At 43.5% G+C, this 72,089-nt stretch overlaps 2 protein-coding genes and 1 pseudogene across 5 annotated transcripts; all 3 read left to right on the top strand.

The window, feature by feature from the left end:
- The first annotated feature begins 39,419 nt into the window (after positions 1–39,419).
- Positions 39,420–42,972, top strand: LOC136536626 (polyubiquitin-like; annotated as a pseudogene).
- A 2,475-nt stretch (positions 42,973–45,447) lies between these two features.
- Positions 45,448–52,178, top strand: LOC136525221 (uncharacterized). The gene is made up of 15 exons (XM_066518213.1): positions 45,448–46,211; positions 47,289–47,570; positions 49,098–49,333; positions 49,448–49,622; positions 49,719–49,802; positions 49,889–50,130; positions 50,208–50,433; positions 50,580–50,659; positions 50,748–50,832; positions 50,992–51,123; positions 51,212–51,325; positions 51,434–51,481; positions 51,608–51,692; positions 51,903–51,956; positions 52,030–52,178. Exons 1-15 carry the CDS (start codon positions 45,708–45,710, stop codon positions 52,164–52,166), a joined length of 2,484 nt encoding a protein of 827 aa, XP_066374310.1. The 5' UTR covers positions 45,448–45,707; the 3' UTR covers positions 52,167–52,178.
- Positions 52,179–58,165: 5,987 nt separating this feature from the next.
- On the top strand, positions 58,166–63,193 carry LOC136525192 (casein kinase 1-like). 4 transcript variants are annotated; one of them, XM_066518201.1, is made up of 16 exons: positions 58,166–58,326; positions 58,590–58,687; positions 58,798–58,903; positions 59,003–59,043; positions 59,192–59,261; positions 59,352–59,500; positions 59,901–59,996; positions 60,157–60,227; positions 60,795–60,856; positions 61,031–61,094; positions 61,168–61,252; positions 61,338–61,464; positions 61,568–61,644; positions 61,748–61,808; positions 61,895–62,094; positions 62,554–63,193. In XM_066518201.1, the coding sequence occupies exons 3-16, from the start codon at positions 58,828–58,830 to the stop codon at positions 62,863–62,865; spliced, it is 1,491 nt and encodes a 496-aa protein (XP_066374298.1). In that variant the 5' UTR covers positions 58,166–58,326; positions 58,590–58,687; positions 58,798–58,827; the 3' UTR covers positions 62,866–63,193. The 4 variants fall into 4 exon arrangements, with proteins under 4 accessions (XP_066374298.1, XP_066374290.1, XP_066374283.1 ...); XM_066518193.1 differs by having other exon boundaries at positions 58,781–58,903; XM_066518186.1 differs by having other exon boundaries at positions 58,778–58,903.
- The last annotated feature ends 8,896 nt before the right edge of the window (positions 63,194–72,089 follow it).

Below are 72,089 nucleotides of genomic sequence, written 5' to 3'. Positions count from 1 at the left end.
CCGACCGTTTCAGGCTTCGGTTGCCGCGTGGGTGGCCGCACGTCGCCGGTGTCCTGACCGGCCAGACCATGATGGGCTGTCATGCACCACATCAAGCCCCAGCACGCGCCCGTGAGCCTCCCAGTGTCACATTTGGTTTTCTGTTTCTCCTTCGCCTCCGCACTCGCCCGCAGCAAGCACAGCAGTAGCACCGCAGTGCCATCGGCGCCATTGATAGCACCAATCTCGCCGCATCGTGAAATCGCCATCGTAGTAGCTTCACCGTACCCCTACCGCACCACCGCAACCGCCTTGCTCCCTCGCCGCGCTTGGTAAGGCCGCAGCGCCGCGCACAGACCTCGCCGGTGTCCGCCGTCGAGCTCCGCCGTCGTGGCCGCATCATCTCCGTCCGCCATTCGCTGAAATAGTGGGTGCGCTAGCTTTGTAGTCGCGTGTAGATGCACGGAGTAGCCCTAGCTTGAGCTTCCATGGCCGGCTCCGGCATATCGCCGTCGTCCCGTGCCGCCGCCCCACCATGAGCGCCGCCATCGTTGCTAGCTCCGACGATAGGTCTTGATAGGTAGCTCTATAGGTGCGCGCTGCTGTGTGGAAGCTTGTAGTGCTGGTGACGTCGTCGGAGAAGCCGCCGTCGGCGAGCTCCGTCGAACTTCGTCCGCCGCGCGGTGCTCTATTTTTGGTGCTATGTTTTGGTTTGCTACAGTGACTCAGTTCATAAAGCTAGCTCATTTATTTCCAGATTGAATGCAACTTTAGAAAATCATAAGTGGAGTTATTTAGGTCCAATTTTGGTGAGTCAAATTTTATTGTGTTCCTAATGAAGTGTAGTTTTTTATAAAAATATGAAATATACAGTTTATTATATTTTTCTTGGTGATTAAAATATATTTAACTAAATGCTTTTTGAATGTTAGTAAACTTGTAAAATAGATATTTTGAGCTAGAAAAGTGATAAAATTGTGATTCTAAGTTTGTTGGTCTTGTGTTGACATGCTCCAGCTAGGAAAATTTTATAATCTGTTGTTTGACACTTTTCTATTGGGTTTATTATTTTCACTAAAATTGACCTTACTAGCTTGTCATTTTTGTAAAGAATATTTTACTTGGTAAAATGGCATGAAACTTTTATAGTAGTCTTGTGGTAGCACTTGAAGGTCACTATAATTTTCTGAGAATTTATTATGCACATTTGTATAGGTTTATTATTTAACCTAATTATCTAAATAAATTAATAAATGCAATTAAATAAATAGTTTGGGCTTTGCCATTATGTTTTCTTGAGTATATTTGATGCCCCTGAACTGTTGGTGTACTTGGTGGTGTCAAATTTTGAATGCTTATATGTAGTAGAAATATTGTCGCTTTATAATTTGATTATAACATGTTTTCGGACAGATTCTGTTGCTTGTTATGTTGCATTGTCAAAATGATGTTTTCTGTAGAAATGGTTAATAATAAAGTTGTAGGTAACTTCTTCATCTATCTTGTGTTAAAATTTCAGGTCAATAGGCCAAAGGTTTAGGAGTTCTATCTGTTTAAAATTAGTTTTCCGAATTACTAGTTCTCTGGAATTTCTGGACAGCACTGCATAGATTGCCTATTTTGTCTAGGATAGATTGTGATTCAGCTTTTGGTGATTAAATAAGAGTTGTAGACAATTTTATAAGTTTTCCAGAAAGTCTAAGATCACAACATTAGGATAAGTATAACTTCAGTTATGATATAAACTTGTAACTATCATGTGTAACTTAGATATTGCTTTGTGTGAAATTTGTAAATAACTAGAGAAGAGATATGCACCTACTAGGCAAATAAGGAGTTAGCATTGTTATCATTTTGCTACTTAACATCATTGTCACAGCATGTACATTCCTTATCACATCCTCCGTGATCCATCTTATGCATTCATGGTACTTACTTATGCATATGCATGCAATAGGTGCAACCGAAGGGATTATGCTTGTGGAGCTGGACGCCGAGCCGCAGGAGGAGAATCAGGAAGTTCAGCACCTGGAGGTTCCCAGAGAAGGAGAGCCTGAAGCCGATCACCTTCCCGAGTGCCCCGATCACCAGCCTTCGACGTTTGTGAAAGGCAAGCCCCGGAGCATTATAAGCCTCCCTATTTTATTAATGTCACTTAAAGTTATTCGTATTGCTGCATTACGTGACAGGAGTTGTTTGGAAACCATTGTTGCATATTACCTTCCTTGACCAGAAATATCTACCATGAATCCTATTTAAGTCCAGGAACATTTATCATGCTTAGCTATGCTTAGACCGGTAGAAGTCGGGTGATTTCCTGTCACCTGCGAGCTATAGGTGATAACTTAATCACGGTTGGCTATATTGTGCTATCATGGAACATAGCCTAGTAATGTGGAGTAAATGGAGACTGGGCGGAGTCTTATATGTGGTATTGTAGTGATTCCATCTGTGTCGTTTAAGGACCGGACGTTGGAGGTCATTTTGTCATGTTGAACGTAGCCTCTCACATAGTTGGCCGAATAAGTCATTCCGACCGTGAAGCCGAGTAGTTCAATTTAGGCCGGGACCATGAGCGGTAAAAGTGTGCACTCTGGATGGTAGTAAGGATGGCGGAGAGCCATTGGCATAAGCCCAAGGGTGGGTTAGAGTCCCAATCACCCTTGGCAGAGTGGTTCTCTGATTGTGCGACGCTGGTCGTACCCGCGAATTTGGTTCCTGAGTTGTACCAAAGGTGACCTTAGGCTACCTTCACGAGGTATGCTTGGGTGTGTGTTAGGAATAATTCCCCAGCTGGGTAGGAATCGATTCGAATCGCCGTCTCTCCCGGATAGTGAGAACTTGACTTGAGTTCCTTTCATCGTAGTAAATTATGGAAATGATGGTTCTGAGATTATGCGAGAACTCAACTGGATATGGTTATTATTGTGATGACTTAATGAACCAACATGTTTGGCATAGGATAGTTGCTAGTATGAGATAGGATTAATAACTGGTGATTCACAATTAAAGAGATGTTGGATAACTTATACTTTTTTCTACAAATAATGTCTACCAGCTCTACTTATAAAGCCTTACATACTCCTTGGTGTCTTAGTATATTAGTTGGATGGGTAAGTCTAGCTGAGTACCTTCTCATACTCAGGGTTTTATTCCCATTATTGCAGATAACGTTATGTATCATGGCTACTACAAGAACTGTCTTGCTCCTGCTGTGGATGAGGACTAGGACCATGGGCAATGGTCATTCTATATTTCATCTCACCTTTGTGCTTTTGGTTGGAGATGACTATGACACTGGCTTTGTATTAAACTACGTGTGATGTTGATGTTAAACTACTTTGCTTCCGCTACTTTCAAACTTGGTTTGTAATAATTATTCGAACTCTAATGTATGAGACATATTTGTGAACTGTGAGGTAACATGTGACTGGTTGTGTTGAATCTCTACGATCTTGGTTTGTATGTTGGTTGTTTGAGATCCTTCATGATTTTGTTGGACTACTGGGTTTATATGGGCTCAAGTATGATGGTTTGATCGCTTCAGTGATTGCTATTGTACTTATGCTCTTATAAATTGGATGGTTCTGTGACAACTGGCATCAGAGCAAGGATTCAACATTAAAACTTGTCAAATGTGTATTTAAAAACAAAGGTTTTGTGTTATAAAAATCTAAAGTGTGCCAATGGTCAACTCCTTTATGCCCAGTTAAGGACTTTTAGGTGGCTATTTAAGTACTAACATGGGGGTTTTTTGCTTTCATCGTCCATATGACGTGCTATTGTATGGATGCCATTCACTTGAATGGTAATGTATGGATCAAATGCCTCTATGCCAAGGTAAGAAGGTAAGTTGATGAGTGGCATGACCGCAAGACGTGAGCGTGCGGTCGAGGAGAGCTAGTTTTGATACGACTATATATGCATGCTTGCATGTGTGTATGGTGCGTATTTAATTGTGGGTATAAATTGTCATTGGGTAGCTTTGATACGGAAGTATATGTATGGGTATACATATATGGAAGTATTTAGTTGCAATTTAGATCCTGCATTTACATTTCTGTACTTATATCTGTTGGGTTGGGTTGAAATGCATTTTCTGCAGGTACACTAACAATGAAACGTGTAGCTCATCTAGTTACGAATATATTGAGAGAACGTATGTATGCCACCGCGTATGTCATTAGGGATTATTTTTCTAAGTTTGTGAGGACATACGAAACGAGCATACATCATGGTGCATTGTTCATTCATGTTCCTGCATGGCTCCCCCTTAAATGATCTTATCGTTAAGTAAACCGTTTCTACAGCATGTGCCTCACTTAAGTGTAACCTTTGTTACAGATGGCAGCCCTAGGAGCCCCTATTGCCAGTGACACCTTTCTGACACTATTTGGGACCCCCACCTTACTGTGGCGGGTGCTGAACTCTGTCGGGTACGTGGAACCGCCTCACTATGTTTGGAGCGAAGTGGTGACCAAAGGACAAGAGTGGTATGACATGCGAGTCACTGTCGCAGCCCGTGAGGACAATCCTCAGTGGCAGGGGTGGTGTGTTGAGTCAGATGGATAGACCCCGTGGGAAGGTGCCCAGGTGGCAGCATTTGAGGTTCTAAGTGAGATTTGTAAGGAATTTGGGGATGAACTAGTGAATGGGCCAGCTGGATCTTTTCCCCGTGTTGATCAATCACAGCCCACTTGGACCCAGCTAGGTGGAAATGCTTTAGTCAGAGACAGGGATGAAAGAGCTAGAAGTAGCAGTGCTACAATGAGTGCTATGTATGCAGTCATGAGGATGTTTTATTCGCGCCAAGATAGCTACATCAACTGTATGCTAGAGCTCCAAAGAGCATAGGCTGCACAGCATAGGATGAGAGCACGTGTGCGTAGGCATCGAAGGGCACTCCAGGTAGCTCAACTTGAGAGAGATGGCTTCGTGATAGCCTTAGAAGCTCGCCAGAGGCAGTTTGGCCATGTAGTGAGAGAAAGAGATGTGGCGCAGGATTAATTACATGGCGTCCATGCTGAGAGAGATGAGGTTATTCGTCTTGCTGAAAACAGAGAGGCCGCAAGGATCAGGACAGTATTCCAGGCTGCTAGGCAGGCCACAGAGTTTGAGCAAAGGGAGCAAGAGCTCATTTGCTAGATCGAGGAGCTTTAGATTGATGTTCATCGCCTCAATGGCATAATCAACCCAATTATTCCTTCTGCCCCAGCAATGGTAGAAGAGCCTAATGTGTTGATTGCCGAAGATGATGGCATAGAGATGGATGTCGAGGAAGAAGAGCCCGAAGAGGAAGAGGTGGAGCCTTGGGAGGACGACCACGGTGATGGTGTGTCCGATGTCGACAGCAACCACTCCTAGGAGTAGCTTAGTTGTAGTAGTTGCGAGCTTGATGTCTTAGCTCTTTATTCTCGATCATTATGTAACGAACTCATAACGTAGGTCTCAATCACATGATGTACCCTTGTGATGTATTGGAACTATGCATGTACTACTTGTGGCAGTTGCACTGTTTAATGGATTCCAGTTGAGTTTGAAATGAAAAATTTGGCATGTTTGGAACGCGTTGCGAGCACAATAAGTGATCATTTGGTGACGTTATGCTGTGGAATTGAATTATTGTGCCTCTATGTTATTGTATGAATTTACTATTCTCTCCAGTAATCAGTATGGCATGATTATACAATTCTTCTACAATCTCTTGACATCATCCAATAATCACTTGTTGCAATTACGTAGATGACGCGCACTCATAGGGGAACTTTTGGTGATGATGCGAGTGGTAGCGATGGCCGTGGCAATGGCCATGAGGATCTTCCCCCACCACTGCATCCTACCCCAGCTGAGATGATGGCTCGACTAATGGAGACTCAACATGCTTTGGGTGAAGTGCTGCGCGGTCTCGCGTAGAATGCTGGACAAGGACATGGAAGAGATCAGCATCAGGGACCTAAACCTAACCAGTTCAGTACTTTTAAGGGCTTCCTCAACACCAAGCCTCCTATCTTCAAGGAAGTAGAAGAACCACTATAGTCAGATGAGTGGTTGAATACTATTGAACAAAAGTTCTGTCTTTTGAGGCTCACCGAGCACTTGAAGACCGAGTATGCATCGCACCAGTTGCATGGACCGACAGGCATATGGTGGAGTCACCATCGATCCACCTTGCCTAAAGATGCACAAATCACATGGAATCAATTCAAGGCTACATTTAGGGGGCATTATATTCCCCCAGGTCTGATGAGCATGAAGCATACGGAGTTTATGAGGCTGATGCGGGGAACTAAGAGTTTGACTGAGTATCTGCATGCCTTTAACAATCTGTCAAGGTATGCCATAGAGTTTGTTGATACAGATGCCAAAAAGATTGCTAGTTTCAAGTGGGGCCTTATCCCAAAGCTGATGAAGACGCTCGCTAACAACAAATGTGCTACCTTCAATGAGTTTGTTAGTGATGCACTAACCCAAGAGAACCAGAACAACATCTATATAGCCTCCAAGAATTGCAAGCGAGCTTTTGAAGCAGGAGTATCTTAGTCCAAAGCTCCTACCAATGTGAGACCCCAGTTCCGCCCTCCTGCTCCAAAGTATAGACCACCATAGAAGAAGGCACAGCCCAGTCAAAACTAGCAGGTGTATCGCAAGGCTTATTCTGTTGCTCTACCTAAGAGTAGCACTGGACAAAGCAGCTCCAACGTTCCACCTAACGGTATGCCATGCTGGAACTATAACCAGATGGGTCATTGGGCAAGGAATTGCCCTTACCCCAAAAAGAACAACAACCAGAAGCAAGGCAACTCCAATGGACGTCAAGGACATGTGCACTATACCACCATGGAAGAGATTCCCTCTGGTGAAGTGGTCACGGCTGGTATGTTTCTTGTGAATCATCATCTTGCCGTTGTTTTATTTAATTCTAGAGCTTCGCATTCATTCATGAGTCCAACTTTTGCATCCAAGTATGATCAGAAAATAGTTGTAGTTGACAAGGGTGGTTATTGTATAAGTGTTGCTGGGAGTAACATTTCTACCAACCAGATAGTTAGAGATGTACGCATCCAAATAAGTGAAAGGGAGTATACTGCCAACTTAATGATATTACCAGGATTGGGTATTGATGTGATCTTGGGGATGAATTGGATGAAGAACCATGGTGTTCTTATTGATACCTTGACTAGAACTGTTATGTTGAGGGATCCCAAGAATGAGGCTTTTCTTGTACCCCTTCCTAGGGAGTTTGATCTCCATAATGTGGCCAATGCTATCCAGCCAATGGCCCTTGCTGATATTATGGTAGTATGTGAATTTCTAGATGTCTTTCCTGAGGAATTGCTAGGGTTACCATCGGACAGAGAGATATAGTTCAAGATAGAATTGTTGCCTGGTACCGCACCTATTTACCGAAGACCTTATAGAATGCCTCCCAACGAGTTAGCATAATTGAAGATTCAATTGCATGAACTTTTAGAGAAGGGTCTCATTCGCCCCAGTTCATCACCTTGGGGTTGTCCCGCCATATTCATGAAAAAAAGAAGGACAAGTCTTTACGGATGTGTGTGGACTATCGACCACTCAATGTTGTTACTATCAAGAACAAGTATCCTTTGCCTCGCATTGATATCTTATTTGATCAATTGTCAAAAGCAAAAGTGTTCTCTAAGATTGATTTGAGGTCAGGTTATCACCAAATCAAGATTAGGCCAGAAGACGTACCTAAGATGGCTTTTTCCACTAGGTATGGCCTTTATGAGTATTTAGTCATGTCCTTTGCATTGACCAATGCTGCTGCCTACTTCATGTATTTGATGAACTCGGTGTTCATGACTGAACTTGACAAGTTCATGGTTGTGTTCATCGATGATATCTTGATTTATTCTGAGACAGCAGAAGAACATGAAGAGCACTTGAGAGTGGTATTGTCGAGACTAAGAGAGCATAAGTTGTATGCAAAGTTTAGTATATGTGAGTTTTGGTTGAAGAAGGTACCTTTCCTAGGTCATGTCTTATCAGATAATGGAATTTCTGTAGACCCATCCAAAGTGCAAGAAGTGATGGATTGGAAAGCCCCAACCTCAGTTCATGAAGTCTGAAGTTTTCTTGGTCTAGCTAGATATTACCGTCGGTTTATCCTGGATTTCTCTAAGATATCTAAGCCTATGATGAGGTTACTTCAGAAGGAGGAGAAATTTGTATGGACACTAGAGTGTGAAGCAGCTTTTCACACTTTGCGGGCTTTGTTAACTACTGCTCCTGTATTGGCACAGCCTGACATTGAGAAACCATTTGATGTATTTTGTGATGCCTCAGGTACTAGTTTAGGATGTGTGTTAATGCAGGAAGGCTGAGTCATTGCTTATGCCTCGCACCAATTGAGAAAGCATGAAGTCAACTATCCAACACATGATTTAGAGCTTGTAGCAGTTGTCCATGCTTTGAAGATTTGGAGACATTACTTGCTTGGTAATGTTTGCCATATCTACACTGATCACAAGAGCCTTAAGTACATCTTCACTCAACTGGAGTTGAACATGCGGCAGCGCAGATGGTTAGAGTTGATCAAAGATTATAACATAGAAGTGCATTATCATCCGGGCAAAGCCAATGTAGTTGCCAATGCCTTAAGTCGGAAGTATCATGGTAATTCTTTGTTGGAAGATGGTTTCAACTTATTGCATCTGGTAGTCCTACATAATATTACAGTTAGTTGTCTCTAGAGTCAAAGATCATTGAGCTCCAAAAGACTGATGTTGGTATATTCCATATCAAGAGAAAGATGAAAGAAGAAGAAAGTAAGCATTTTCGGTTAGATGAGAATGATGTTCTATGGTTTAAAGATCGGCTTGTAGTGCCGAAAGATAGGGAGTTGAGGAACCAAATCCTGGAGGAAGCTCATTCTTCCAAGCTATCCATTCACCCGGGTAGTAGCAAGATGTACCAAGACTTGAAGACCAAGTTTTGGTGGACTAAAATGAAGAAAGAAATTGCGGCATATGTTGCTAGGTGTGATAACTGTTGCCGAGTGAAGGCCATTCATATGAAACCAGCAGGTTTACTTCAGCCACTGTCCATTCCCAGTTGGAAATGGGATGACATTAGTATGGATTTCATTGTCGGACTTCCAAAGACCCAAAAAGGTCATGATTCTATTTGGGTAATTGTTGACCATCTCACCAAGTCTGCACATTTTATTTCTATCAATGTCCAGTATTGACCTCATCAATATACAAAGCTATACATTGAATAAATTATCAGATTGCATGGTGTACCAAAGAGTATTGTATCAGATCGAGGGCCCCAATTTGTTAATCATTTTTGGGAACATCTGCACAAGTACTTAGGTACCACATTGATTCGCAGCTCTGCTTATCACCCTCAGACCGTAGGTCAAACTGAGCGTGTAAATCAAATCTTGGAAGATATGTTGAGAGCATGTGTGGTTTCTTCCAAGGGTTCATGGGAGGATTGGTTACCTTTGGTTGAATTCTCCTACAATAATAGTTATCAAGAGAGTATCAAGATGGCTCCATTTGAAGCTTTATATGGTCACAAGTGTAGGACCCCTCTAAATTGGATTGAGCCTGGTGAAAGAAGATATTATGGAATTGACTTTGTCAAAGAAGCTGAAGAATGAGTACAAATCATTCAACGGCATATAGAAGCCGCTCAATCAAGACAAAAGAGTTATGCAGATAAGAGGAGAAGTCCTATTATATTCCAAGTCGGAGATTATGTGTATCTGAAGGTATCCCCAATGAGGAGAGTACAAAGGTTTGGAGTTAAGCGAAAACTTGCTCCTCGGTATATTGGACCATACAAGATCATTGCACAAAAGGACCAGTAGCCTATCAACTCCAGTTACCTCTGGAAATGAAAGCTATATTCAGTGTTTTTCATGTCTCCCAACTCAAGAAATGTCTTTGTGTGCCCGAAGAAGCTATTGAACCTACTAGTATCAAGATTCAGCCGGATTTGACTTATGAAGAGAGACCTATTAAAGTGCTTGAAGAAATGGAAAGAGTGACCCGTAGCAAAGTCACCAAGTTCTACAAGGTGGTTTGGAATAATCATAGTGAGCAAGACGCTACGTGGGAATGTGAGGATTATCTTCGAGAGGTTTATCCAAGTTTCTATGAGGAATGGTAGGTCGTGCAATCTCGGGACAAGATTTCTTTAAGGGGGGAAGGGTTGTAACACCCTTGGTGTTAAGCAGACATTTAACCTTGACGTTGCATGATCATAAGCATCCAAGAGCATGCATGTGCATAAGCATCTCAATTGCTATACCTTTGTTAGCTTATATTTCATGTGTATTACTTAATTACCTTACTTAAGTTAGGGTTTTCATGGAACCAAAGTATGAAATGTGTGTGGAACCTTGGGAATGCTTTAAACATGTTTAGAATAGCATAAGGAATCACTTTGGTATTCATGACTAAGTTTAGTTTAGTCTCTAAGTCATTGGTATGGTGTGTGACATCTTTTTAAAGTGCTACGTTTGACCTAGTTTGAATGATGTCATAGAGACTTCGCATGGTAGTGAACCTTTAAGCAAAGTTGTAGTATTTGAGCAGGGCAACAACTTTTATGTTTGGGTCTTGAGCTAATTCTATGCATAGCTTAGTCATTTTGTGCTCACAAAAATCAACAATTCTTTGATTTCCAACACTTAGAATTTTTCTAAGTCAAAACTGGTTTCCAGTGTAATCGGCTCAACTTGGAGATGATATTACTGTGTATTGGTTGGGAATTAGAGATTGATTCTTTAATAAAAGTTGAAGATGGTATGTAGGGCTATAACTTTGGTTCAGATTGTATACGCTTAGGAGCTATGGATTAAGAGTTTTATCGCCGTCAATTTGCGTCGTCAGGTCGGCCTGTCGATCTCTGATGGCTTAACTGATGGCGTCTACAGGGCCGACCATTTCAGGCTTCGGCTGCCGCGTGGGTGGCCGTGCGTCACCGGTGTCCTGACCAGCTAGGCCATGATGGGCTGTTGTGCACCACATCAAGCCCCAGCGCGCGCCCGTGAGCCTCCCAGTGTCGCATTTGGTTTTCTGTTTCTCCTTCGCCTCCGCACTCGCCCGCAGCAAGCACAGCAGCGCCGCCGGCGCCATTGACAGCACCAAGCTTGCCATGTCAGGAAATCGCCACTATAGCAGCTTCACCGTACCCCTACCGCCTTGCTCCCTCGCCGCGCTTGGTAAGGCCGCAGCGCCGTGCACGGACCTCGCTGGTGTCCGCCGCTGAGCTCCGCCGCCGTGGCCGCATCGTCTCCGTCCGCCATTCGCCGAAATAGTGGGTGTGCTAGCTTCATAGTCGCGTGTAGATGCATGGAGTAGCCCTAGCTTGAGCTTCCATGGCTGGCTCCGGCGTATCGCCGTCGTCCCGCGCCGCCGCCCCGCCATGAGCGCCGCCATCGTTGCTAGCTCCGACGATAGGTCTTGATAGGTAGCTCTATAGGTGCGCGTTGCCGTGTGGAAGCTTGTAGTGCCAGTGACGTCGTCAGAGAAGCTGCCGTCGGCGAGCTCCGTCCGCCGCGCGGTGCTCTGTTTTCGGTGCTCTGTTTTCGGTTTGCTAAAGTCACTCGGTTCATAAAGCTAGCTCATTTATTTCCAGATTGAATGCAACTTTGGAAAATCATAAGTGGAGTTATTTAGGTCCAATTTTGGTGAGTCAAATTTTATTGTGTTCTAATGAAGTGTAGTTTTTTATAAAAATATGAAATATATAGTTTATTGTATTTTTCTTGGTGATTAAAATGTATTTAAATAAATGCTTTTTGAATGTTAGTAAACTTGTAAAATAGATATCTTGAGCTAGAAAAGTGATAAAATTGTGATTCCAAGTTTGTTGGTCTTGTGTTCACATGCTCTAGCTAGAAAAAATTTATAATCTGTTGTTTGACACTTTTCTATAGGGTTTATTATTTTCACTAAAATCAACCTTACTAGCTTATCATTTTTGTAAAGAATATTTTACTTGGTAAAATGGCATGAAACTTTTACAGTAGTCTTGTGGTAGCACTTGGAGATCATTGTAATTTTCTGATAATTTATTATGCACATTTGGTGTAGGCTTATTATTTAACCTAATTATCTAAATAAATTAATAAATGCAATTAAATAAATAGTTTGGGCTTTGCCATTATATTTTCTTGAGTGTATTTGATGCCCCTGAACTGTTGGTGTACTTGGTGGTGTCAAATTTTGAATGCTTACATATAGTAGAAATATTGTCGCTTTATAATTCGATTTAACATATTTTCGGACAGATTCTGTTGCTTGTTATGTTGCATAGTCAAAATGATGTTTTCTGTAGAAATGGTTAATAACGAAGTTGTAGGTAACTTCTTCATCTATCTTGTGTTAAAATTTCAGGTCAATAGGCCAAAGGGTTTAGGAGTTCTATCTGTTTAAAGTTAGTTTTCTGAATTGCTTGTTCTCTGGAATTTCTGGACAGCACTGCATAGATTGCCTATTTTGTCTAGGATAGATTGTGATTCAGCTTTTGGTGATTAAATAAGAGTTGTATACAATTTTATAAGCTTTCCAGAAAGTCTAATATCATAGCATTTGGATAAGTATAACTTCAGTTATGATATAAACTTGTAACTGTCATGTGTAACTTAGATATTGCTTTGTGTGAAATTTGTAAATAACTAGAGAAGAGATATGCACCTACTAGGCAAATAAGGAGTTAGCATTGTTATCATTTTGCTATTTAACATCATTGTCGCAGCATGTACATTCCTTATCACATCCTCCGTGATCCATCTTATGCATTCATGGTACTTACTTATGCATATGCATGCAATAGGTGCAACCGAAGGGATCACGCTTGTGGAGCTCGACGCCGAGCCGCAGGAGGAGAATCAGGAAGTTTAGCACCTGGAGGTTCCCGGAGAAGGAGAGCCTGAAGCCGATCACCTTCCCGAGTGCCCCGATCACTAGCCTTCGACGTTTGTGAAAGGCAAGGCCCGGAGCATTATAAGCCTCCCTATTCTATTAATGTCACTTAAAGTTATTCATATTGCTGCATTATGTGATAGGAGTTGTTTGGAAACCATTGTTTCATATTACCTTCCTGGACCAAAAATATCTACCATGAATCCTATTTGAGTCCAGGAACGTTTATCATGCTTAGCTATGCTTAGACCGGTAGAAGTCAGGTGATTTCCTGTCACCTGCGAGCTATAGGTGATAACTTAATCACGGTTGGCTATATTGTGCTATCGTGGTACATAACCTAGTAATGTGGAGTAAATGGAGACTGGGCGGAGTCTTATATGTGGTATTGTAGTGATTCCGTCTGTGTCGTTTAAGGACCGGACGTTGGAGGTCATCTTGTCATGTTGAACGTAGCCTCTCACATAGTTGGCCGGATAAATCGTTCTGACCGCAAAGCCGTGTAGTTCAATTTAGGCCAGGACCACGAGCGGTAAAAGTGCACACTCTGGATGGTAGTAAGGATGGCGGAGAGCCATTGGCGTAAGCCCAAGGGCAGGTTAGAGTCCCGATCACCCTTGGCAGAGTGGTTCTCTGATTGTGCGACGCTGGTTGTACCCGCGAATTTGGTTCCTAAGTTGTACCAAAGGTGACCTTAGGCTACCTTCGCGAGGTATGCTTGGGTGTGTGTTAGGAATAATTCCCCAGCTGGGTAGGAATCGATTCGAATCATCATCTCTCCCGGATAGTGAGAACTTGACTTGAGTTCCTTTCATCATAGTAAATTATGGAAATGATGGTTATGAGATTATGCGAGAACTCAACTGGATATGGTTATTATTGTGATGACTTAATGGACCAACATGTTTGGCATATGATAGTTGCTAATCTAGTATGAGATAGGATTAATAACTGGTGATTCACAATTAAAGAGATGTTGGATAACTTATGCTTTTTTCTACAAATAATGTCTATCAGCTCTACTTATAAAGCCTTGCATACTCCTTGGTGTCTTAGTATATTAGTTGGACTGGTAAGTCTAGCTGAGTACCTTCTCGTACTCAAGGTTTTATTCCCATTATTGCAGATAACATTATGTATCATGGCTACTACAAGAACTGTCTTGCACCTGCTGTGGATGAGGACTAGGACCATGGGCAATGGTCATTCTGTATTTCATCTCACCTTTGTGCTTTTGGTTGGAGATGACTATGACACTGGCTTTGTATTAAACTACGTGTGATGTTGATGTTAAACAACTTTGCTTCTGCTACTTTCAAACTTGGTTTGTAATAATTATTCGAACTCTGATGTATGAGACATATTTGTGAACTATGATGTAACATGTGACTGGTTGTGTTGAATCTCTATGATCTTGGTTTGTATGTTGGTTGTTTGAGATCCTTCGCGATTTCGTTGGACTACCGGGTTTATATGGGCTCAAGTATGATGGTTTGATCGCTTCGGTGATTGCTATTGTACTTGTGCTCTTATAAATTGGATGGTTCTATGATAGAGGAGGTGTGGCCATGTGCGGTCAAGCCATGTGGTGGTGGCCGGCGCGGTCGCGTCAACGGTGATGGAGAGGTGATAGCGGTTCCACTGGCATGCGCAAGGTGGAGAGGGAGGCAAGGCAAAGCTAGTGGTGCAGGTGAATTGGCTTGAGAGGGATGGTAGGAGGGCTTCCCTCGTCCATGATCGTACATGGCCTTATCGGCACGGCGGCAGGAAAAGCGCCAAATTGGAGCTTGGCAGTGCCTTCTTCATGGCTGGGTGGGGTCGGGCAGCGAGAGAACTTGATGGTGAAGCCACAGACGTGTTGAATTAAATGGAAGTGATCCCTCAGTGGCCAATTGGATGGCGTGGCTCGATGGCGCCAACAGAGGGGGAGAGAGAGACGAGGTGGCAAGTGGGCTCATCTCAGTCTTGCCTTGGCAGGATGTGGCCAATGTGATCTAGGTGCGATGTGCGCGTAGATGCAACGGACAAGCATGTGCGTCCATGATCGGCATGGCCCGCGCGGCCACAGTGCCATAAATGACAAGGTGACGACAAGCTCAACCACGTGCACATGGCAGTGGTGGCATCGAACTGGGCCAGCAGTGGTGTAGAGGTGCAGAGGGAGGCGTAGACATGATGGTGAGGCGACAGCATCGGTAGCAGCTGCGTTGTGGTGCAGGGAGGATCGGTAATGCGGCAGTGCGGCAAGGCAGGCTTAAGGTACCTAAGGATTCTTTTAATGGCAACTATGTGAGCCTCCTTAGGATTAACTTGAAATCTAGCATACATACACACACTAAACATGATGTTAGGCCTAGATGCGGTCAAGTATAACAAGCTACCAATTATAGAATGGTAGAGTTTGATCAACCTATTTACCTCCTTCATCTAGGTCGAGATGTCCATTAGATGGCATTGGTGTCTTAATTGGCTTACATTCATCCATTTTAAACCTCTTGAGAAGATGAAAATCCCTTCTCTCATTTGCTTGACTTGAAAACCAAGAAAGAATATAAGCTCTCCAATCATAGACATCTCAAACTCCTTCAACATCAATTCACCAAACTATTTGCAATAGTCTTCATTTGATGAGCCAAATATGATATCATCAACATATACTTGACAAATGAAGATCTCTCCATCAAGCTTCTTGGTGAATAGTGTGGTGTTGACCTTCCCAATGGTGAAGCCCTTCTCAATGAGGAAGTCCTGAAGGCGCTCATACCAAACTCTTGGGGCTTGCTTTAGCCCATATAGCGTCTTGGACAACATATAAACATGATTAGGATATCTAGGGTCTTTGAACCCAGGAGGTTGATCAACATAGATTAGTTCATTTATGAAGCCATTTAAAAATACACTTTTAACATCCATTTGATATAATTTCATTTCATGATGAGATGCATAGGCAAGAAGGATACGAATGGATTCAAGTCTTGCAACCGGTGCAAAGGTCTCTCCAAAGTCCAACCCTTCAACTTGAGAGAACACCTTTGCAACTAGCCTTGCCTTGTTCCTCACAACGATGCCTTGATCATCTTGCTTGTTGCGGAACACCCACTTTGTTCCAATGACTCTTGCATCTTGTGGTCGCTCTTCAAGTGTCCAAACTTCATTGCGGGTGAAGTTGTTCAATTCTTCATGCATGGCATTTATCCAATCCAGATCTTGAAGAGCTTCTTCTACATTCTTAGGCTCAATGCAAGAAACAAACGAGTGATGTTCAATAAATGAAGCAAGTTTTTGAGAATGAGCCATTACACCCTTTGAATGACTCCCTATGATGAGGTCTTATGGATGTGCTTAAAGTATAGGAGAGTTTCTTCTATCAACCACTTGAGGAGGAGGTTGTGGAGCATCAACATCTTGAGCTTGTGCCACCATTTGGTCATGAGAGACATGAGTATCTTCATTTTCTACTCTCCCATCTTTATCATCATCTTGTGGCACATTTGATGAAGAAGGTGGATCAATCACTTGAACATCATCTTCATCATCTTTGGGCTTGATGTCTCCAACCGAAATGTTTTTCATGGCCTCCCTCAATGGTTTATCACCTACATCATCAAGATTCTCATGTGCTCCTTGGGAGCCATTAGATTCATCAAATTCCACATCATATGTTTCTTCAACTAAGCTGGTGGCATAATTAAATACTCGATATGCTTTATACTTTGATGTAACCAACAAGAAAACCAATATCACAATATCTTTGGAACTTCTCTAGGTGTTGTCGCTTCTTGTAGATGTAGCATTTGCAACCAAACACTCGAAAGAATGAGACGTCCGGCTTCTTCCCATTGAGCAACTCATAAGGGGTCTTGCCAAGAAACTTTTGGAGAAATAGGTGGTTGGATGCATAGCATGCGGTGTTGATGGCTTTCTCCCATAGATCTTGAGGTGTATTGTACTCATCAAGCATTGTTCTCGCAAGGGTGATTAGTGTCCAGTTCTTTCTCTCTACTACACCATTTTGTTGAGGAGTGTAGGTTGCGGAGACCTCATGCTTGATCCCAACTTTATCACAATATGCTTCAATATTTGTGTTATTGAATTATTTCCCATTGTCATTTCTTATCTTTTTGACCTTCACTTTAAATTCATTTTGTGCTCTCTTAGCAAACTTCTTGAAACATGCAGCCACTTCAATCTTGTCATAAAGGAAGAACACCCAAGTGTATCTAGTATAGTCATCAACTATCACAAGACAATAGAGGTTGCCTCCCAAACTCTTGTAAGTTGTTAGTCCAAATAGATCCATGTGGAGAAGCTCTAGCACTCTTGTTGTGGACATGTAAGCTTTGGTCGGATGAGTGTTTGCAACTTGCTTGTCGGCTTGACATGCACTACAAAGCTTGTCCTTCTCAAATTTCACATCCTTCAAACCTCTCATCAATTCATTTTTCATTAACTTCTTGAGTGAACTCATCCCAACATCTGCAAGTCTTCTATGCCAAATCCACCCAAGTGATGTTTTGGTGAATAAGCATGTCTTCAAGTTTGCATCTTCAGAGATGAAGTCCACTAGATATAGGTTATTGCATCTAAAGCCATTGAATATAACTAGATCATCATCTTTCTTTGACACAACCACTTTCTTCTTGGTGAACAAACATTGAAAGCCAAGATCACACAATTGACCAACGGATAGCAAGTTAAAGCTCAATGAAGCAACATATAGTACATTTGATATTGAGTGATCATTTGATATTGCAACTTTGCCCAACCCTTGTACTTTGCCCTTTGAATTGTCACCAAATATAATCCTTTCTTGACCATCTACTTCTTCATCTAGTGTGGTGAACATACGAGGATCACTGGTCATATGTTGAGTGCAACCACTATCAATAACCCAATGACTTCCACTGTTCTTGTAGTTCACCTACACACACAAGAGATCAAGCTTGTTGTTTAGGGACCCAAACTTGATGAGGGCCCTTGACTTTCTCAACTAGTGACTTAGCAACCCAAATTTGCTTATGCCTATTCTTGTTGGGTGGACCTAAGAGCATGACTTTCATCTTTCCACTAGAATATTTTCTAAGCATGTAGTGAGCATTGAAGGCAAAGGGTCTAGCATGCTTGGGTAAGGGTTATGGTGGTGGAGTTTCACACTCATGAGCAAAGTGACCTTCTTGTCCACACTCAAAGCATCTCTTTGGCTTAGACTTTGACTTGTATTGTTGTTGATGTTGAGCTTGAGTTTTCTTATCTTGATTTGCCAAGAACCCAAAACCACTTCTATCCATCTTCATCACGGTGTTCATAAGTAGCTCACTTTGGAGATATTGGACTCTTGTGAACTTTCTCAAACCGGTCTTGAGATGTTCTTTCTTCAACTTGAGTCTCTTGTTCTCTTCTCTAAGCATTTCATTCTCAAGAGCCATATCATGATCATTGTCAAGATTCTCTATCACAATTGTGTTTGTGGTCGATAGTTTTTCAAGATCCTTCTTGAGCTTTTCATTTTCATTCTTGAGCTTGACATAATCATCATAGTTGTCGGACTCAACCACCTTCTTGCCTTTGCTACTAGAACCTTGCTCAATGCTCTCAACAATCAAGTCATCACATGATGTAGCTATATCAATCTTAACAACATTGTTAGTAGCATCATGCGGCTCATTTGACAATAACTCATGAGAAAAAACAAGATTGTCAAGGTTAATCTTGAGATTGGTGTACTCTTCTTTTAGCAAGTTGTAACTAGTGGTGAGCTCATTGTGTATCTCCTCAAGTTTATCATGTTTTTCTCTAAGTTCCCTTTTAGAGGTTTTGAGCTCCTTAAGTTTGGATGACACAATTTTATTTTCTTCTCTAAGCTCATCACTAGTTTTTTTTGGCTATGTCATACTTTGCTAAGAGTGAGTCATTCTCAAGTTCTAACTTCTAATTTTTTTTGCTCTTGTCTTTCTAATGATTTTAGTGTATTAGTTTAGCAATTTGATAAGATCATCATAAGAAGGTGACTCAAATTCTTCATCACTATCACTATCATTCTCATCATCACTAGCATTGTCATCACCACTACTATCATCATCATTTTGTACCTTTCGTTCACCCTTAGCCATGAGGCATAGATGTGTAGAGGATGATGATGGCGATGTTAGTGGAAATAGTGTGGAACCAATCACAAGGGTGGCCACCTTCTCCTTCTCATTTTCACTTTCATCATCAGATGAGCCACTTGATGATTCAATGTCCTGAGCCAATCACCAATAATATAGGCCTTGTCATTCTTCTTCTTGTGAAATTCCTTTTTCTTGCCATCCTTATTTTTGTATGGCTTATTCTTCTTCTTCTCATCATCATCATCACTTGAGTCATCTTTCTTGCCCTTGTACTTCTTCTTGTACTTGTCTTTCTTGGGTTTGGGGCATTGATGAGCTAGATGACCAAGATCTCCACAATTGTAGTAATCCATTTTGGAGATGGGCTTCCTTCTATTACTAGTGAAAATTTTCTTCTTCATGTCATCAAACTTGACACTATTCATGTTTAGCTTCTTGAGCATCTTAGTGGTTCTTCTCACCATGAGAGCAAGGCTTGCATCATCAATCTCATCATCACTTGAGCTATCATAATCAACTTTTGCTTTACCCCTCTTCTCTTGGCTAGCCTTGAATGCCAAATCTTCTTGGTGGAAGAAGAGCCATCTTGTGGAGTGATGTGCATGTACATCTCATGTGTATTGATCTTCCCCAATATTTGAGTTGGCGTAGCAGTGGAAAGATCATCTTGATAAAGTACCATCACAATATGCCCATACTTGTAATGGGAAGGACACTCAAGATCTTTCTCACAACATCGGATGGTTGCATTTGAGTGAGTCCAAGCCCATTGACCTCCTCTACAAGAACATACAAGCATGAATACATTTCATTAGCACTTTCACTAGGAAGCATTTCAAATGAAATAAGCTTCTTCATCACAAGGTGATAGCATTCGTCACGCTCACTCCTGGTTCCCTCATGGAGCGCACAAATGTCCGACCATAGTGAATGGACGTCTTTGTGGTTCTGCACATGGTTAAAGACATCCTTGCAAAGGCCTCTAAAAAGGGTGTTTCTAGCCTTTGTATTTCACTTCTTGTAGTGAACCTCATCACCTTGAAGGTTGGCAGGGTCCTTAGGTTTTAGGAAGCCTTGTGAGGTGGCTCTAAGCACTCCAATATCTAAAGCCTCTAGGTACGCCTCCATGTGAATTTTCCAATAAGGAAAATCATCTTCCTCAAAGATGGGAGGGGGTCTATCCCTGTGGGACATCTTGCTATAGGCGGTTAAGCCTAATTTAAGGAGCATGAGGCTCTGATACCAATTGAAAGGATCAAGATACCCAAGAGGGGGGTGAATTGGGCTACTTCTAAATTTCTTTCAATAATTAAGCCCTACACTTAGCCCATTTCACCCTCTTGTGCCTAGAAGTATTTCTATTGTTCTACTACATAAAAGTTTTGCGCCCTAGGTTCCAATCCTACTCTAACATGGTAATTCTAAGAATGTAAAGACATGAATTGAATTGCTCAAATGTAAATGCTCAAAGTAAAGAGAATGAGAGGAATGCGGCGATGTTTTTCTAAGGTATCGGAGAGTCGCCACTCCCCACTAGTTCTCATTGGAGTACCCACGCAAGGGTGTAGCTCTCCCTTGATCCGCGCAAGGATCAAGTGCTCTCTATGGGCTGATTCTTTGACACACCATCACGGTAAATCACCCATAACTGCTCACACCATGACTTGGGTTATCCACAAGCTCCGACAGATGATCACCAAGTTTCTAATCACCACCGAGCCATCTAGGTGATGGCAATCACCAAGAGTAACAAGCATAAACTCTCACTTGACCAAGACAAGCCTAATGAGAAAGGTGGATGCACACTTGCTACTCCCAATGCACTAATGAGGTCCTTAATCTTGGATTATCAAATCTCAATCACCCCACTAGGCTTTTGCTCTCCCTTGCACTCCAAAGGTGATTCTCAGCTGAACAAATAAGAAAGAGAGCTAAGTTGGACGAGTAGGAGACATATATATACTCCCCACTTTAAAACAAAACCATTATTGTCCAACTCAGTAGTTTTCGGGGTGACCGGATGCACCGGTCGAAGTGACTGGACGTGTCCGGTCAGTAGCCAATGGCTACGTGGCGTCAGCCTGTCAGGAAAGGCTGTTGGAGTGACCTAACGCTGGCCAGCGTCCGGTCAACATCCACCAGACGCGTCCGGTCAGGAATTTTGGTCTCTAGACTCTCTCTGATGTTGACCTGACGCTACAAACTCAGCGTCCAATCATTTACTATTTAGCGTCTAGTCCTCCCTGACAGCGAGGCCCTACTGCTACAGATACGACTAGAGGCGTGTCTGGTTCAAATCACTGTGCATCGTCCGGTCGCTCCTCGACTTCTACTGTGCGCGCTGATCACTGACCGGATGCAGCACCTGTGAATTCGGTCATCACTAAAACAGCATCCGGTCAACATTTGACCCTCCATTCACTTCTAATTCAAAATCTTTTGTGAATGAGGTTGACTCCAATTGATCTTTGGGCTATTCCTGAGCTACCTAGTGCTAAGTTTGACAAGTGTGCACCATACCTAACCAATTAGACTCACCTAGGTCAAGCTACTACTTCATACCCCCCTTAATAGTACGGCCAAATGAAAAACAAAGTCATAAACTACTCTAAGTGTCTCTCCAACGTCAAACGACACTTAAAACTAGTTTGTCCTTAACCTTGTCGTCTATCCTTTAAAAACCGAAACGATTTCCATTGATAGGGGCATGGAAACCATAATTGCCCAAACGATCATCATTACCATGACATAACTCAAGTTGCCTCTACAAAACACACATTAGTCATAGTAATCTCATGTCGTCATTAATCACCGAAACCCAGCTAGAGGCCTAGATGCTTTCAGATATTAATTGTACTGTCACATAAGCAATTTACTGATGTGGCATGTGATTTAATGAGGAGAGAGAAGAAAAATCTAAGAAACCAGATCTAACTAAGAAACTGGGTCTTCACAGGTATCGATGGACAAGAAACTATATGTAGCTCATTGGAAGAGCAAACATAGTTTCTATCACTACTTATATCTATACTGTAGAAAATTTTACACTAAGAAGGATAGTTTCTTGATACGATATCCTATGCTATAGAAATTGTTAATAGTTTTTTTTGTATTGGTAGTGCTCTAAGACGTTCATCATCTCTCTTTTTAGATGAAGCCATCAAATTATTAAATGTATAAAATTCACATAAAACCTTCACTCAAACTGGCATAAATATACTTTGCATTTGCTAGATTTTATCGTGTCCTGGATGTTTTTATTTATTTCGTGCTTTGGGCTGCATGTCCGCACTAGTATTTTTGGCTGCGCGCGTGGCGGTCTTTTGTCGCTGCCACGACGGTCACTAGGAAGTCAAGCTCGACGTTACACCCCGTAGTGCCTTGTGCTCCATATGGCGCCGAGGAGCAAACATTGAAGTGGCGCGGAAGCTGCAGCCAGAGCAGAGCGGCGAGGAGGCATGCAAGGAGCTGAACGACATGGCAAGGAGGCTAGCTAGGAGTTTCGATGCAAGCAAATAAATGGAGGGCGGTATCGTGTGTGCGGCGCGCAAGCTTCAACGACACACATGTGCCAATGTGCGTAGTAGACGAAGCAAGCAGACTTGTTGCGCGCATTGCTTTGTATATATGAATGAGATCATAATTTGGTGAAGGGTACTGTTCCTTTGAAAAGATGTAGTATGTTTCACAAAACTCTCTATAAATTTGTAGCTTGAAAGTAAGGGCTAGATGCACTATATAATAATGACGATGGAACGACGTTTGTTTGGAAGAACAGCGTGGGAAAATTTTCTCTATACAAGTTCTCGTCTGAGGTTTTTGAATATAGTGCAGCTATCTTATACTAAACGAATGAAACACCTTTCACCACAGCTGTAGTCAAACCCGACTAATTTCCCAAGCGGTATAGTGAAACCTCCCTTCCCTTAGGTCATGTTTGGATCTTTGAAATTAAATTTATTTTAATCATCATAATGTAGACACATATTAATAAGCTAATATGGTTGTAAATGGATTATATTTGTATATTATTGTTGGCTCTATGAGAGAGATACTTGTGGCCCCGTTCGCTGGTCTAAAACTTGGCTGAAACTGGCTGAAAAACATTGTTCTGACTGAATTGTTGTGAGGGAAAAACACTGTTCCGGCTGAAAAAAGAAGCCGAACAAGCCGAATATTATAGGGATGTTATAAGTTGCAAAAGTAAAAACATAGGATAATAATCTATAGAATCAATTTCCATCTCCTACCCTATGAATTTGAGATAGGTTTATATGTGAACTTTGAAAAGTGGTGGAATGTCAAATTTCAAGCCAAATAACATAATTTATTAGGTAGATTTCAATTCCTCCCATTGAAAAGGATCCAAACGCCCCTTAGTTATATTTGAAAGTGATTTGGACACTTTGTTGTGATCAACCCTTATCGGTTGCCCATGTGACCCACTAAAGAAGTGTATCCATATATGATTTGGAGGTGTCTCTGAGAAACTGTCTTGGTCTAGAAAGGAATGCAATTCTAGTTTTATTTCTAGTCAAACTATTTAAAGTTTAACTAAATATATAAAAAAGAGTATAATACTTATGACTCTAAATAGATTTATTATGAAATTTTACTCCACGAATTCAATGGTACTTATTTGATACTATAGGCATCGATATTTTTCTATAAAATTTTATCAAGCTTGAGATGGTTTGACTACGTGCTATGCAAAAATTACATTTTTCTATGGCCGAAGAGATTATATGCGAAATGTTGCGCCTTGCTTTAAAATTTAAATTTCAGACTCAGGACTTGCTTGGTCTATGACCAAAACATGCTATGTCAAAGATTTGGCTGACCAAAATTAGATAAAAAAATATAGATTTGACAAACCAAATGTAAGAGGTTGGAAAGTTTTGAAAGTAATAAGTTAAGTAATAGCTAAAATCATGACTTGCCAAATATTTAATTTCACATAATTTGGAAGCTAATCAATCGGGACCCCAAATTGCCCTACGAGGCTACCACGAGAAAACGAAGCGTTGCGGAATGCTGATATCACTAGAAAGGCGCGGCTTTGCCGCGCCCCCTGATGGAGCTGGCCAGCTCAGGATATATATATATCACATATATACCTTGTGATCCAAATGGATTATCGTTTTGTCACTATTGTTAATAGATTTAGGCAAGCAGCAATAGTAATTCTTGATCCATTGTATTCATGTTAACAATGTCAGTACACATTTCATCTCTTTTGCATACTTTGTATGCTATCTGTTTTGTGTTTCACAGGGGAGAACAACATGCATCGGTCATAGGACTGTTTTGCTCCTTGGATGTGCTTTCTAAATCTAAAGAATAACTAATAATCTTTTTTTAGCAGAAACTAATAATCTTTTATTACCTTGTAATCTTTCTGCTTCCTCTCCTTGGACGTGCCTTCCAAACAAAACTGAAAACTATCTAACAAGCAATGCTCCTGAAAAACCTTCTCTTACTTTGTCAAACTATCTGCATCCACTAGTAGAGAAACGACCTTTGATCCACTTCGAAATTTGGCTGTAGTCCCGGTATTTTTCGCACCCAGGACTAGAGAAACCTTTAGTCCCGGTTGGTAGCTCCAACCGGGACTAAACGTTCCTGACCAACGGCTACTGCGCCAGGCTTTTGCTAGAGGGGACCTTTAGTCCCGGTTGGAGCTATCAACTGGGACTAAAGGTTCAGTTTTACTCCCGGTTTGTACCTCCAACCGGGAGTAAAAGTCCACTCCCGGCTGGAGGCTCCGTCCGGGACTAGAAAGGGACATTTAGCCCCGGTTTCTGTCTACAACTGGGACTAAAGGTCCCCTCCTATATACCCCTTGTTCCTCCCCAAGCCCGAGCCACTTCGAGCTCAGTGTTCTTGCTTCATCGCCGGCCTCTCTTCTTCCTCATCACCGGTGATCACAAGATTTCTTCCATTCCTTCATCGATTCTTCGGTTCTAAAGGTTACCAACTTTATACTCTCATGTTTCATCAGTAGCTTATTTCATTTTGTGGACTAGATATATGTGGGTTTTTTATGGTAGATTTTTTTATTTGTAAGCCATTTAAGCTCAAAATCATTTTAAAGTTTGCATATTTGGATGAAGGAAGGTTAAAGTAGTTATTCAAAACTAGTATTGAGCTTTCATTTCTAGCATGCATAGCCCACTTCATGCTTTAGAGATATAGAGAATTTTAGAGTTTTTTTAATTTTATTTTTTTATAAAATGAGAAATTTATATTATATTAAAAATGAGTATAGAGAGTAGATGGCAACTGCTTCTGGGTCCTCGGCCTCTTATCGGGTTACAAAGCGACTGAGGCCGGATCTCCCTCTCATTGCATGCGGCAAGTGTGAGGAGAAGATTGTGATGGAATACCGGGTGAGGAAGGAGTGTCCCAACAAGGGCCATATCTTCTACAAGTGTCCAGATCGCAATGTGAGTTATTTTGTCGCATTTGATGATTATGGTTAATTTATACTTATTTTCATGATGATTGTGATTAAAGTTCTAATTTTTTGTTTTAATTTCAGTGGGATGGCACTGGATGTTCAGGCTGGTACTAGGAGGAAGAGTATGTTGAACACGTGCAAAACTCTCTTCCATAGGCGGTTACGGCGACTGATGAGGTAGTGATCCTGTGGAAGAAGCTCATAGATGTTGAACAAATGCATGATCTGTCTGTTTTAGTTGGGATTGGTCGCGAAATCCTTATGCTGCTGAAGTGCATTTTAGCTTTAGTTTTTTAGTGATAGTTGGGATTGTCTACATTGTAGCGAGAATTTCATAAATTAATACCTTGTATGGTGGCATGCATGTCGTATAATTAACTAATTATGTTCTAGGTTTTAATATGGTATGTATGTCATGTAATGCAGATGAGACGACATTGAATGTACAATGCTGATCGCCGCTCCCAAGAGTTCATTGAGGGCGTGCATTCTTTCTTACGTGTGGCTGAGGCAAACAAACGCGATGGTTTCATGTGCTGCCCATGTGCCATATGTAAGAATTTGAAGGAATATGCTAACTCAAGGAGTCTTCATTCACACTTGTTGAAGTTGGGTTTCATGCCAAACTATATTTGTTTGACGAAGCACAGAGAAACCGGGGTTGTAATGGAAGAAGGTGAAGAACAATGGGACGATGATGACATTATTGCTGAATATGGGGCCTTCAATGATACTACAATGGGGGAAGCTAAAGAAGAGGTAGGGGCAGAAGATGAGCCTGCTGATGATCTTGGTCAGGCCATTCGTGACGCACAAAGAGAATGCGAAAGTGAAAAGGAGAAGATCAAGTTTGAGCGCATGCTAGAGGATCACAAGAAATTGTTATACCCAACTTGTGATGCGGGGCAGAAAAAGTTGGGTACCACATTAGAATTGCTGCAATGGAAGGCAAAGAATGGTGTATCTGACAAGGGATTTGGGGAGTTACTGAAAATCCAAAAGAAGATGCTTCCAAAGGATAACGAATTGCCCGTCACTACGTATGAAGCAAAACAGGTAGTCTGCCCTTTGGGATTAGAAATCCAGAAGATACATGCATGTCCTAATGACTGCATCCTCTACCATGGCGAGGAGTATGAGAAGTTAGATGCATGCCCAGTATGTCATGCATCGTGGTATAAGATCAGGCGAGATGACTCTGGTGATGTTGAGGGCAAACGTCCCATGAAGAAAATCCCTGCCAAGATTATGTGGTATGCTCCTATAATACCACGCTTGAAACGTCTATTCAAAAATAAAGACCATGCAAAGTTGTTGTGATGGCACAAAAAAGACTGTAAGGTAGACAATATGTTGAGACACCCTACTGATGGGTCCTAGTGGAGAGCAATCGATAGAGAATTCTTGGAGTTTGCAAATGATGCAAGAAACTTAAGGTTTGCTTTAAGTATGGGTGGTATGAATCCTTTCAGGGAGCAGAGCAATAGTCATAGCACTTGGCCTATTACTCTATGTATCTACAACCTTCCTCCCTGGTTATGTATGAAGCGTAAGTTTATTATGATGCCAGTGCTCATTCAAGGCCCAAGGCAACCTGGCAATGACATCAATGTGTACCTGAGGCCACTAGTTGAAGAATTTCTACTTTTGTGGAACAGACTAGGTGTATGTGTGTGGGATGAGCACAAATAGGAGCACTTTGACCTATGAGCATTGTTGTTTGTAACAATCAATGATTGGCCTGCTCTAAGTAATCTTTCAGGACAATCAAACAAGGGATATAATGTGTGCATGCACTGTTTCGATGACATTAAAGGTATATTCTTGAAAAATGTCGAAAGGTCATGTACCTTGCCCTTCGTCGATTTCTTCTTGCGAATCACCCCCTAAGAAAGAAAGGCAAGCATTTTAAAGGTAAGGCAGACCACTAGACCAAGCCGGGCAACTGAACTAGTGAAGATGTACTCAATATGGTCAAGGATGTGAAAGTAGTATTTGGAAAGGCACATGGCAGCGAACCTATTCTGAACGACGCCGACGGTCACACACCCATGTGGAAGAAGAAGTCCATATTTTAGGAGCTATCCTATTGGCAAGTCCTAGAGGTCCATAGTTCGATCGACGTGATGCACCTGACAAAGAATCTTTGTGTGAACCTACTAGGCTTCATGGGTGTGTATGGGAAGCCTAAGGACACACTTGAAGCATGACAGGACCTGCGGTGTTTGAAAGAATGAGACAACCTGCATCTAGAGAAGATAAATGATGGACGCCATTACTTAAGTCCTGCTAGCTACACTCTTAGCAAAGAAGAGAAGGAAAGCATGTTTGAATGCCTAGCAAGCATCAAGGTACCATCTGGATTCTCCTCGAATATAAATAATAAATGTGCTAGAGAAGAAATTCCTAAACTTAAAGTCCCATGACTGCCACGTGCTCATGACACAATTGCTTCCCGTTGCATTAAGAGGAATTCTACCTCCAAATGTACGTCTAGCCACCGTAAAGCTATGTGCATTCCTAAATGCAATTTCTCAGAAGACAATCGATCCAATGGATCTTGATAAACTATAGAATGATGTGGTTCAATGTCTTGTTAGCTTTGAGTTGGTGTTCCCTCCTTCCTTCTTTAATATCATGACACACCTCCTAGTTCACCTGGTCAAGGAGATTAGCATTCTCGGTCCTGTGTTCCTGCACAACATGTTCCCCTTTGAGAGGTTCATGGGAGTCCTAAAGAAATATGTACACAACCGTACTTGACCAGAAGGAAGCATCACCAAGGGCTATGGAACAGAGGAGGTCATTGAGTTTTGTGTTGACTTTATTCCCGACCTTAACCCGATTGGTGTTCCTAAATCGTGACACGAGGGGAGACTAAGTGGAAAGGGAACACTAGGGAAGAAACTATATATTGGTATGCATGACAATTATTTTAATAAAGCACACTGCACAGTTCTGCAAAACTCCACTTTGGTGGATCCGTATATCAAGACACATAAAGAGTTGCTCCAATACGAGTTTCAAGGGAAGTCTGAAGCTTGGATTACGCGTCAGCACATGGAAACTTTCAGTGACTAGTTACAAAAGAATGTCAGGGTGATGAGAGTATTGATGAGCAACTTTATTTGTTGGCTAGACAGCCATCGTGGCATATTCTCACATACAAAGGGTACGAGATAAATAGGAATATATTTTACACAGTAGCCCAAGATAAAAGGAGCACCAACCAAAACAGTGGTGTCTGCATAGATGCCACCGACCCTAATGGAAATAAGCAAGCATATTATGGTCGCATAGAGGAGATATGGGAACTAAACTATGCACCTACTTTTAAGGTACCTTTGTTCAAGTGCCAATGGGTAAAGGCGACTGGAGGCGGGGTAGCAGTCGATAACCAGTATGGAATGACAACCATGGACCTCAACAATATTGGGTACAAAGACGAACCATTCGTCCTTGTCAAGGATGTGAATTGGGTGTTCTATGTCAAGGACATGGCTACAAAATCGAAGAGAGGGAAAACAACAACGACTCAATCAATGAGCCAAGGCGCCACATAGTTCTTTCAGGAAGAAGAAACATCGTCGGAATTGAAGACAAGTCAGACATATCAGAAGATTATAAAAAGGATGACCGAATTCCACCCTTCACAGTGAACAAAGACCTAAGCATCCAGCTAAATGATGAGGACACTCCATGGTTACGGCGCGATCATAACTAAGGGATATATGTTAAGAAGAAGTTCACTACAGTGCCCGCTTGATATATATAGTGATGTATTAGATCTATTATGTAATAATTGTGACTTCAGATTTTATTGTCGTGTTTTCATATTTTCTATGGTTTAAATAAATTTTCTGCTAGACGGTGGATTTTCCGTGGAGAATGTGTGATGAAAAACCAAATGATGAACATTAATAAGATGTGAAAACTAATTTCCTGTTGAAAATAATAGTTTTAATGATTTTAATTAAGTAGTATATTTTTGCATGGTGTAAATTGTAATTATTATTTATACTATGTCAAATATTTATACAGTAAAACAAAAGAGTTTAATTTACAAATTTTTGTTGCGTATAATAATGCAAAACCAAGTCTAAGAATTTTTTTATAATTTTTTGGATAATATTTTATTTATTAGGCAATTAATAACTCTCTACATATTTATATAAAAGAAATATATAAAAAAGGAAAAAACTTATGGTAATTGGAGGAAGCCAACTGCAGCTCCCCCTTTACTCCCGGGTGGATCAACCACCCGGGACTAAAGGTGGAGCTTTAGTCCCAGGTGTATCCACTAGCCGAGACAGATCCCCCTTTACTCCTAGGTGGATCAACCACCCGGGACTAAAGGTAGAGCTGCAATTATCGCGGCCTGCCCAAATGCCCTTTACTCCTGGGTCGTGGGTACACCCGGGACTAAAGCTCAAACCTTTAGTCCCAATTCTAATAATAGCCCAGGACTAAAGAGTCTTTAGTCCCAGTTGATATCTCCAACTGGGACTAAAGGTATCCCTTTATAAACCACGCCCTAGTTCTCTTCCTCTCTATCTCCACCATGCTGTCGCCTCATCTTCTCCACCAGATCAATCTAGCAGTGCCGCCGCTCCCAGGCGACCACCCTAGCCTCGCCTCGTCAGCGCGCCTCTTCTCCGGCCAGCCAGCGTGCTTCTTCTCCGGCTGGCCAGCGTGCCTCGCTCGTCCTTGCTGGAGCGCGCGCCGTCCTCGTCCCCGGCCCCCATCTCGCTCGTGCTCACCGGAGCACGCCGAGCCTTCACTGCGCTGCTTCACCGGAGCTCACCCGAGCCTTCCTCGCGCGCGCTGCCTCACAGGAGCTCGCCCGAGCCTTCCCCACGTGCGCTGCCTCACCGAAGCATGGCCGAGCCTTGTAATTAGTTTCTCTTGTATGTGCCTATCAGTAGCATTGTATGTTTGAGCGTGTTTGAGTTTCTATAAAACGCGACGTGTGGGACGGCAGAGAACTCGTGCTGCCGACTCCACGCGGCTACGGTGCCCAGCGGTGCGGCTTGTTTCCATCGGGAGCGCCAGACATGCATCAGTCGTCGTTCAGCTCTGCCGGTCATGGTTTTGCGGTTGCGTTGCTGTCTTGTGCACTTCGTTCGTAGAATCAGAGCCCGAATAGTTGCATTCTTAGTTCGTATTGTTTTTTATTGAACGGTATAAACGCAGACAACTATATGTATGTAACTACACATGTTTGATGAATAAGTACATAGAAACCATATCTTAGTACCTCCAAGGTGCTAAGCTAACATATCTTAAAATTAACGAAAGAACCAAAGTTATCCCGTTGTTGGGTATGTTGTTTACCATTAAAAAATAATTAACCACAAATACTAGCATGCATGCTGAGACTCAAACTATATGGACATATTTCACCACAAAGATTCTGACCAATTGAACTATGACCAAGTATTTTTGAGCCTGCGTGATAGGTTGTTAATTTTGTTAACAACCTAAACTCCTAAAGCCTAATATTTGGCTTGTATAACATCATACAGTTCTAATTTATAATAGAGTAAAATGCACCCTGGGTACTTAAATTATTGGGGCATTACTATCTAGGTACTCGAACTGAAAAAGCTACCACCTGGGTACTTAAACTATGGGGGCATTACCATCTGGGTACTCGAACTAAAAAACCTCTCACTTGGGTACTTAAACTATTGGGCCATTACCATCTGGGTATGCGAGTGGGCCGTCGCCGCCGCTGCAGAGCGCGGGAAAATGAATTTTGATTCTTTTTCTTTTTCTGAAAATGGATGAATAGTGCTAGAATTTGTTATTTTTGTAAAAAAATAATTAGAGCTCTAAACATTCTAAAATTTTTTGTGTAGCCTCTATATGATGTACTCTACCTAGGAAAAATATGAAACTTGGAAAATAAATAGTTTTGTATGTTTAAAAATTACCTCTTTTAATTAATAAATAAACTTCCATAAATTTTATAATTAAAATAAATAAATGTCAAAAAGAGGCGGCCTAACTGTGTGCGAGTGAGCAGGCGAGCACAGGTAGGCCGCCTCTTTTTGGACATTTATTTATTTTAATTATAAAATTTATGTAAGTTCATTTATTAATTGAAAGAGGTAATTTTTAAATATTCAAAAACTATTCATTTTCTAAGTTTCATATTTTTCCTAGGTAGAGTACATCATATAGAGGCTACACAAAAATTTTTAGAATGTTTGGAGCTCTAATTATTTTTTTACAAAAATAATAAATTCTAGCACTATTCATCTATTTTCAGAAAAAGAAAAAGAATCAAAATTCATTTTCTCGCGCTCTGCAGCGGCGGCGACGGCCCACTCACGTACCCAGATGATAATAGCCCAATAGTTTAAGTACCCAAGTGGGAGGTTTTTTAGTTCGAGTACCCAGATGATAATGCCCCCATAGTTTAAGTACCTAGGTGATAGCTTTTTCAGTTCGAGTACCTAGATGGTAATGCTCTAATAGTTTAAGTACACAGGGTGCATTTTACTCTTTATAATATGTAGCAAATATAGAACACATATTTGAGCATGATTTCATAAATTCATAGAATTTATGCATAAATTGAAATTGTTTAACAATTAACATAAATAAGTGTCAATAATTCAACATATCAGAGTGGCAACATCCGTATTAGTTGAATTTGAGGACCGTGTTCATCTCGGCGAGCATGTTCTCTATCGAGCGGTAACGGACGTCAAGGAGGAGCTTTGATTGTATGAGGGAGAGCGACAACGGTCGTGGAAGACCGTGTTCCCTTCCTCATAGAATCGGAGCTCTTCCTTGGCCAAGTACGGTGCCGTCCGGTGGAGAAATGCTCGCCGAGATGATCACGTAAGTAAGGTCAACTAGTACGGATGGTTATTTATTGAAACATGTTTTATTTTTTATAGATATATCTAGTGGAGTAAAAGCTAGATGGCTGCCCTGAGAGATAACATGGATGAAGAAATGATGAATATTATCAACACCGGCACTCAATTTGCCGATGGTGACCAGCAGGATGTAGATGATGTAAGTCAATACCTAGCTCTTGAAGAAAACCAAGAAAATATTCTTTTTTGTACTCACACAGCAGGGTCTCCGCCAACCTAAGTCCAATTATCCAATCTCCAGATCATCATAGTGCTTCGGGAAATCAGGTGGCAACGCCGCCACCGCCGCCACCTCCAAGGAGGTCTCCAACGCCTCCAAGGAGGTCTCCAATGCCTTCAAACAGGTCTCCAATGCCTTCCCCGCCTCCCTTGATGACTAAGAAGAAGCTAGCTCCTAAGAGGTCCGCCCCGCAAATAAAGCCATTGGCCCACCAGCCGGCAAAGAAGAAAGCCACATCTAATCTAGTTATTCCCCAAAAACTGTCTTATGAGAAAAGTGAAAAGGAATTAAATGCTGCAGTACAAAAAGATGTGGATAGTTTCTTCAAAAAAGTGAAAAAGCAACGAGAAGCAAGGGAGAACCCGGAGAAACCGTACTTCTACCTACCTCCAGATCTTCTAAGAAAGAAGGTGGACCAGAAAAAAGCGGGAATCTCAAAAGACCCTAAAGCCAAAATCAGACTACGACTGCTCTCTCACCAAGTCATTTGAGGTGGCGCAAAAAAAGACTAGACCAGAGAAAGGTGTTGCACAACTCGGACAACAATCGCAACAATCAGTCCCCCCTCTTATCATTCGTAATGAATATGGTTCGAACTTAGACTTAGACGTCGATTTTGAGGAGCTAGCTCGGTTTTACGAGGAAACTGGTTTGGACCTTGCCCAAGTGCTCATTGAAGGACCATATGCTCCGAAAGTGGATCCTTGGAAGAAATTTGAACATAGAAAGAGTCTATACAACCCTGAGGCCTTAGGTGAACTGGGTACGCAAATATACCTGCTAAACAAGTGGTACATGGCGGCGTGTGAACGAGGAGAGGCCTTTGTTCCTGTCAGAGTTAGAAACCAACATTACTTCCGTGGCGATAACGTTATATATGTCAAGTTTGTAGAATTACACCAACTATGCCACCTGGACTCTCTTGACAAAAGTCTCATTAGTTGCTATTATTTGTAAGTGTGTATATATATAAAGCTACATGTATATATATAAATTATATATCCTCACACTATATTTTTATATATGCAGATATGAGATGACAGAACTCAGAAAGAGAAATGATAATGATGTTGGTTTCATTGATCCAAATGTCGTATTCAAACACCCTAACCCCCCGCCTCAATGGAAAGCTGAACTCGAGAAAAATCTCATGAGGTTCTTAGTGAACCAACAAAACAAGAATATACTCTTTTTCTATAACTTCAAGTGAGTGTTAAATAATTAATGTCGATCATATAGATATTTATTCAATTATTTGCTTACTAGCTAAGCTATCTCCCATATATATACGTTGACTCTAGTTAATGTCGATCATATTTGTGTATAAAAATATATGCAGCAATCACTGGATATTGATGGTCATCGATATGGCCAATAGTCGGTTGAGCATCTTAGACTTGTTAAGAAAAGAGCAAACAGAGTACCAAGACATGATAGATATTATCCAAGGGTAATTTGGTCTCTCTAGCAACTATATATGCCCCGATCTCTTAACTGCAACAATTATTAAAGGCTAAATTAATTTTTTATTTTATTGGGCATAGTGTTTGGAAAAGTTTCATTGAGGAACACCACATGAAACATTGCAAAGCGTCACTGGATATAATCGTACACAAAGTAAGTACTAGCTACATTTATATATATATAATTCAATTAACACCATGCATGCTTTCAATTCACCAGATCTTTTTTCTCGTAAAAGTGGGTTCTGAGGCAAGAACAGGGGAACAACTACTGCGGATACTATGTTTGCGAGTTCATCATGGCGTACGCAAAAAGAACTCCTAAAGAGATCCTCAAAGTACGTTATATAAATATATTCATATATTCACAATTTTTTTTGTTGCTCATATATATAAGTAATCACGTGACCAACACACACACATATATATATATATATTAATACTTTTCTTTTAACTTTTATTGAAGACTCTATGGTTGAAGGAAAAAGTCATACGACGTGACCAACTGAAAGCAATTCAAGAGACCATAGCAGGATTTCTTAATGATCAGGTCCTCAACCCCGCCGGCGAGTTCTACAATGACGTCAATGAAACATGGAAGCCAAACCAGATGGAATAAATTTGTTATCCCAAGGATATGATAGAATATACAATGCAAGCTATATATATATATATATATATATATATATATATATATATATATATATATATAGAACTACTATTCTGTAGCTGGCCATAGAATAACTTATTCTGTAGCCACTTTGAGTTACGATAATTACTATGTTAATTTACGAGATTTACAGTAACTCCTTACTAAGTGGTTTACTATAACGTTATGGTAAATATTCCCATGTGTTATAGTAACCCAACTATCATAAATATGTATTGACATTATGGTAAATTAGTATATAAAATTATGGTAAATAGAGGTGGCTACAGAATAACTTATTTTGTAGCCGGCTGCTGAATAGTCTCTCCCTATATATATATATATATATATATATATATATATATATATATATATATAGGGGCTCTTGTGTTCTTGTCCCTACTTTGACGTGAAATTGTGATTTTGCCCTCGTTTTTTTAACTTTGTGATTTTGCCCTTAACTGTAGCAAAGTCAACGCGATTTTGCCCCTGGTCAATAGTAAAAATAGGGGCAAATTCGCGTTGACCAGGGGCAAAAATGCGTTGACTTTGCTACAGTTAAGGGCAAAATCACAAAGTTAGAAAAGCGAGGGCAAAATCACAATTACACATGTGTGTAAGGGGCAAGAACACCATTTTCCCATATAAATATTATATGTACATAAAATAACGTACAATATATGTATATGCATGTAATATATACGTTAGTTTCATACTTTAGTTTGTACAAAATGTTCGAACATTATAAACGTGTAGAATACATATATTACTAGCAGTGTAGAATGCGTATTCGAAAACCTATTCGAAAACCAAAACGAATTATCAATTGAAAATAGAAGCAAAAAAAAAATCAACCGGGACTAAAGGGTCACCCCACGTGGCCAGGCCGTGAGGCCTCTTTAGTCCCGGGCGAGAAGCCGGGACTAAAGGAGGGGCCCTTTAGTCCCGGATTCGTGCTCCCGGTTGGGAAACCGGGACTGAAGGGGTTTCCCAACCAGGAGTAAAGCCCGTTTCTGTACTAGTAATCCTTTCCTTAGATATGCCTTTCAAATCTGGAAAGAACAGTGAAAAGAAAAGGAAGAGAATAAATGTTGGCTGGAATTTTATAGCTCCTAGGCAATGCTACTCCAGATACAATTTAAGTGTCAGCTGTGTGTGACTGCCTTATTACAAGATAAAACTCTACAGTTAAGACCTTGCATAGTCAGTACAGAGTGAATTTAGGAAAAACAAGTCATATCAATAATTAGCATGCATGCATAAAAAATTTCTTATGAACAAGCTATATAACACGCATTGATTTTTGGCTCGTAATTAAACACTACGCCCGAACCAATCGCAATTACAGGCAAATTTCTGGCAAGCAGTACGTAATACCTTCATAATGTTACAGTTCAAAGTCAAAATTGTTAATGTTAAGCATATCAGAGTTTTTAACTAAGCTTTTGATGGAGTCACCAAATGGAAGAACCAGCATAGCTCAGCTTGGTATAAAACTCATGATATAATTGGCATAATTGAACCAAGAAAATATAATGAAATATACCAGTTATCCAACGCTAGTCGTAGCTGTGATTTTTCGTCCTTAGTACATTTGTAAGTATTTTTTAGGTCTTACAGGAGTCACTATGATCATGAATTTTATAAACATGAGACTAAAGAAAAAGAATCTTATAACACAAAGTTATGTAGCATAATAAGAAATCTAAAGTAGCATGCCACCAAGCATGTAAAATAAACTTCTCTGAAAATTAAAATATATTCAGACTGATAGAACATTTAGGTGTTTTATTTATCAAAAGATAATTGATGAGCATATGGATTTGGCAAGCATAGGTCTTGAATCGAAGAAATGAAAGGAAGTAGCATAGCATCAAGCAGGTAAAGTAAACTATTCTGAAAATTCTAGTGACGAGTAACAGAATATTTATGAAGAGAAAAATTTTGGACATTTGTCTACATGTCAGTTAAGCCTACTTGCAACCATAAACAAGTAATGGTATAGGACATAGAGCCGCAGAAGAGTAAGCATATCCTAATTTGTAGTGCCAGGATGAATTCATATAACCTATATTATGAGAATGGTAATAACATATCCTAATTTGTAGTGCCAGGATGAATTCATATAACCTATATTATGAGAATGGTAATACTTAAATGAGTAAAATGCACCCTGGGTACTTAAATTATTGGGGCATTACCATCTAGGTACTCGAACTGAAAAAGCTACCACCTGGGTACTTAAACTATGAGGGCATTACCATCTGGGTACTCGAACTAAAAAACCTCCCACTTGGGTACTTAAACTATTGGGCCATTACCATCTGGGTACGCGAGTGGGCCGTCGCCGCCGCTGCAGAGCGCGGGAAAATGAATTTTGATTCTTTTTCTTTTTCTGAAAATGGATGAATAGTGCTAGAATTTGTTATTTTTGTAAAAAAATAATTAGAGCTCCAAACATTCTAAAATTTTTTGTGTAGCCTCTATATGATGTACTCTACCTAGAAAAAATATGAAACTTGGAAAATGAATAATTTTTGTATGTTTAAAAATTACCTCTTTTAATTAATAAATAAACTTCCATAAATTTTATAATTAAAATAAATAAATGTCAAAAAGAGGCGGTCTAACTGTGTGCGAGCGAGCAGGCGAGCACAGGTAGGCCGCCTCTTTTTGGACATTTATTTATTTTAATTATAAAATTTATGGAAGTTCATTTATTAATTAAAAGAGGTAATTTTTAAACATACAAAAACTATTCATTTTCTAAGTTTCATATTTTTCCTAGGTAGAGTACATCATATAGAGGCTACACAAAATTTTTAGAATGTTTGGAGCTCTAATTATTTTTTTTACAAAAATAACAAATTCTAGCACTATTTATCCATTTTCAGAAAAAGAAAAAGAATCAAAATTCATTTTCCCGCGCTCTGCAGCGGCGGCGACGGCCCACTCGCGTACCCAGATGGTAATGGCCCAATAGTTTAAGTACCCAAGTGGGAGGTTTTTTAGTTCGAGTACCCAGATGGTAATGCCCCCATAGTTTAAGTACCCAGGTGGTAGCTTTTTCAGTTCGAGTATCTAGATGGTAATGCTCCAATAGTTTAAGTAACCAGGGTGCATTTTACTCTACTTAAATTATCCAAGAGTCGTTCTTCTTAGTTTTTATTGACCAGCTTGTGCACAGCACCTTGCTTTCACCAACCAACATTGAGCAAGCATGGTGAGGCACAACTTGCAGTAAGTAGATTAATAGAGAGAACATGGGTAATTTTGGGCAAGTAAGCAACAGGAGGCGATGTGAGTTTCATACAGATAGTGGCTGCCTAGCGCGACGGCAATGTGCTTACTTGCACGTCTGTGTTTGGCAATTCACTGCATGGGCTTGGCCATTGTTCCTAAGAAGCATTACCAATGGCCACGCCAGCTAAGAGAGAGTGACGCGGCTTGACTGACGAGCACAATGGATGCAGCTACCACAAGTAATTATCCTCAGCGCATCCTTGCACTTGTGTCGTTCGCTGAGCATGCCGATGGAATGGTCATGAGCGAGGAGAACTTGGTGTGCTCGCAGATGCCCGCGCCGGTGCTTGTGGTTGAGCGCAGCAGCGTGAGCACGTTGTCCAAGCAAGCGGAGGCGGAGGCAAAGCCAATGAGGGATATTATCGAATTACAGTGCTCCGAACATGCATTTCGTCGAACACCTTGGGGTCATCCCTCGTTGCTGCAGCCTGCAATAGGCATACAATGCGATGATGATCTGAAGGGGTTTCTTGGAGAGTGGAGACAATGGCGTAGAGCTCCATACGTGGATTCGGTCCCGAAGCCGCGTTGGCCTTCCGTCAGCGTAGCGCCGCTGCTGTGGAGCAGCCTGCGGCGACATCACCGTCGTCAACGAAGGCGTACGCGATGGCGTGTTTCAGCCGTACACCGGCGTTCCAGGCGCCGAGAGATGTAGGGTCCTCTTAGGATTCTTTTCTCACCGAGCTCTTGTACTGCGCCGCCGTCACGTTGATCTTCAACGGTTCAACCTCGTGAGCTATGGACGAACGGCGGTCCGTTTTGTGCGGGAGAGGAGGGTGACCTGTGGATGAGGACACGGCGGCAGTGATAGAGGAGCGGGGTAGGCTGGGAGGCGGCGCGCTGGCGTGTCGGCGGGCACTGCTGGCGCGAGGAAAGAGAGACGGCCTTCTTCGGGACGAAGGCTCGGAAGCTGGTGAAAGTGGCCGCTTCTGGACAGCCTGATAGAAGATCGGTCGATGGAAAATACAAGGCGACGTGGCCAAATCACGTGCAAGAGAGTCTGGTGTAACTTTCGTCTCGTAAAAGATCCCGCCGCCGGCGTTGCCGCATGCCCGCATCGGTCACCCCACCTGTCGTTAGTTCGTTACCCGTACTGGCGGATGCAGAACAGGTTGAAGAGTGCTGGTCTCTTCTTCTTTTTCTCCCTATTTTTCTTTTTTTCTCCATCTCTTCTTCTCTCTCACCTTTCTCATATTTTTATTGATGCACAAGCTGTAGGGTGCTCGAGCCCCCCAGCCCCCCTTACATCCGCCCTTGCGAGGAGGCACAGCCGCGCACAGGCAGTGGGAATCCGGAGGAGGGTTCGCGGATGCTGCTTTAAAAGCCGCACCAGCTCTGCTCAGCTCTCATCCGCAGCTCGAAACCCGAACCCCAGTGGAGAGCAGCGCGGTGGCATTGTGGGAAGCGGCCGAGCGGCGGGCGAAGTGGCTCACCATGGACTCCCGCCATCAGCAGCAGTCAGAACACTACAAGGTTCGGCCCTCTCTCCCTCTCTCTTCGTGCCATTTCTTGCGGATTTCGAGAGGTGTGGCGATCGCTCGCGGGGAGTGGTGTCATGAGTGCTTTCTCGATCGTTCGGTCCCAAGATGATGGGGCTGGGGTTTGGGGTTTATGCGTTCTGTCAATGTCTTGTTTGTCCTTTATAAAAAAAATGTCTTGTTTGTCCATTGCTTCTTCATCGCGGGTTCTGGAGTAAAAATTGAAAATACAGTAGGCTATTATATTTTTTCTTACAAAGTGAGCGTATCATATTCAGACCTCACAGTGCATGAGAGGAAGAATACATATTGTTCACACTCAAAATTGTCCCAAAGTAGAGTACTATGGTAGTGGATCTTCTGATGAAGATTGAAGGCTGATGATGAGGTGTTGATGATTTTTATTCAACACAGTAAGGGACAAGCATGGAGTGGGATCGCTTGGCCGCTCGGCATATTAATCACTAACTGGCGCCGGTGACGAGCAAGAACCTTCATGAGGTTGCATACGTGGCTTGCTAGTATTATATGGAGATGGTGTGGACTAATTAATTAGAAGCCCAGGAGCTGCACGTCCTTCAATCCTTCGTTGTTTCCATCAGCAAGCCAAAGCGCACGATTATTATTTGCTAATGGCCTTCATGCGTGGATAAGGGAGAGTCCAAGATGGAAGGGAACATACACGTACAAGGAAAAGACATGTGTATACGTTGCTTTACATGCCAAGATTAGCATCGATCAGTATAGGGTCCAATACGTATACGACATTGTAACCTAACATGTATCCGGACACAGGCAAGACCGGCCGCCCTATAAATAAATATAAATGGTGACGGCCGATTGAATCATCCACAATCGATCAATCAATACAACACCTATCTTTTATCTTTTACCTCACTTTTCCAATCTATTATTGCTTTTCGTTCTTCGTTGCTGCTGATGGCTATTGGTTTAACGACGGCGAAGCTCTAGAGCGGTCAGACCGGCTAGGGTAGCCCATAGCTACCGCACGCCCCGACGGGATCCCTCCCGAGCGTGTGGGGTTTCAAGTATCTAGAGACCTCGTCGGCTGTCTTGCGTATCGCACTTCCAGCGAGGCTCCTCCAGCGACGTGTCTTACGTATTACGCTCATCGCTGGAGGCACAAGGTCCGAGTGCGGACATCTCCTAGGCGCCGGCCGAACTAAAAGTCGGCTAGGCCCTACATCGAGCGATCTAGCTCCTTCTCGAGTGTATGACCTAATTAAGCGTCAACACATATATGTACGCTCATTAGTTATACAACAAAATCTAGTCATGCTTCATCTTCTCTCAGGGCTTTGTTTCCTTGTGGACCAGGGCAACCATGCTTCATCTGAACTGGATCATCAGAGGCTGTGGTGGGCTGCTTTATTTCATTGCAGTGTGTGGTAATAAATAACTTGCGAGTTGTGAGAAACTTGATCAACGCCTAGTTTTGCTTCCTGGAAGTTGGGGAACTCTAGTCAGTACTTTATAGTGCGTGCCTTGCTCCTATGCATGTGTCAACTTTGATCGGTTCTTGGAATGCCTTCAGCCCTGATGTGTCTTTCAGTATTTCTTAGCAATAATTTCCTTGGCATCCTGGGTCACAAATTGCTCATATAATTTTTTTTAAAAAAAACTCACTGTCTTGTTCAATGTGAAAGACCGATGTCATTAAAAAAAGTCAAAGTAGATAGTATCACAACGTTTCATTGAGATTTAGGTGTGGTACTTTTAACTCCTTTTTACTGTTCTGTATACTAGTTCAAATCTTATTCTGATGTTCCTTTATTGCAAACTCTGAATCTTTGATGCATTTGTCCTTTCGATATATTGATGGCTGCTTAGCAATTTGGTGATTAAATTGTTCCCTTTTGCAGATCTATGTAAGGATGATGAAAACAGTGCCACTTGATGTGAAGTGCACTGATACCGTTGATCAGATCAAGTCTAAGATCGGTGCTTTAGAGGGGATTGACATTAGACAGCAAGCTCTCTTTTTTGCTGGAAATCATTTGGAGAAGGACAACAGACTTGCTGATTACAACATCATGACAAACTCTTGTGTTGACCTTTATGTAACTGATGGGATGCAGATCTCTGTCAGTATCCCCTCTGTTGGGAAGACCATAAACCTCAATGTGAAGAAATCCCAGAGTGTTGCTGATGTCAAGGCAATGATCGAACTGAAGGGGGGAATTCCTCTGGATGAACAAATCCTGACGTATGGAGGCCAAAAGCTTGAGGACAATTGGTTGTTGAGTCAGTGTGGTTTGAGCAATGGCCACACCCTGCATGTTTTGGTCTGCCCCACTGACAGGCTGCGTATCTCTGTGGATGCTGATGGTGAAAGAACCGTGAATCTCGATGTCAAAAGTTGGTATACTGTTGCTGATGTCAAGTTGATGATCGACACCTTGGAGGGTTTACCTGCAAGCACACAAATACTCATGCACACTCAACCTGGTGGTGCTAAGGCCCTCCACAGCGTATGGCTTGAGTGATGCTTATTTTAGATAGAGAGAAATTGAGAACCGCTCCTCCCATTACAGCAATCAGTTCCAACTTGTACCGGTGCCACAAAAACAAGGAGCGGAGCAAGAACTTGCGCCGCTTCCAACTAATGCCCAGTGAATAGAAAACAATTTCCTTGGTACTTTTGTGCTCACGCTGCTCCCAGCCGAGTACCAGTTGCATGGCTAATGACTTCTGAGTATTATTTTTTTTATCTCTCACGCGGGTTCCACCACCCGTTGCTGTCCACATTGCAACACTTGAGGAGCGTTCCTGGTTTTAGCTGTGGGCCCCGGTTTTTTTGCTGGCTCTACTTCCACATTGTGGAAGGCCTAAAGCAGCACTCAAAGACACTGAAACACTGCAGAATCAAGGCATCAGGAACAATGGCACCGTAAAGCTATATCAGAACCTATATGTAACCAATGGGATGCAAATATCTGTCAAGATCCCATCGGTTAGAAAGACTATCAAGCTCAGTGTGAAAAGATCCCACAGTGTTGCTGATGTCAAGCTGCTGATTCAGACTTTGGAGGGTGCGCTTGCACGGACACAGATACTCAGCGCTGAAGTTGGTGGTCATTTTATAGTGCTTACAGATACAAAAAACACTCCAGAATCAGCATGTCAGAAACAACGACATTCTCACATTACATATGGATTTAACTGTCCAGTTCTTCGTCAGGACATTGGAAGGGAAGACATTAACTGTGATGCTGGACTTGTCTGACACGACAAAAGGATGTCATGAAGAAAATTGAAGAAAAGCTGTCGATTAAGCCAGGTATCTACTATTTACGTTACAGGGGGGGCGTGCTCTGTCTCCTGGGGATACTCTTGTGAAGTCTAAGGTGGAGAGGGATACCACTATCCACGTCCGCCTCATTGGAGATGTGAAAGGAAAGCAAAAATTTCAATTTCCTTTGGGCCACGTACCAGTTGCCAAAAAAAAAGAATCACGTACTAGCTTGATACCACCATTTAGTTCTTAGACAAGTTTAGTCCTCAACTAGACGACATTTCCGCCTTTGGATTGGTTATTATGTCTATTGTTGCTCATCAAGTACAAGTTTTGAAGTAGTTTTATCAGGCGCAGTTTGCAGAGACAGTGCTGCTGCTATTGCTCTGTTCACTTGGCTTATAAGTCGTACTTTTTCAGCCAACGAACAGTATTTTTCTCTCACCACAAATCAACCAACTGTACTTTCAGCTATGGCTTATCAGCCAAGCGAACAGGGCCAGTGAACTCAAAGGTTCCATACTAATGTGTAGAACATGACAATCATGGGTAGCTGTGAAATCAAAGGTCTGAAATTCTGTAAGGATCATGAGTCATGTCTTACTGTTTCTCGTGCACTGTCATCACGTGCATTGCTCTTGTTACTAGTACTTGCTTATGTGGCCATTCAGTTGGTCTACTAGCACTTCCAAATTACTATATGGCACTTTAGGTTTGTCTTAAGTAAGTTTTCTCTAATAATAACTTCAGATTTGTCACTTCAGAAAAATATATTAACATTGACAAGTTCAAACTAATTTGATGGTGCATTTTTTTAATAAACCTTGTCAACGTTAGAGAACTAATTCAGGACAAACCTAAAAGTGACCTATAATTTGAAATAGAAAGAGTATTAGTCAAGTGATTTTAACATAACATTTTTCCTCCTTTGAAGAAAAAAAGTTTTGAAATTAGCAAAATGAGTACAAGGAACTGCTAACCTTGAGATGATTCAGGCCATGTTTTTGTTTCTATGCCTATCAGCATTCAGCATTATTAGTTACGCTTGCGGCATGCCCAGCTGTTTGTTCCATTTCCGAATGATTTATTTGGGTGAAGTCTTACTGATCGTTCGCAGAAAATAGCTGTCCATTCTCTGAACAGTCTCGTGAAAACTGAAAAGAGATCCACTTTCTGAATAAACTTGCGAAGCCTTCAGTATTTCACGCGACAGACAGACCAAACTTGCCAACGCGTCGTCTGTTATCACTTGTCAGTAACGCAAAAGATTAAAAAAGGGTTTGGACACCATGCATAATAAGGCCATAGCCCATAGTGGCATTTGGTCAAAAGTTGCAGGCAAATAATCCTGCGCGCGACGAGTTTACCAAAGTAAGCCCCCAAACATGTGCGGCGCTGACGTCCGAAATTCGGCCTATGTGCACCAAGAGAAGAGGCAAGAACGCTCCATGGTGCGTGGCGTGGTGGCCTCTGACAACTGACAAGATCGGTCAAGGACGCGAGATGAAAATTTGGCATTTGGAAAGGCTTGGATTCGATGCTGTATTTATTCATGTGTGCTCTCTATGTTTTTCAGTTTTGCACCATTGTATGTCCTCTTCCTCGGAGTTGAACCGGCTTCCTGGTCCAAATGCCATATTATGACAAGACAATGTACATGGTCGATCTTGATCAAACACACGGCAACAACAACTATGAAATCTTGAATAACATTTTGTTTCACGATACTGTAACATTAGTCTTTATTATTTTTTTACACATACTAGCAAAACTATATTATTCATTACTATAATTTTATCCAACAACACAAGATTAAGGAAAGTAGGTGCCCCTTCACTCTGATCTAGTACCGAGAAAATCAACAAAGCTTTCCAAAACCATGGTCAAGGGTGCAAGTGAAATCTCAACAACATAGGCCCCGTTCGGCTTACCCCATATTCGGTTTATTCGGCTTCTTTTTTCAGTCGGAACAGTATTTTCTCTCACAACAATTCAGTCATAACAGTGTTTTTTAGCTAGTTTCAGCCAAAATTATGCCAGCCGAACGGGGCCATAAGGTGGTGGCTTGAAGGTACATGCGTGTGTGCCCATTGTATTATGATCTTGATGGGCAAATAAAGGGATGTTGCAATAATTTGTTGACAAACTTGACGGTCTATTTAAATATCTTGTATAACTTCATGTTAAAGGTTTGTTTTGCTATTGATTTCGAGATAAATACATACATATGACATATACATATCAATAAAATAAATATATGCAGCTCCAACCCAGCAAACTTATTGTTATTGGTTGATGAAAGCTTACTAAAACTATCATATTTGAAGGAAATCTCTACAAACTATTATGGATGTATATTCTCTAAAAAAACACTTTTGGACTTGTGTGAATAAATCATTTCTCTATGCATTTCAGGGGATTGAGAGAACTAAACCAATTTCTCTCTCCAACCCCTTCGAAGAAATAGATGTATCTAAACTAGTTTTAGTTGCTATATCTCTCCCTTATGTTGGCGACGCTCCAACCCAATTGGTTGGTGTGCACTGATGCCCCAACCTCTGGTGTGATCTTGGTCATAATAAAAAAGAAAAAAAACTCTGCTATGAAATGCACAAATGCCATGTTCGTAAATAAAAAACCACATGCAAAAGAAAATGAAAAAAAGAGAAAGACCTGAGCAAAAATCAACCCAAGAGGAAGGACCAAATCGTAAAATGTGACATTCTGATTTGTGCATTCCTCCTCCTCCACCTTCCACCCTTCGATCCCACGTCTTCTCCTCTCCTCGTGAACCCCAATCCAAACCCCCAACCGCCAAAAATCCTACGAAATACTAGCACAGAAATATCGTCTTGGCTCAGATCGTGCCCGAGGTGATCCAGATCTCTACTGGTTCATTTCCCTCTTGTCGTAACCTGATCCCGTTACCCATTACCTGTTCTTGGATTGCATCAGTGAGGAAGCAGAGAGTTGAGGGGGCGCGGGATCATGGCGTCGTCGCTGGCCGAGGAGGAGGAGGCCTTCGAGCACACGCTGCTGGTGGTGCGCGAGGTGTCAGTGTATAAGATCCTGCCCCGCACCACCAGCGGCGGCTACAAGTGCGGCGAGTGGCTGCAGTCGGACAAGATCTGGTCGGGCCGCCTCCGCGTGGTGTCCTGCGGTGACCGCTGCGAGATCCGGCTCGAGGACCCGGCCACGGGGGAGCTCTTCGCCGCCTGCTTCGTGCTGCCCGGGCAGCGGGAGAGCGCCGTCGAGACCGTGCTCGACTCCTCCCGCTACTTCGTGCTCCGCATCGAGGACGGCAGGGGGAAGCACGCCTTCGTCGGGCTCGGCTTCAACGAGCGCAACGAAGCGTTCGACTTCAACGTCGCCCTCTCGGACCACGAGAAGTACGTCAAGAGGGAGCAGGAGAAGGAGACTGCCGGCGCTGGCGGCGAGGAGACTGGCGGTGGCGAGATTGATATACATCCGGCCGTCAATCGCCGACTCAAGGTGAGCTGAAAGCACTTGTTCTCTCTTCTTTTCGTTATTGTTTGACTAATTCCTTCTGTTATTGCTTCCTGGCAGAATGTTCTGTACTAAAGCGAATGAGCTAGGAAATTTTGTTGTTTATCTTTGGTAAAACTAGCAATCTATGCAAGTAGAATAGTTGAAAATGATAATGTGTAGCTAGCTGTGATCAGCTAACTTCGTAAACTGACTCAAAAGGAATTATAGATGACACAGACTTCCAAGCAAATCAGCAATTTTTAGTCAGTTCATTTCTGATTGGGCTTATAGATGACCTTGTTCTGTATTTCTGCTATTGCTTTGTCTGAAGTCTGAAGTAACACAATCAATTCGTAGAAATATATCAAGCTTTCTCACAAATAATACTCTCTTAGACTTTTATCCAGGCAGTCAATATGTTCTCTTAACAATTTTCAGATAGGTGGATTTTTTTTTAATCACTGGAACCAAATAATGAGCCTATTATTTCTGCAACTTCTGTTGGACCTGTCTGGTGTGAAATTATTGATACAAATTGGTCCAGAAGGATCCTTGATTTGTTGAAAAGCAGGAAAGAATTATGACTTCTCAGCCTTCTGCATATGTGAACAAAGGCTACGTTGGGCCTGTTTGGTACAGCTTATAAGCTGCTTATGGCCAAAATAAGCTGAAATCAACAGCCAAACGCCACGCTTTTCAGCAGCTTATTCTGGCCACGCTTATTCCCACAGCTCCCATTTGTACTAAAAAGCAGAAGCTGGATCAAACCAGCTTATTTTGACCGCCGCTTTTACTCTATTTGTGTAGCTTATCTGGGAAGCGCTTCCCGGATAAGCTGTACCAAACAGGGCCGTTATGTACTTTACGAGTTACTAGTTAATCAATCTGCCAATGTTGTGTGGTAATGCTCAACAAGAAAGTGAATATTGCACCTTTTGTAAATTTGTAGTTTGTGCTGTAAATTTCCCACATAGCATCATACTGGTTTACACAGGAGCACTGTCGTGTCCATCTCTTGTATCTGTCAATGCATTATCTCTGGTACTTGCATGAACTTGAATGGTGTTCCTTTTGTTTTAGGAAGGTGAAACCATTAGGATAACTGTAAAAAACAAGCCATCAACTGGAAGTGGTATGCTTTCAGCTGCTGGTTTATCTGGAGGGACCACCGCAAAACCAAAGACAAGCATGCTTCTTGCGCCACCTCCAGGTGCAGCTGGGAAGCTTCGATCTCCTCTTCCGCCTCCACCTAACGACCCTGCAGCTGCAAGGATGAATTCTGGACATACTGCAGGAATCAGGGCTCCAAAAGAACCCACCAAGAGAAATAATGATCCTTTTTCAGATCTTTCTGCTATAAAGGTGAGGTTTTCTATTTGGAGCCTTACAATTTAGGGTATTGCTTTCCAGAATGGAGCACTACTAAGGTCACATGCAGCTGCCCCATGCACATACTAGCCAATTTCATAAACTGATAATAAGACAAGATTTAAGCTACACGTGTTAAAGCAATCCTCTGTGCTTATAAACAAGTAAAAAATAAGCTGTTCATTTGGATCTGGTCAATCTTGTCACCTCTATTTTAGGTGCCCCTAGTCAAATGAAACTAATAAGTCTATAACAAATAAAAAAGAATGTTTGATATTCTTCATTCAATTGGATAAGCATACATAAAAACGTAGAATGGCCATGTCAATTAAATTTTGGAGGCCTTTGTTTTATGGTTATCTTATTTACTCACCCCTTCATGCCCTTACACTTCAACCATATATATGTGATACGCAGCAAAATCTACCTTCATCGGCTGAACCCGGACAAACAAAGAGCACAGGAGCTGGATGGGCGGCATTCTGATGATGGATGCATGATCTACTGTTGGCATTTGTTTATCTGAAGAAGGGAAATGGGTAGCTGAAATACTGAACAAGACTTGGATCTGGCCTGCTGGAAGCCTCTACCCCTTCCGAAATTAAATGGTTAAAATGACTGATCAGCGTTCCAGTTCCAGTTGTCAACCGAGAAATAAAACATTTTCCAGAGTTGTGTTACCCATCTCACCACATGAATGGATGCTCAGATTGTCTGGATATAGATACAGCCTCCCTTCTTGCTTATCTTATTTGTGCTATGTGACACAAACCAATACCAGAATCATACTGACCTCGATGTGTATTTTGCGGCGGAAGATTGAAAATACCGTTACAAGTGCGGCAAAAGACTGTTTGCTATCGTATTCAGTCAGTCTTCTCAAGTTTCAAGTTATCGTTAGGCATACGTCATTCCATTCAAAGTATAGCTGCCGCGACAACTACTACTTGCTGATTGCAGTTTCAGAGACGTGTTCGTCAGACTGGAAATGTATGAAGTATGATCATGCCGTCCTGGGCTCTGATCCAAATCATTCTAGAATTTCCACGAACTATACCCTAACTCCCAGAAGAATTTGGAAATACAAGCCATTCCGATCGCTAAAAAAAATGACTTTACCAATAATAGGCTAGCCTTACAGGTTTTGAAATTTGCTGATAGTGAAAGTATTATCTTCAACGCTTGGTCTCTACGCCTCAACCAAAACCACTCGTTCTACGGAGCATTTTTAGCATATCCCTGTTTGTAGCCTTTGTCTTCGCTTCTCTTCCACCACCTTTCTCGACTTGCCTAAAAATTTAATGACTATATTTCGCCACTGTAGGCGTAAATTCTAGATCGAAATTTCCCCTTTACTTTGGAGCACCGCACATAAAAATTCTAATGATCTGTTTTATTTCTTGGGCTGTTCACTTGTAGATAGATCGCACTGAATTTGTACTTCAAGTTAAGATTGCTTTCCGGATGCAGTTTCTATACGGACAATTGTGTGTAGGCTTACACAATTAGTTGGGATCGTAGTGCGGCAATTGTTTCCTTCTTCTCTTGCTCGTAATGGATTCAGCGAGAAGCTGGTTTACCAAGCTCCAAACGAGGGAGAAATCCATTGGAAAGAAGAAGGAATTGCCTCCCAATGGCAAGGAATCCGGCGATGATGCGCCATCGAGTGCAACCAAGCAGAGGGTTGCAGCGGCCAAGCAGTACATTGAGAAACACTACAAGGAGCAAATGAAGCATCTGCAGGACAGGAAAGAAAGGTAAGGATCTGTGATGAAATTTATATGTTCCAATATGATTATGCACTCAAGTTCTTTTTCAAAAGAATTTATCATTACCGATGACATCTCAACTTTTGCATTGTTGTCATGTAGACGATGTAGTCTAGAAAAGAAATTAGCAGACGCTGATGTGTCCGAAGAGGAGGTTCACAACATCCTGAAGCAGTTTGAGAAGAAAGAAACGGAGTACATGCGCTTGCAAAGGCATAAAATGAGCGTCGAGGATTTTGACTTGCTAACAATGATAGGCAAGGGAGCATTTGGTGAGGTAAACCTACATGCGAATAAAGCGACCATTCTGTATCCAATTCCCTCTGTTTTTTTTATAAAATCGTTTTCGCTTGACACAATGGTTTTCTTCTAGGTCAGAGTCTGCAGAGAGAAGACCACAGGAAATGTCTATGCGATGAAGAAGCTTAAAAAGTCAGAAATGCTTCGTCGAGGTCAGGTAGAGCTATTTCTATCAAAGGTCTGAATTCATCTTTGTATCCACTGTTCCTTTTCCCTGAGTGCTTTGTTTGGTTCGTTTCATAGGTTGAGCATGTCAGAGCTGAAAGGAATCTTCTTGCCGAAGTGGATCACCACTGCATTGTCAAACTATATTGCTCATTCCAGGACAGTGAGTACCTGTACCTGATCATGGAGTACCTCCCAGGAGGCGACATGATGACCCTGCTCATGAGGAAAGACACGTTGACTGAAGATGAGGCCAGGTTCTACGTTGGCGAGACGGTTCTTGCGATCGAAGCGATCCACAGGCATAACTACATCCACAGGTATGCAGCGAGTGCGATCGTGTTCAGTACCGCTGCTGATGTGTTGTTTATGATGAGTTCAGTACCTGAATCTGCAGAGATATCAAGCCTGATAACCTGCTACTGGATAAGTATGGTCACTTGAGACTGTCAGATTTTGGATTGTGTAAACCGTTAGACTATTCCAACTTCCCAGACCTGAATGAAAAGGACGTTACGCCTACAAAATCATCGTCGATGCATGGGGATGGGAAGCAGCAGTCGATGCCAAAGCGCTCGCAGCAAGAACAGTTGGAGCACTGGCAAAAGAATAGAAGAACTTTGGTCAGTAACTAACATAATGACATCATCAGTTGTGACTCCTGCATTATATTTTACCAATTTATATGTAGTTAATTATCTATTTGGTAATACCTTCTTTATAACTTGTACTTCCAAGTTTTGACAAGTGATTAGTTAAATGATTGCAGGCTTACTCAACTGTTGGAACACCAGACTACATAGCTCCAGAAGTTCTTCTGAAGAAAGGCTATGGGATGGAATGTGATTGGTAAGCATTAAGCATCTCTTGCAGTACTGCTTGCACCATTGATCTTATTGAGTTTGAGTTTAAAGAAAAACAAATTTCATGTTTCCAGGTGGTCCCTTGGTGCTATCATGTACGAAATGCTAGTGGGTTATCCTCCATTTTATTCAGATGAGCCTATGACAACTTGTAGAAAGGTAACGTATTTTAAGCTTTTAGCTATGAAAAATAATCTTCGTGGTCTTTCCGGTGATTGGACCATGCTCATCTTCCAAATTAACTGATTTCTAGGTTCAGTAGTCTCTATTTTGTTCCAATGTTCTTTATTTACATCATGCCTATATGTGCAAAAACAGATAGTAAATTGGAGAACACATTTGAAATTTCCTGAAGAAGCGAGGCTAACGGCAGATGCGAAAGATCTCATAAGTAAACTACTTTGCAATGTCGACCAACGCCTCGGGACAAAAGGCGCAGAAGAAATAAAGGTTGTTATGTGTTTGTTAACTGTGACAACATGGCCCAGATAGATGCTACTGAACTTTTGCTCATAGTACTTTGTATGTGTAACTCTAGGAGCACTCCTGGTTTAGTGGATTAGAATGGGACAAACTATATGAAATAGAAGCTGCGTATCTGCCTCAAGTCACAGATGAGTTGGACACTCAGAACTTTGAGAAATTTGAAGAGGTAACTGATGTTGTTGTTTATAAAGAAACGTGCTTCTCACTCACCGGAAATTATTAGATAAATATAATATATGAGATCTCTAAATATATTTATGTGGTATATTCGCAGTCCTCGGATAATGTTCAGTGTTCAGCAAAGACGGGCCCTTGGAGAAAGGTAATAATACCTTAACATAATCTTTTAGGGAAACAGATATTAATACTTCTCAAACCTCTTTACATTGCTGCTTTTCAATTGTACGCGCATCTTTAAATTTATTCTTGTTTTTGTGTTTTCCTCCAGATGCTTTCTTCAAAGGATCTGAATTTTGTGGGCTATACTTACAAGAACTTTGAACTTGTGAACGACCACGATGTCCCCGGGATGGGTACAGTACTCATTTCCAGCTTCAATTCTGTGCATATGAGTAGTATAAGTGAATTTAGGTGACAAGCCACAAAAAAGGTTGGGAGGCGCAGACTCTTCAACATGGTAGAGGAGAGGAAAAAAAAAGGATCTAGCAGGATAACAAGTCTTCATTCATTCAGACCATGCTGTTCTTGTGTTTTTCAACTGATAACCTTGTGCTCCTGCACAGCTGAGCTGAAGAAGAAGGAGAAGGCAAAGCGACCAAGCGTCAAATCTCTGTTCGGTATATATGTACCCATGCACGCATCCGCTGAAATCCTTTGTCATTCCATGGTTACATTTAGTTGTACACGCAGATTCACCTGAAGGAGGAGAGGGCGAGGGAGAGGAGGCGCAGCAGCCTGAAGACGAAGCAGCCTCCGCCGAAGGAAGCGTCCGGAAACCAGCAACAGAGCCTGAACTGACCAGAAGCCTCAGCTCGCCATCCACATGAAACGTCGTCACTTCTCCAACAACGCCTATCAGATCGACATGTCTGTCACCAGTTGATGCGAGCGAGAGCGTCGTCGTTCCCGTTCGTGCACAGGAGTGACGGCGGAAGCCCATGCATGCATGGCCGTGAGTGCTTCGATTCGTCGGCCGGCCGGTGGTTACCTTACCGGCCTGCCAGGAAGAAATTAAAGGGGAAGCGTGTTGTATGTACTCTTTGTTGATTCACGAGCGAATAGCGATCGTGCAGAAAATAAGTGTGTCCGTGGAATGTGTTATATATACACGGATATTGACGAAGCGGAACTCGCAAGTCGCATGTGCATTTTACCCTTCAGCCGGCGTACGTCCGTTTCGCTGGCTACTACCACCTCCCTGCTCCTTCCGGGTGTTCGGCGGCACCGGCAAACGCCTGGCACGCGCCGGAGCCCAGCTCGTGGAACCGGCCGGACGGCCGGTACGGTCGTCGGCGCCGAGGGCGTGGGAAACCGATCGTGGAAGATAGACTCTGGTCGCAACGTGCGGGCAGGCAACCGTGCCGTGGATCTCGGCTGGGCGGAATCGGAATTCACGCGCGCGACATGGTGGAAATTCCCTTTCCCACACCGCCGGCCCGCGCGCGCGTTTGGACGGCCAGGACAGGAACGAGGCCGACTGGAGGCCGGCACGCACGCACCTGCGTGCAGCACAAGTGCGCTGTGCGCGTGTCCACCGGTCCTGCGTTTGGAGAATTTCCATGCTCAGCGCGCGCCGGCCGGCCAAGTGGTTGCTGACTTGTTTTTTTTTGTGTGTGTGTGGGCCGTGCGTGCGTGCATCTTTTCTTTTCTTCTTTTTTTGCCCGATCACGTACCGCCGGACCCACTGCCGCTCGCGTCGTGCCCAGTGTTGAACCCCCCAACAACCACCTGAATTTTCAGCTATCTAAAAAAAAACTGAATTTTCAGCCCTTGATCCACATGATCAAATCCATCGTGTCACCATCCCTGCCCTTTGGCCAAGCTTCAGGTCCATAAAATCACTAGACATCTTTCTAACTGAGTGTTTGTAACTCCAAGAATTCTTATAAATATACTTAAATCACTTTATTTAATTTAAGTGTACAGACCACATATTCAATCTAGATCTTGGAGTTGGAGATATGCCAAACAGATTCAGGTTTGAATTTTGTTAAACTTCTCCATCACATCTTGGCCTTTGCAACAATGGACAACTGCTCTCTCCTCCCCCCTTAGGTGAGTGCCCTCTCCTCCCCCTTTACTTTGGTGGCATGCCGCTAGAAAAAAAAAAAATCTCTGCATACGTGATGTAGAGAAGTTCGTGCAGCACGACTCGGATGCCGCTCAAGTGTGCATCGGCTGGGTGTGGAAGGATGAGCGGTTAGCGAAATCATCGGATGGAGACGTGGTTACAGAAATCACTGGGTGGAAGGATGAGCTGCTAGCGAAATCAACGGATGCATGCGTGATAGAAAAATCATCTAACGACAACCAAGTCATACTGCACAGAGTTTCTCTGCATCACGTATGCAGAGAAATTTTTTCCCATGCCGCTACCTTTAGTGCACCACCTGTGATATCACCTTTCAACCACACATCTCACTTCTTAACCCTCAAACTCGAAATCCCTAACAATGTGTTTGATTTGCGTCACTAACCTAATCAGAATTATCCAGTCCAAGACACGTGCCCAACCAAAATGTATGGTTTTGTGTCACATCATCAAATCGTTCTCAATGGAACCGTTCTACGTGCGATGTTCCATAGACTAGCAACGAGCTAACTAGTGAAGTTGTTTCACAAAAGACCTCAAACAAGCTGATTCTTTTGGTGGTGAACCAATCCATATGTGATGTATTTGATCTCCAAACCAAACACATTGTAATTGTGATCATGCTGTGCTGGAGTTAGGGAAGAATGGAGATTAATTGGATGACAATATGATCCCTGATGGAGCCACTCGTTGTCATCTTTTTTTTTTCATTATCCACCTTTAGTTGTCATCTAATTTTTTTATAAACCTTTTAGTTAAAATTCTCAATCTATATTGGGGTACGACCCCGGATACCCACGACAGACCATATGGGTTGCGCCCATAGGGATGGCCCAGCCCACAAGACGAAGCCTTGCAGGGCACGACGCTGCTCGGCGCCTCCCGCAAGACACCGGGAAAATATCCTGAAGATACTACGAGATCTGTTAGGATACGTATGATTCCATGATTCATGTAATCTGTTATTACTTTTCAGTTATCTCCTAGATCTAACTGACTTGTAACCCTGCCCCCAGACTATATAAGGTGGGTAGGGGTCCCCTCCAAACACACGCAATATCATACGATAGTCAATACAATTCAACAGACCACAGGAGTAGGGTATTATGTTATACTGATGGCCTGAACCTGTCTAACTCGTGTGTCTTTGCTGCCTTCTTGTTCTCGATTACACGCATCTCTGCCGATCAATCTACCTTCGTGGGATACTCCTCGGAGGATTACTGACGATATTCTGTTGACAGTTGGCGCGCCAAGTAGGGGTGTGCGTGTTGTTTCCATGACGAACAAAATGGTACGTTCCGCAAGCTCTTTGTCCCTCCCACAGCTCGCCCAGATCTTCACGGTCGGATTGATCTCGTGGATCATCAACGCTGACGGAGTCGGAGAGCTCATCGAGCCGGTGCAGATCAATTCTGCGCCAATCACCCCAACACCTACGACTGCAGATCCGATCTCGAAACCACCTCCGATGTCGCCTTCACCGACAATTCGCCGTCCGCTCCCTCACCGACCAGATGTTCTGTCTAAAGCTAAGTCATGCTTTAATATTTTTCTAAATATTCTCCAATCTTTGTATATCGCCATAATATTTCTCCGAGCTATTTTTTTATGTTTGCTCTCCAAATGATTTTCTTTCATGTATACCATCTTAAAGATGACATACAGCTAAGTCTTAGGCGAACCCTCGAACAGTCATGTTGATGTCCGGACACCTCCAGAGACGGCCCTGTCTCCGGCTCCTCTCTACACATGCATGAGCGTCTGCCCTCTGCATTATGGGTGGTCGTCAACGGCTCCTTAGCGACGCTTTGTTCTTCCTACACGCACACGGGCTCCGCGCTCCGCGTTATGGTTAACAGGCTAGCTAGGGCTGGAGACTCAGCTACACACTAACTGGTCGGGCGGTTTGTATTAAATATAAATACATCTTCACATCAACTGATCGTCGAGCTGCATACGCTATTTCATCACCATTGCTGATTATTCTTCGAAGTTCATATATTTTTATATCATGTACTACCCGTTCTATATATTTGTATTGCAGGATCATCGTCCAGGTGATCGAACCACCTGGTGCTTGGACTTCTCGACCAATCAACTGGTCAGACCGCTAGGTTCATGGACTTCGTCGCCGACTAGTTGATCGGACTGTTCGTCGGTCGCTTCTACTCAATGCTCACTTCACCGCCGACCAGTTGACTAGACTGTTTGTCGCTCGTGCTTCATCGCTAGCTACGCTGGGGGCTCCTCGGTGCCCGGACATCGCCAAATATGCCGGAGACTCCTCGGTGCTCGGACATCACCAGCTACGCCGGGGACTCATCGGTGCTCAGACATCGCCAGCTACGTTGGGGACTCCTCGGTGCTCGGACATCACTAGCTACGCCGGGGACTCCTCGATGCTCGAACATCGCCAGCTACGCCGAGGACTCCTCGATACTCGAACATCACTAGATATGCCGAGGACTCCTTGGTGCTCGGACATCGCCAGCTACACCAAAGACTTCTCGGTGCTCGGACATCGCTAGCTACACTGAGGACTCCTCAGTGCTCGAATTCTTCGTGCAAGCATCGTCAGCTAAGCTGAGGACTCCCTTGTGGTCGAATCTTGCTATGTCTCATTGGTGTGCTATCAAACTGTTCCATGTTGTTCAGATTAGGGTGCTGATCTTGGGCAGCACGTTTGGGTCTTAATACGCATATGTCAGATGGCGTTGACAAGCATTCTTCTATTGATTGTTTCTGATCCTGGCATCACGTGACCACGTCACCTACTGCCAGGCTCGAGAACTAAGTTGGCTCACTTCACCTTATAGTGAATGTGCTTTTCTCATCTCAAGACTACGTCCGAGGACTGGATGCCTGCTCGGCTGGTCTTCTACTTTTCTTCTCCTTTGGATCCTGGCACCACGTGACTACGTCACCTACTGTTAGGCTCGAGGACTAAGTGGGCACACTTCACCATGCGGTGAGTATGTTTGCTTTAATCTGGAAGACTCCGCACCTCTTGAAGCTGAAGAAGACTATCTCCCTTCCTCGTGGCCGGACTCTAAGTGGGCACATTTGGTCCACTGCGAAGAAATTTTCGATTATGAACTTGAGCTCCTTACATCCTTATGGCAAGCCGTAGTTGGGTTCACACAGCTCGGCGACGGTTCACACTGCTCAACGACGGTTCACGCTGCTCGGCGACGGTTCACGCTGCTCGACGACGGCTCGGCAACTCATCACGGTGGTCGGACCATGAGTTTGACTGCTCGGCTTTATTCGCAACTGCTAAGACAAGCTCAAGACGGCGTTGCACAATGGATATAAGACGCTCAGGGACTAGCTGTGGTGGGTACAACCCTGGATACCCACGACAGACCACATGGGCTGCGCCCCTAGGGGTGGCCTAGCCCACAAGACGAAGCCTTGCGGGGCACGACGCTGCTCGGCGCCTCCCGCAAGACACCGGAAAGATATCCTACAGATACTATGAGATCTGTTAGGATACGTATGATCCCATGATTCCTGTAATATGTTATTATTTTTTGGTTATCTCCTAGATCTAACCGACTTGTAACCCTACCCCCAGACTATATAAGGCGGGTAGGGACCCCCTCCAAACACACGCAATATTATACGATAGCCAATACAATCCAACAGACCATAGGAGTAGGGTATTACGTTATACTGACGGTCTGAACCTGTCTAACTCATCTGTCTCTATTACCTTCTTATTCTCGATTACACGTATCTCTACCGATCAATCTACCTTCGTGGGATACCACTCGGAGAACTGTCGACAATATTCTATCGACAAGCTAATTACCACGCCTAAATATATGCATAAAACCCCTACAACTTGTCCTTTCAAGCCAAATTATAAGATATTTTGATTTTTTTAGATATATAGCTTTTGCTATGCACTTAGATACACAGTATGTTCACATACATAGCAAAAAATAATGTATCTAAAAACCAAAACGTAAACGTCTTATATAGCTTTTGCTATGCACTTAGATACACAATATGTCCAGATACATAGCAAAAAATAATATGTCTAAAAAACCAAAACGTAAACGTCTTATAGAACTGAGGTGTATCACATTGCACTATCTAGAACAAAATTTTACATTATTGGAACGTTTTTTTTTTTGCTTCGTGGAACGTTTTCTTTTTAATGCCAAAACCGAAACAATAATAAGTGAAAAATGTTTCAATAGAACATAAATATTGTAGTGTGAGAAAAAGTGTTTCACGTATAGAAATACTTGTAGGCAACATAATGCTTATTTTCTATGTAACAATCACCCTGAAATCCTATCCCTATTTAATTTCCGTGTGTTCGGTCCCCTATGCTCCATTGCTCTATTTTTGGGAGGTGTATTTTTGGGAGGTGGGTCAAGGTTGCTCAGTTCCCAGTGAGGCTCAAGATTGTTTAATTCCTAGTTATAATTTGCTATAACTAACTTTAAATCAGTGTGGCTGTGGTAGAAATTTTAGACTTATGCTTTGCCATATCTAAGTAAAATCCTGCTGCACATTTTACTCAATAGCATGTGTATTTCAAGAAAATATTACCTAAATTTAATTGCCAACTAAACACTCAACAGCTCGATAAACTTGTCAAGCGTGGCTGACTGGCTGGTAACCAAACGGAAACCTGGTTTTCCGGCGATCCAGAGCCGAAAAAGGACCGCCACCAACCGCTCGCTTTCCCGCACCTCGCCCCCCCCCCCCCCCCCCCCCCCCCCCCCCCCCAATTGCAGGATCGGCACCGATGCGATTCGACCGCGGCCTCGCGTCCGGTGGGGTGGTCTGCAATTGGGGGGAGGCTCCTCTCCGCCGCTGGAACCGCTGCGGCGTCGCGGCCTGTGCGAGTTTCCTGCCGGTTCCTCATCCCTCGGGTACGCGCTTCACGCCCTGGACGTTCTCTTCTTGTTGCCATCCACGTTTGAGTGCGATCCTGGCCCCCGCTGGGCAATGTTGCTCTGTTTTTCTTTTATTTATTTATTTTTCTTTTTTTACGAAACTGGAGGGGCCGGAGCCCTGAGGAATTTATTTATTAAGTAAAGAAAGCGTTACAGGGAATGTTGCTCTGTTTGTGGGCGCTGTTTGTGCTAAGGTAGCTGATTCAGGTTTCATTTGCTCTGCTGTCTCTGGTTTTCAGGGAGCGGTTTTGCGTTCCTTGGCATTACCGTTTGATGCCAGACAGTAGTGCTGCTTCTCTGAGGAGGCATTGGGGCAACAGGCAGTTGAACTGAACCGGTAAATCAAAAGTCTCTGGCCTTCAAGGGAAATTGGGAAATTCAGGTTGAACGTGGTTACATCATTCTTCCTTTCATTGGTGTTTTTCAGCAGCAGAAATCCATTCGCAGGAGAGAGAGAAATCAAAGAGGAGAGTGATCATGGAGCATGTGATTGGAGGGAAGTATAAGCTTGGGAGGAAGATTGGGAGCGGATCCTTCGGGGAGCTATATCTCGGTACATTCTATGTATTTTATTTTAAGCATATTATGGTTGTGTTTCGTTACCCCCAGAAATAAATTTTTATTCTTTCTAGTGTGGCCTTTTTTGATCCAGGTGTTAATATACAGAATGGAGAGGAAGTGGGAATAAAATTGGTATGTGCAAATAAACCTGGCTGTAACGTATATACTCATTTAATGTACTATAATGTTTCTCTTCTCTAGAATCTGGATATACCTATTTAAACTTAGAGCTGAAGTGTTTGGTTCAAAGTCTCACCTTTTCTTTGGTTTGATCTGTCAGGAGCTTGTGAAAACAAAACATCCACAGTTGCACTATGAATCTAAAGTTTATATGCTACTGCAGGGTGGAAGTAAGTGGATTGTAATTTATATGTTCATTTACAGTAATTCGTGCCCACACCTTCTGGTTGCTTATTTAGTCACTCATTTATGAAACATAGACGGTATCCCACACCTCAAGTGGTATGGTGTCGAGGGGGAGTACAATGTTATGGTGATCGATCTTCTTGGCCCAAGCTTGGAAGATTTGTTTAATTGCTGCAACAGGAAATTTTCTATGAAAACTGTGCTTATGCTTGCAGATCAACTGGTGAGTTTATTCATTCCATATTCATATTCAACCTTACGCTGGCCTGCAACAGTTAGGGAGCAAGACAACTTTCTGGATTTTGATATCAGCTATTTGTTAGGAGTTGCATGTTCAGAAGTTTCATGAGCATTCTAAGTGTTGCCTTATTTTGTGGGTTTTAATTCCATAGTATTAGATCATTGATGGGACAAATGAGTTTCATGAACACCATGTGCTGTTCTGAGTGTATCTCAGCCAAGCTTTGCAAGATTGTAACTATTTTAAGTTTGTTCCTTTTTTTCTCAGTGGGTGAGGGAGGGAGAGTGAGAGTTTATTATCGTCCTATTAGTTTTCTTTGAAGACCTTTTTTTTGCTTGGACTTACATTATTGAATATTGAATATTGACTCTTTCATTTTTAGATAAACCGAGTGGAATACATGCATTCCAAGGGATTTATTCATCGTGACATCAAGCCAGACAACTTCCTTATGGGCTTAGGTCGGAAAGCTAATCAGGTTCGACTTAAGCCCCCAATGTCATCTGCTTTTGTTGTTTTCAGTATAAACAGAACATAGTAGTTACTTCTCTAATATTAATAATATCTGGTAATAATCCTCAAGATTCTTACTCATCAATGAACAATATGTAAAGACATATATCCTTTTTATTCTGCAGGTCTATATCATTGATTATGGCCTTGCTAAGAAATACAAGGACCTTCAGACTCATAAACACATCCCATACAGGTGAAGCATATTAATGAAGTTTTCACTTAGAACTGAGCCTAGACTTTGTTGTGCCAAACAATTATTCCGTCAAATTGCAAGTTCATAAGCAGAAAATGGGATGTGAGAATTCGCACAGCCTCTATACTGCACCTGTGTCACAACTTCCTACATTGTCTTGAGAGACACTGGCTAATGGTACACTGTTGGGCAATCCAATTGAGGTTCTGTGGATTTAATATAGTATCAGATCATGGTACAGAGAGGCAACCCGGGTGGATTGTTTGATCCTGCGTTATTTACATGTAAATTTCAGAAATAAAATGGCAAATTACTCAAAGTGTGCCTATCCAATTGCGTCATGATGTTGTGTATTAGTATCTTCTTCAAGGTTCAAGAATAAGTTTTGACACCAAGGTTAAAAGTAGTATAGTGTCACATTACAAGCGAATATGTAATGCCTGCGACATTTGCAAACTAGGGTGCTAGGCTCAATTTTAATCGATAGATTAGACATAAAGTGAACCTTTTCGTTTTCATGACTAGTTGTTTTTTAGGGTAAATGATTAATTATTTTTTTCTGCACAGGGAGAACAAAAATCTGACTGGAACAGCACGTTATGCTAGTGTGAATACTCATCTTGGAATAGGTGAGCACAATGAGCAAATCAAATATGTTACCATGTGTCTCCAATTGTAAAAAAATCACACATGTCATGAAATGAACCTAACCTGACAAAGGAGAAGCTACTTGATCTAAAGCTTTTAAAAGGAGGGAAACACATTGTAGTTGTTTTTCATGTACTTGTATTTATTTCATCCAGAACAAAGCAGGAGAGATGATCTGGAGTCTGTTGGCTATCTTCTGCTATATTTTTTAAGAGGAAGGTTTGTCCTGAACCTGTCTATTTTACTATATTTCCTCCTTTATCTACTTGACATGCGTTTTCGTTATGCTTAGCCTCCCATGGCAGGGTCTTAAAGCTGGCACTAAGAAACAAAAGTATGACAAAATTAGTGAAAAGAAAATGCTTACCTCAGCAGAGGTACTTATTTTTGCCAACATGAACATTGTAATCCTGTCATGGTAGTTCTTGCAGGCACTGTTTGAACTAATATTGTTTTAACCAGGTTCTGTGCAAATCTTACCCATCGGAGTTCATCTCATATTTCCACTATTGTCGCTCCCTGCGATTTGAAGACAGGCCAGATTACACTTTTCTGAAGAAACTCTTTCGTGATGTATTTATACGGGAAGGTACACACCTCCTTTCTTCTGAGTGGCTAATGTGACCACTGTTCTCGCCCATTCTATGATCTGGTGTTAGGAAACTGGGTCTCATTATAGATTAACACTGTAGGATACCAATTTGATTACGTATTTGACTGGACTGCACTCAAGTACCCTCAAATGGGTTCCAACAACAAGCTTGTTCAAGTTTGTCTCTTTAATCTTATATCTATGTCTTTGGTCTACATTCTTGGTGAATTACTATTGTCTTTTCATTTCACGAAAAAAATGCCATTATGTTTTCATCTAGCAACCAAGTGCCAGAATGGCTGGAGTTGGACCATCAAATGAGAGAACTGACAAAGCTTCCGGTATGCCTCCTGGTAGTTAATTGCATTTGGTCCATTGCTATGTGAAAAAACTGATCAATTTACCTAATTAGTTGTGTTTTTGCCAGTGGGACAAGAGATCCGGGATAGATTCACTGGTGCTGTTGAGGCATTCGCCAGAAGAAATCCAGGCTCTGGCCGCCATGGAGATCATTCCAGGCACAAAAGCCTTGCAGATTCCTTTGGAACATCCAACGAAGCAGTTAGTATCCGATTTAGCTCTTCCAATAAAAAAAGTCGCAAAAAAAAAGCTCTTCCAATAAAAAAGGTATCCGGTTTAGCTGTGGTAGCTAGTAAACATGAATGGAGACATACATTTTTTAAACGAAAGTATGTACTAAGTGTCAAATCCAGTATTGAAAATGAGTCTAGTAAATGGAAAAGAAAAGCCATTTCCTCTTTTCCATGTTCTTAGTATTTTGCTGAAAATCTTTCTGCTAACTCAGGTCAGTTCTTAGGAAGTGTATGATAATCTTTTCACAGAAACTTGACACAATGTTGTATAGTGTATTGGTTCTACAAATGAGCCCACTACTGCTCATTCTCATCTCATCTGATTATCACATACACTTGAGGATACTAATCAGCTGAGAACGCTCCGCATAGATGGACACTACGTTTTTGTTGTTTGCAAAATGAAATAGAGCTGGTGTGTATGTTTCTCATTGTTAACGCACCAAATTTTTTGATGGAAACAGAATACTACTAACTATCTGGCATGCACCAGGTTGCCGACTCAGAGAAAACACGCATCTTGTCCCGGGGAGGGAGCTCGTCAAAAATGCCCGCGGCTTCGTCCAGCCAGCCGACCTCTTCGGGGGACTGCAGTGACCAGAACCGCCGGTGGGTCTCTCGCAGCAGTGGCGGCAGTGGGCGCCCGTCCACCGTGCAGAGGCTCCACCACTCGGGAGGTGCCGAGAACAGCAGGTCATCCCCGCGCTCCCTCATGGCCCGGAACACGGCCGGGAGAGGAGGCTCTGGCTCGCGGGACAACACGACATTCTGGCGCCTCTCCATCACCACCAGCAGGAGGAAGTGAGCTGCCGAGGACCACGCCGACGAATTCTGAGAGTGGAAGGCGGTTGCTAGGCCGAGAACTTGTGCGGGATCGTTGCTCTCTGCATCTGAAGCAAATCGGCAAATGGATGGATGGATGGGATTGCAGCACAATGACCTCGAGTATGACCTCGTTACAAGGCTGCCATGAAAATGCTTTCTCTAGACCCCAACGTATAACGCTCTCTCCAAACCCCAAGAGGAAAGACTACTCCGAAGTACAATGCAATCCTGTTTCACGGCAAGCTTTCACTGTTGTTCACTTCTGATTCTGCCGTTCTGGTACTAGTTTCTAAAGTGTTATTGCAGAATCCCTCCATTTGACCATAAATTTTAAAAAACGTATATAAGCATCTGAGTTAATTTGATTTATGGGGCATTTGGCTCGAAGAATGGAGTGATCTATCACTTTCTCACAACATATTTTCTTGCTGGATTTGAAGGGTTATTTGAATTGGTATCATTACAATTTTCAAAATTTCGAGGACTACCATTACTATTCACCTATTCTGAATCTTATCATTACAATTCTTTGATTCTTTGAATTACGCCAGTGTATGCTTGGAAGGACTTATGCCAACCTGCAGGCATATCCGACCACCAAGTATTTGTGTATGGTCGATTTTTCCCTCACTTTCACCCCCATGGTCTTCTTCCTCCCCGACGACACACCGCCCTCCTCCATGGCCGCAGCCCTCTATGTGCTCCCCAACCCCGACCACCCTCCATGGCCTCCTCGGCGACACACTGCCCTCCATGGCGGCTGCCCTCTACATGCTCCCCCGCTTACTGGCCTTGCTACTCGTCAAATCTGGTTGCGCCACTTGCCGACCCTGTGCCGGCACTGCTGCTCACGAAGATAGAGCTCGAGACGGGTAGGTGTGTGCGGTCATCGCCGGAGCTGGTGATCCAATTTGTGCTCGTGCTTACCATGGTATCCAGCAGCGACACACATGTGGGAGCACGACAGGAGGCCATAGGTGGCGCATGCTTCCGCTGAGCTGACGATGATCAGCGGCTCGCCCCCGCGCATGGGGGCTATGCCAACCACCAGTAGTGCATGCACGCAACAGTGGCAACAAGGCAGGGCCAACGACGGCACGGGCAGTCGTGGAGAAGATGGGGAAGGAGATGACTAGTGGGGTCTTGTCGGGGTTATGATCCCCGGGTGTCTCAAGGCACCGATTAGTTAGCAGGCCGAGCGGCCCACGATACATCAGCTAGCGAAGGCCCTAACGACCGAAGCCTAGCTAAGCCAAAGTGAACTAGGCCGAATGCCAAGGCCAGGATCAGCCACGACCCCTCCCTTTTGCCTTAGCTGCACGACGCACAAGAGACTCACGACCTCTCCACCGTCCCAACCCCTGGGAGGAAAGGGGAGAGGTCAAACCCAGCCAAGCGTGCCTGCTCTGACAGGAGTAAGCACGCCGCACTAACCCTGCAAGGACCGAGGGGATAGCGGTCACCTCGGTCCGGTCAGACGCCATCCCTGTGCCACGCAGCACAGACAAGACAACACCGCACGACGATGACTGCTAGTACGGCGACCCACCATCCAAATACGGTCCAACAAGACACATGCATGATTCTACCCACTACGGGATGAGATCCACGACGGAGGCCTTGACTTAGAGGCTATCCAAACCAACGGGAGCCATGACTTCGGAGCTCAGGATCATGGCCTCCTACTCCACAAGCTAACTAGACGCTCGGCAACCTAGGCACGGCCACAAACTCCTGTACGATGCCCCAGAACATCAGGAGACAATGATGAAGACCACGATAGAGGCCACATTGCATTGGATGGCTAGCGAACCACAACCATGCCAACAGTGCTGCCACAGCCGACATAGTAGCACTACGCCACACCTTACCACGACATGGGCTCAAGACCATGACAACAACCATGCCTAGACGTGCACCACAAAATGGCATAGCTTGCAAGCCAAGTTAACTAGGCCTCTCCCTCAGGCTCACGACCCCTCGGTCAGGAGAACCTCCTTCTTTATACATGCCCTAGGCGGCCAGGGCATCCTATCATAAGATCTTCATCTTCAACACATTCACACCATAGTAGGGCTCCTAAGGCTTCCCTTCAGGCAGTCCATCTCCTAGTTTTAGCTCTCCTACCTCTTCCACCATTCTTGCACCCCCATTGTAAGAACTTCAGAGCGTTCAAGCGAGGAACATGCACTCGATCATCTTTGAGACTGGACGTAAGGCTCCGACTTGAACCAGTATAAATCCCCGTGTCTTTTGGATGCTACCATCGTCTTCCTAGAGCATTGCGGCAATCATATAAGTTTACTAGTCCGATTTACAAAACACCGATAGTTGGTGCGCTAGGTAGAGGACAGTCGCGCAGTCTCGATTGTTGAAAAGGAGGCAATGGCTCCTTGCACCCTCGATGAGCAAGCTCACAGAATGGCCCATGGTGGCCGCATCCAAGAGCTCATCACGACAGGAGGGCCAGCACCCTCCCTCACCAAAGGTCACGGCCGAGTCCTCTACCCTAAAGACTTAGACCCTATGGCCAGCGGTGAGCAAGCTCGCAGAATGACCCTCGGTGGCCGCATCTAAGTGCTCATCATGATGGGAGGGCCAGCACCCTCCCTCGCCGAAGGTCACGGTCGAGTCACCCATCCTAGAGACTCAGACCCCATGGCCAGCGGCGAGCAAGCTTGCGGAACGGCCCTCGGTGGCCGCATCCAAGAGCTCATCACAACCGAAGGGCCAACACCCTCCCTTGTCGAAGGTCATGATTGAGTCCTCCATCTCGGAGACTTAGACCCCATGGCCAGCGGCGAGCAAGCTCACGGAGCGGCCCCTGGTGGCGTATCCAAGAGCTCATCACGACGGGAGGACCATCACCCTCCCTCACCAAAGGTCACAGCTGAGTCCTCTGTCCTAGAGACTCGGACCCCATGGCTAGCGGCAAGCAAGTTCGCGGAACGGCTCTCGGTTGCCGCATCTAAGAGCTCATCATGATGGGAGGGCCACCACCCTCCCTCGTCGAAGGTCACAGCCGAGTCCTCCGTCCTAGAGACTCAGACCCTGTGGCCAGTAGCGAACACGCTCGCAGAATGGCCCTCGGTGGCTGCATCCTATTGGCGGTGCTTAACTCACATTTCTACCGCCAATGTTTAAACAAAATAAACAAATGTGCACACCAAAACTTAGAATTAGGGATTTTTACTCACACTTTCTATAAGTTTTGGTACAAGCATGTTTTGCAGGCCACAAACATAAAATGCATAGAGAAATTCACCGAAAGGCGCTTTCAGACGCTGAATTGCACAAAGGAATGATAAAGGCGCCTACCAACTCAACTCAAACAGAGCAAGGCACCACACGATCCAGGTCCTACCCAAAGCCTGCCATGCGAAGGCGGTGGCCAGAAGCGATGGTCAAGGGGCGACCGACCCTAGGGGGCGGGCGACCCCCTTCGGGCACCTTCCTGCCTCTCCTCGCTCTGGCAGTGGCATGCCTCCATGCTAAGGCGGTGGAGGTCCTATTTTGCGCCAAGAATAGCCTCCAGCACTGCCTAGGCTCTTGTATAAATAGAGGGGTACCCCTCCTCTACAACACACACAACAAGGCAAAGAGCTTCTCTACTTTTGAGCAACACTCCAAGGGCTTAGGCCCTAGATAACTAGTAGAGTAGTAAGGGAGAGATGTGAGGGAGAGCTTAGGGAAGCGCTAGGCTTGTCAGTGTCTCCCCAACTTGTACCTCGACGAGCATCTTTACTTAAATGGGTTTGCCCGCTAAAGTGAGTGTTCGTGGTTCTTTTGGTTATAAAGTCTTTGATTAGTTAAGCTATACTTTTACTTGTTTGTGGGTTCATCGTCCATCCTTGTGGCAGTTGCTCTAGTAGAAGGGCCCTAATAGAGATAGATAACCTTTGCATGCACACTAGAGTAATAGTCGATAGCATAGACATGGTGTCTAGGCTAGAAGCTATCTTCGTTTACCTTGTTGCCCATGGTTAAAGGGTAGGCGGTAGGTGGTGATAGCCCTGTCCGTCCCTCGTATTCCCCCACATCTGGGTTCAACGTAGGCTACAGGCCAGCCTCGCTTGGTTGACCAGGTGTGATCTGGTGCCCGAAGTAAACAAGTAGAAGTAAAGTTTATCTGTCTTTAGACCTAATTACCATATGAATCCTTCTTTACCCTTTCCATCTCCACCCTTGTGTTGTCCTTGGATGAATTAGCTAGAAGAGTACCTCCGTTCCCTATGGAAAATACGATACCCTGAATACTTTTGGGTGAACTGCTACAACGGTAATTCCGTGCACTTGCGGATTATTTCTGTATGCATTAAGATACCAACAAGCATTTCTGGCGCTGTTGTCGGGAAATGGTTGCCGTATTTTGTTCAAACCTAGTTCGTCCTCATATCTGTATCTTTTCCTTTTTATATAAAAAACAAAAATATTTTCTTTTATCTTTTCTGTCTTGAAGCAAGCTCCAAATCCAACCCTTTCTGCTTCAAAGGGCGAGTTCCTCGAGCCACCTTCAAAACAAAATTTTTTAATAGCCATGGTTCGAGCACAACCCTTCTCAGGGCACTATAATGAAAACCCCTGCCATCGCATGTACGAGTTTGAGGAAATGTGTTCGTGCCTAAGCATCTCAGGCATGACACAAGAAACTCTAAAGTGGAAATTATTTCCCTTCTCTTTCATGAGGAATGTGAAGCAACGGTACACACATGTCGTAGAAAGTATGAATAGGGACTGGGATGAACTTAAAGACAAGTTTTATGTTACATTCTTCCCTATGTCCCGTATCAACTCTCTACCAAGGGCAATCCTTGACTTTGAGCAGCGCAAGAAGGAGTCTATAGGTGCAACCTAGGCCAAGTTTTCAATGTTAATACATGCCAGCCTAGACTTATCTTTACCCGATGTCATATTGTTGCGTCTCTTTTGTTTAGGTATTGACATAAATGCTAACCTATGCCTAGACACAACAGGCGGAGGCCGGTTTACACACAAACCCATGATAGAACAAGTGAGATTCCTTGAAAACTTCCTAGAAAGTTACACTTCCCCTATCAAGAGAAATAGAATCCTTTAGACAAAAGTCATGTCGAGTGTTGAGGAGTCCTCATCAGTCAAATCCAAACTCGTACCATCCCTAGATTCGACTAATAAGCCCTCACCCGAACCACGAACACCGAAGGAAAGAGTGATTTATCCTTTGGAGTTCCCTATTGACTTCAGGGATTTTGACAATACCTCGAAATATTTTGGGCATGAAAAGCTTACATGTCTGTCGGTGTTTCAAGTAAACACCAACAAGTAAATTTCTATTATTATGCGTCTAGCCTGGATGATGTCCTAAGAGGACACAAGGTTTATACTAGTTCGGGCAGAATATCCCTATGTCCAGTTCGTTGCTGCTGCTCGTGTTACTAGCACTGAAAGTTTATAGTAGGGGTTACAAATGGGCGAGAGAGGGACTGATCCCAAGTCTCTGGTGGTGTGTTGCTCTTGATGTGGTGCGATCAACTCATCCCCTAAGTGGGATGCCCTGCTTTCCCTTTTATAGCCCAAGGGAAAGCAGGGGTTACAGGCGAAGCGAAGAGGGAAAAATAAAGAGAAATGAGGCTCCTAGTGGTGTGCCGTCCTCCTCTTTGTGTGGGTCCCACTGACCCTATAGATTGTGGTGGCAGCGACATCGCACTGGGGTCCTGTTGGTCGCTACAGCATACGTGCGGGCATTGTGGGTCATTCTTGTCTTCCATCCCATCCGAGCGGACGAAATGGTCAAAGGGTCCCTGACAAAGGCTATATGGGGGGCTGGTGGTATAGTGCCAATCAACTGACGCCGGTCGACTGATGTTCGACGGTGGACAGGCAGGGATTTGGCAGCATAGTGCTGGCCTGTTGACGCGGTGAGCGATGTGAGTCTCTCAGCATGGCCTGATGCAATTGCCAGTCACATCAGGATGCACCCGAGATGTGCTCCTAGGTGTGTGCCTCCACACCATAGTGGTTGAAGTGGTTCGGGTCCTACCCTGGGGCGACAGCTTTTGTCCGGTAGCAAATCTGACCCCTGAGGAACGGGTGAGGTGGGAATCTCGCTCTGGTGGCTGGGCGAGACGGAGTCCGACCCTTAGGGGTCGGACAAGGTGGAGCCCTCCCCATGGGACCGGACGAGTCGGAGCCCACGTCTTGGGGTCAGACGAGGCAAAAACCTTGTCCTTGGAGTTGAAGCCCATGCCTTGAGGTCAGACAAGGCGAAAACCTCATCCTCGAAGTTGGATGAGGCATGGCTCGGCCCCTAGGGGTCGAACAAGGCAGAAACCTCATCTTCGGAGTTGGACAAGGCATGGTTAGACCCCTAGGGGTTGGATGAGGCAAAAACCTCATCCTTGGAGTTGCACGAGGCATAGCCTTGTCAGACAAGGTGGAAACCTCATCCTCGAAGTTGGACAAGGCATGCCCCGACCCCTAGGGATCGGACAAGGCCGCAGTTGTGTCCTTAACCATCGAATGAGGCGATGCGACACTCATTAATCCTTTGGCTTGGATACTCAGGTATAGATATCCAACAGTAGCCCCCAAGCCTTTAGAGGAGTGAGACACTCCTGCAAAGGCTTTTTGTGATCTATTGCTTGAGGGCACATGGGAATACTATTCGTTATTATTGCTTTGCAGGATGGCGAGCTACGTATGACACTCGTCATTTGTCTATGACTGCATGTTCGGTCTCTTTGCAATGCTGAGCCCCCGCGCATAGCTGGGGTCCGATCGGGGGGGGGGGGTTGGTTCATCTTGTGATCGTCATCCCTCACACATCCATTCGCTAGGACAAAGGGGTTGAGCCATGCCATGCTTTCCTCGTTGGACAGAGAATGATGCTCGGTGAGTTGTTAATGGGCTTGTTCGAGTGGAGCCCTGGCATCCCCTTCACGGGGGCCCGATTCAAGTTTAGTTGGTGACTAACTCTAGATTCTTAGTGGCCGGTCCATATAGTTCCCGGATCCATTTGACTGGTCCAAGGGCTCGGTGCCTTTCTTCAGGGAAAAACCATGGACCCTGCATCATCCAAGACATGAAACGAGGGTTGAGATGCCCATGGTGCTTCACACACTTTGGGTACTGGCCGCTAGCAGGCCCATCCTTAACCTACCCTCAATCTAGGGTGCCCTAGAGCGGCTATGAACCCACTGGTGGGCCAGCCTTCGAACTCCTAGGCATTAATGGGCCGTAGGAGCATTTTTAGCTCTGTATCCCACTTACCTGCAGTGTCCTGTAGCCTTTGAAGACAAACTGTCGCCCAGCGAATCCTTCACAGGGAAGATTTGGATAGGCATGTGCTCGTCTCTCGAGGTGGCGATGTGACTGATGCTATGAGGAATAGTGAGGGCATGAGCCCTAAAAGAAATGGATCTAGCGAGGCATGGGGCACGTTAATTTAGGCAGATGGTTCGCCCCTCGCCCGTTCCGCCCTTACCTTATAAACAAAGCAGTTTCTCCCCAACCTCCATATGCGCAGCCACATCCTTGCCCCTCCAATCTTTCTGCCTTTCAATCTCGAGTTCTAGCCTTTGTTCCCCTGTTTCTGCTCCACTGCCGATGAAGCTCTCGCTCTCTAGCCTTACGCCACTACCAAATCTTCTACATCGCCATCACCATTCCTTGATGGAGCCGTGGCCTTGCTCCGACGTTCTCCATGCGCGCATGGAGGGTCTAGTTAAGAAAGGTCTTCTCTATGCAAGGACCACGGTGATGGAGTGGATCATACCTAGTGGCAAGGATGATCCATCACCGCCTGATAGCTATGTCATTTCCTTCGTCCCCTTCCACGAGCATGGGCTCGTGACTCCTCCCCACCGATTCCTTCAAGGGCTGCTGCACTACTATGGGATTGAGCTACAGCATCTAAATCCCAATGGGATTCGACACATCTTGGCCTTCGTCACGCTGTGCGAGGGGTATCTGGGGATCGAGCCCCACTTTGAGCTATGGAGTGCTTCTTTGCCATTGAGCTACAGAAGAAGGAGAGGAAGAAGCTGGACCTGGCGGTGCCGATGGGATGTACGAGCATTCGTCTTTGAGGTAGTTGGTCATCGTAGTACATGTCCATCCCATTGTCAAAGTCCAATAAGGGGTGGCATAAGCTCTAGTTCTACCTAAGGAACAACAACGCCACCCACCTGCCGATCTTCATCGGCCGCTTGATCGGGGAAGCACCGGACATGTGGAGGTACAGGCCCATTGGGAGGGAGCAGAAGAGGCTCGATGACCTCCTCAAAGCCATCGTGACTTTGAAGGGCCATAGTCTTTGTAGGACCAGCATTGTCAGGGGTGTACCACATTAGGAGGCTGGCGCCGCTGATTGTGTGCACTCTTTCAATGTGGAAGATGACACTAGATTCTGTGCTCAAAGGGATGGTGATGGTCGCTGATGAGGCCCTCAGCATTGGTGAAATGGCACAACGCCTCAAGGAGGCGATGGAGTGCCCAGCAGATCCATCGATGGATCTCGCCCCGATGTACCCAATCCTAGGGCATCCCGTGATGTGGCCGGACATGGGTTTCATCAAACTGGTAAGCCTTCTTCAAGTCTATTTCCTTGGCTGACCCTCCTTTGTTCTTAGATTCTAAGCACCAGGATTTGTAGCCCGGCCTCATTGTCCATGAGTCTGACCCGCCACTGCTAGAGGACGCAACTAGGAGGGTAGTGAACCACGCCGCAGCCAAGGAGGCAAAGGCGAAGGAGTAGAAGAAGGCGAAGAAGGAGTGAGCGAAGCTCCAGCGTGGAAAGCGCCGACAAGGCTTAGAGGAGAGCAACGACGATGAGGAGGAAGAGGAGGAGGACAAGTCCAACCCCAACATCCCATGGGGCATGCTCATGCTCGAGGATGAGTAGGCCAACGTGGGGCAGGTCAACTTGACCCCAATTCCACAGCACACCCTAACACAAAACCGAAGAAGTTGCGCCTCCAAGATCGGTGGGGGAGGACGCGCCCCCAAGATCAAAGGAGCAAGTTCATCCTGCTCTGGCCGACCCTATCGGAGGATCGAAGCGGCTGATTATCGATGTGGCAGAGCTAGAGTCGAGCGACCAACCCCCAAAACATTCTCAGATAATGGCGTCGAGGTGAGTTAATGACTCCTTTAATCTTTCATTGCGTTCTTAGATTTCATCACGTGACGTTGGTGCTTTCTGTAGGACCATCCCCAGCAACCATC

The sequence above is a fragment of the Miscanthus floridulus genome, chromosome 2 (genome assembly GCF_019320115.1).
Source record: "Miscanthus floridulus cultivar M001 chromosome 2, ASM1932011v1, whole genome shotgun sequence".
NCBI lineage: Eukaryota > Viridiplantae > Streptophyta > Magnoliopsida > Poales > Poaceae > Miscanthus > Miscanthus floridulus.
Note: the sequence above shows the minus strand (reverse complement) of the source record. Positions and strands in the feature narration are given on the sequence as shown.

What these genes read in the sequence shown, in the direction of transcription:
- LOC136525221 (XM_066518213.1), top strand. Translation starts at nt 45,708, where the DNA reads ATGGCGTCGTCGCTGGCCGAGGAGGAGGAGGCCTTCGAGCACACGCTG. An exon ending in ACTTTGAGAAATTTGAAGAG is followed by an intron (nt 51,326 to 51,433) that starts GTAACTGATGTT and finishes GTATATTCGCAG; the next exon opens with TCCTCGGATAATGTTCAGTG. An exon ending in AAGCGTCAAATCTCTGTTCG is followed by an intron (nt 51,957 to 52,029) that starts GTATATATGTAC and finishes TTGTACACGCAG; the next exon opens with ATTCACCTGAAGGAGGAGAG.
- LOC136525192 (XM_066518201.1), top strand. Translation starts at nt 58,828, where the DNA reads ATGGAGCATGTGATTGGAGGGAAGTATAAGCTTGGGAGGAAGATTGGG. An exon ending in GAATACTCATCTTGGAATAG is followed by an intron (nt 60,857 to 61,030) that starts GTGAGCACAATG and finishes TATTTCATCCAG; the next exon opens with AACAAAGCAGGAGAGATGAT. An exon ending in CCAACAACAAGCTTGTTCAA is followed by an intron (nt 61,645 to 61,747) that starts GTTTGTCTCTTT and finishes GTTTTCATCTAG; the next exon opens with CAACCAAGTGCCAGAATGGC.